The sequence below is a fragment of the Macrosteles quadrilineatus genome, unplaced genomic scaffold, assembly GCF_028750875.1.
Source record: "Macrosteles quadrilineatus isolate MER2022 unplaced genomic scaffold, UCM_ALF_1.0 Scaffold_2__2_contigs__length_208266976, whole genome shotgun sequence".
NCBI lineage: Eukaryota > Metazoa > Arthropoda > Insecta > Hemiptera > Cicadellidae > Macrosteles > Macrosteles quadrilineatus.
Genome location: NW_026542595.1, coordinates 70,641,715 through 70,713,803, shown reverse-complemented (window position 1 = coordinate 70,713,803; position 72,089 = coordinate 70,641,715). Strand labels below are relative to the sequence as shown.

The 72,089-nt window shown below is 34.6% G+C and overlaps 3 protein-coding genes and 1 long non-coding RNA gene across 6 annotated transcripts; 3 read left to right on the top strand and 1 right to left on the bottom strand.

The window, feature by feature from the left end:
- Positions 1 to 13,428: 13,428 nt before the first annotated feature.
- LOC128985488 (uncharacterized) lies at positions 13,429 to 21,986 on the top strand. The gene is made up of 5 exons (XM_054405019.1): positions 13,429 to 13,536; positions 15,420 to 15,590; positions 18,695 to 19,202; positions 19,376 to 19,546; positions 21,694 to 21,986. The coding sequence occupies exons 2-5, from the start codon at positions 15,574 to 15,576 to the stop codon at positions 21,733 to 21,735; spliced, it is 738 nt and encodes a 245-aa protein (XP_054260994.1). The 5' UTR covers positions 13,429 to 13,536; positions 15,420 to 15,573; the 3' UTR covers positions 21,736 to 21,986.
- A 2,395-nt stretch (positions 21,987 to 24,381) lies between these two features.
- On the top strand, positions 24,382 to 31,382 carry LOC128985487 (uncharacterized). Its single transcript, XM_054405018.1, has 3 exons — positions 24,382 to 26,626; positions 29,119 to 29,571; positions 30,604 to 31,382. The coding sequence occupies exons 2-3, from the start codon at positions 29,163 to 29,165 to the stop codon at positions 30,972 to 30,974; spliced, it is 780 nt and encodes a 259-aa protein (XP_054260993.1). The 5' UTR covers positions 24,382 to 26,626; positions 29,119 to 29,162; the 3' UTR covers positions 30,975 to 31,382.
- Positions 31,383 to 31,623: 241 nt separating this feature from the next.
- On the bottom strand, positions 31,624 to 52,064 carry LOC128985490 (putative nuclease HARBI1). Its single transcript, XM_054405020.1, has 3 exons — positions 51,689 to 52,064; positions 32,845 to 32,964; positions 31,624 to 32,551 (listed from the first exon to the last, which is right to left on the bottom strand). The coding sequence occupies exons 2-3, from the start codon at positions 32,955 to 32,957 to the stop codon at positions 32,335 to 32,337; spliced, it is 330 nt and encodes a 109-aa protein (XP_054260995.1). The 5' UTR covers positions 32,958 to 32,964; positions 51,689 to 52,064; the 3' UTR covers positions 31,624 to 32,334.
- Positions 52,065 to 60,044: 7,980 nt separating this feature from the next.
- LOC128986758 (uncharacterized) lies at positions 60,045 to 64,668 on the top strand. Of its 3 annotated transcripts, none has more exons than XR_008490153.1 (4): positions 60,045 to 60,241; positions 61,192 to 61,412; positions 63,035 to 63,173; positions 63,728 to 64,668. It is a non-coding gene; the product is annotated as an uncharacterized LOC128986758 (long non-coding RNA). The 3 variants fall into 3 exon arrangements; XR_008490154.1 differs by having other exon boundaries at positions 60,045 to 60,283; XR_008490152.1 differs by having other exon boundaries at positions 60,049 to 61,412.
- Positions 64,669 to 72,089: the final 7,421 nt, after the last annotated feature.

Here is a 72,089-nt window from a genome sequence, read left to right as displayed (position 1 = left end):
AATAAAAAAAAATATGGTCTTTATGGAATGTAGATGCAATTCTAAAACGTATTTAGGCCTACTCTTAGCAATTTTGCTTTAAACTTATCGCTTTAATCACGACTGGCCCGCCCATTTCAGCTACAGATCTATAAACCATACCAAAAAACTGTGCTGAAAGTGTGCTCACAGGAATCATTAATAAAAAAAAGTGTGCCGCCCCCGTTACTATACAAACAACCCCTAAATGGTAAGGGTAATAAAATGACCCAGCCCGCCCATTTCAGCTACAGATCTATAAACCATACCAAAAAACTGTGCTGAAAGTGTGCTCACAGGAATCATTAATAAAAAAAAGTGTGCCGCCCCCGTTACTATACAAACAACCCCTAAATGGTAAGGGTAATAAAATGACCCAGCCCGCCCATTTCAGCTACAGATCAATAAACCATACCAAAAAACTGTGCTAAAAGTGTGCTCACAGGAATCATTAATAAAAAAAGTGTGCCGCCCCCGTTACTATACTAATAACCCCTAAATGGTAAGGGTATAGTAAAATGACCCAGCCCGCCCATTTCAGCTACAGATCTATAAACCATGCCAAAAAACTGTGCTAAAAGTGTGCTCACAGGAATCATTAATAAAAAAAAGTGTGCCGCCCCCGTTACTATACAAATAACCCCTAAATGGTAAGGGTATAATAAAATGACCCAGCCCGCCCATTTCAGCTATAGATCTGTAAACCATACCAAAAAACTGTGCTGAAAGTGTGCTCACAGGAATCAAATAAAAAAAAGTGTGTCGCCCCCGTTACTATACAAACAAACCCTAACTTGTAAGGGTAAGAATAGAATGACCCAGCCCGCCCATTTCAGCTACAGATCTATAAACCATGCCAAAAAACTGTGCTAAAAGTGTGCTCATGGGAATCATTAATAAAAAAAGCGTGCCGCCCCGTTAGTAAAAAAATAGCCCCTAATTGGCAAGAGTAATAAAATGAAGAATCCTGTCTACACCATCGTGAGATTTTTGTAGGCCTACTTCCTTCTTTGAACTACTTTTATCTTACTCTGTGTATGCATTATTTGTTGATTAACGCCAATTTAATTGATTTAGCACACCCTAATTTTGCAAAGGAATTGTAAGCCAATAACTTAGATGATTATTATAGAAAAGAATAAAAGGTCTCAATAAAAAACTTAAGTCCCATGAATAAAGGGAATATATTTATTCGTATAGTTGCTGCAAATAACCAAGTTATTATAACAAACATAATCTTAAACATGGATACAATACTTCCCTTAGAAGGGTTAAAGCTTAGCATTTAATAATTTTGTCAATGGCTAAAACCACAGCATTCAGTTTCGGTAAATGTATCCAGGCTAGCGATAAGAATAAGAATAAGAATCTTTATTACCCTTTAAACATTGTACAGTGCAATAGGGTTCGTCATTTGCTACATAATATTAAAATGTAATTAAATATTTCACATGAAATAGTAACAAAAATAATTTTATAAAATAAGTTAAGACAAGCTGGCCTGGTTATAATCTAAAATCTAGTCTAATGGCAGGAACATGGTGAAACATAGGGCAAAAAATATGAGCAAAATACAAGTCAAAATAGAACGAGTACATAAACAATACTAACATGGCAAGATGATAAAAATAGATTTTGAAACAAATTAACAAAGGATAGTAATTTAGGGTACATAATAATTTTTTTACGACAAGAAACTGGTAACCTACAACATGGAATAAACAATTATAGGAGTATAAGTATGAAATAAATATTTTTTAAATTTATCAAGATTACTAGAGTATGCTACAGTAAAATATAAGCTTGCTAGTTTTAGAAGAATTCTTCGTAAAGTAAAGATAACAATTAATCTGTTCAAATTTATGGTGGAATGTGCCTGGCCGCCTGGCTTTGTATATAAAAAAAAATTTCCCAAGTGTATGCATGTTGGTTTATGTTTTGAACAGAACTAGTGTACTTTTCTATGCTAGAGGTATTTCGTTTGATGGGAAATAAAAAGTACTAAGTTAAAACGAGTGTCTAAGGTTCTTTTTCGAGTGCAAAAAATATAGTTTTCCTTTTGAAATGTATAGTTACCGGTAGTGGTAATCAATTAAAGTGGTATCCTTCTTGAACTTTAAACAGAATAACATTTGTTTACAATATTTTATGGTAGAGGCTATCGCACATGAGTCGTGACCGCTACCACGCATAATAGCAATAACAGTTTATAAAAATAGAATAAAGATTTGAAAATAATTACAGACAAAATTTGATGTTAATAACTTGTTTCCTAGAAAAAAAACCATTATTCTTGATATAGTTTTAACAAAATACATCCTATCCTCTCAGTAAATAGTTTCCTACTAGATTCCCTGTGTATTATTTTATCAACATTTTACATTATTGTCATTGAATACAACTTACTCATGGGTTTAAATTTGGTCCAAAATTAGTCTTGGTTGTGGGATTATGTTATAAAAACTTTTACCTTAGATTGTGTACAACAAAATATGTACAATTACTTCTGTTTTTTCAGAACGTGTGATGACTTTATCTCTAAGGTCATCGTACAACTCCCAAATATTGTCATTTCTTAATGCTAATGATGTGTAGTGTCCCACGTGATTGTCGTTTGCAGGAGGTATGAACACGACGACTCCTCTAAGTGTGAATGTTCTATCAGAGTACCGTATTTCTTTTGGGATGTCATCCAGGGAGCATTTCACGTTTGTTAACACCCCTACATCCATTCCACCGTTGTTAAACCTCTCTTCATCGCTTAAGACCTCAATTATTAAGTGGGGCCCAGACTGAACCTCTCGGGTCCGAATACCCGAACATAGCGCACCCTGAAATTAATCAGAAATAATGTATATTATCCAAAATGGTAGTAAAAGAATTTAATCACAAAGGTATAATTGTATGCATTAATGTTTCATGAAAGTATGCGGGCAGCTGGTTTTCGGAGGTATAAACACCTGTTGCTTGGTCCCCAAATAATGATGACACCTTGCATGGCTAGCAAAACTTAACTTTCAGCCACCAATTAACGTATGTAAACAGCTAAAAACATCACAGTGTGGTGCAATAGTATATTTCATTACTAGGACCGAAAGTGGCATTTTCCGGCGCGCGCTCAAGTTTTTTCGCCTTGCACGTGAAATTGGGGTTCCCTGTGTGAGGCGAAGCCGAACACATGGAACCCCAATTTCACGTGCAAGGCGAAGCCGAGTACGTGAGAGCTATTTTCACGTACGAGGCGAAGCCGAGGACGGTAATAATGGAGCAAGTGCCGGATAATAACTTTCGGTACGAGTTATGAGAGATACTTTTCATCACGACGCAAAAATACACAAACACAGAATATCAGACCTCAGTAATATAAAAACAATTTTATTTCTCAATTAATTTGATTGGACATCAAAATAAAATCTTCTAAAAAGAAACCTACGTATATTTCTTGATAAATTTTGTTTAGACATCAAAATAAAATAATAAAACAACTTTTAAAATACATACAGCTGATTCGAATTATTAAATTAAACCGTAACAAAACACTAGCGCGCGTAGTGAATAAATGGAGAACTAATTGAGAGTGAGGGAAAATCAGCTGATCGATTTTCCCTCGCCCTAAATTAGAGCTTGGGAAACGACTTCTTTCATTGATGACAGCTGTTATCAAAAATATCTACTTTCGTTAAGGAGTGATGAAAATGATATTTTCCTACCGGTTAATGTTTCTAATTCATGTTTTTATACCTATTACAGGCCTTAAGACAAATTTTTGTAGTAATTCGAAATTGTAACTACCATAATTTATTTAAAACACATATTTGTGGACTTACTTGCTTGGTCATGTCCTCGTCAACAACAAAACATTCAGGAGGAATATTGGTTGTGTCTGGAATTATTTGTGAGCAATAAGTTTCTGTGCTTGGGTCACTGGCAATCAATGCTTCTTGCAATCCCAGCAGGTTGTTCGTTGGTGATATTCTTGCAGAAATTACTACCACATTGTTGACTCTTATTCTTCCAGGGCAATATGGTGATGAACAATTGTATGTTTCTCTTAAGGAAGGATATACATTCATTCTACGCAAAAGAGCAGATGAGTCCATTTCACAGTTCAGTTTCATCACTGCCCCTTTCAGGATGGTTGGTGGAATTGTGTCCAGAAGAATTTCAGCTCTCATTCTGTAAGCCCCTCGAGTAACGCCTGATTTGGCAATGTTCTTCGCAACTAGTAAAATGGATTTCCCCCCATCCATACTATCTATTCTTTCTCTGTAAAGAGGGCTATCACAATATGCTGTTGCAAATGTTTGACATGGCGCATCAAAACTACATGTATTAGACAGTAAAATAGGATTTTCTCCAATTTTAATGATCTTCGTCGTGTCCATTTTTTAAGATTCCAAGTTTGATGTTCTTGTTTGTATCCTGTAGCATAGGAAAGTCAGGGTTTGGTCTCCAGTAAAATGCAGTCTTTTTCTTAGAAGGTAATGATAAGCCTTTCCAACCCTCAACAATTGTTTTGCTAGTGGTCTTGTTACAGTCAACGGTGACATCTGGTCTGTCAACTATTCCAGTCTTAGTAATGATGGTAGGAATCACTTTGTCATTATGACTCAAAGAGCACTGAATGCATATCTTGGATTGGCCATAGCCTTCATCATTATTGTCAGTAGGGAATGAACAGCCTTCCAGAGCGTGAACTGATTTCCCACACTTCTTACACTTGTGTGCTCCACCCGGAAGATCATTGTTGCTACAAGCAGGGCAGGGTGGTGGATGTGTTTTATCATAAAAATTACTTGCGGTTCTAACATTTGTAGACGATGTCCGAGCATGTTTGACAGAATAATTATTCTTAAGTCTATTGTCTGAGATGTTTTGAATCAAACCATTCTCTCGGTTTGTGCCTTGTGTCATAATTGGAATGGTACCAGCCAATTTAATAGCACCGTCACACAAAGATAAATATCCAGAGACAAAATCATCCACCCTCATATTTTTTGACAAAAGGTTGTTCTTCAGGTGGCTAAACTCGCACTCAACATATGCACCAACTGGTCTGGCAAAGGGAGTTTTCATTTTTTCTGCTAAAGCAGCACTCCAAAGTGGAAATGTGTAGCAAAGCCGTTTTATTTTCTTCATCATATCGGGGGAATACATAAGATTATCACGGTCCCCGTCATCTTTATTACTTTCAACAACTTCTTGCAATATCTCTTCTGTCCAATCTTTCATAGTTATAGATACTTCATTGGCGTCATTTGTAGCTTCATGGCAATCATTTTCGGTCTCCTTTCCATCGCTGTCATTACCAGGTTCACCATCACAATCGGACGCATAGTGTTCATCCGGTTCAATCGTAATACCACTGATTAAGGAAAGCAACATTTTTTTTTATATTTCGCATATAGTTGGCTCACCATTTTCCGAGAAATGTCCCTCTGTTTCACTACTAGATACGACGAAAATTGCTTTCAAAATCTCACGGGCCTGTTCAAGCGTCACTGCCTTGGCAATCAAAACTATTGCTCTTATATAAAACTCTTTGGGTCGTCTTGGCATCTTTGCAATTTCAGGCCACTTTCTGATCATGTTTGTGAAGTGGGCAATATCAAGCCTTATCAAACATTTTGGTTTAAGGCAATCATTACCTTGCAGAAACAACAAACAATGGCTAAGGTATGAAGCTGTTGTCGGCTCTCCTGCAAACGCCTTACACGCAGCTGATATTAAAGCCGCCGAATCGTCAGTGACAACTTCAGATGGGACTGTAGCTCCTCCTCGAATCCATTCCATCAACCAATATGTAAGTGCATTGACGTTGTGCCTTTCTGAAAGCATCTGAATCACAGGTATCAACCCCTCTCCTGGACCAGTTATGCGGACGACCCCTATATAAAGAAAAATATGTCCACTTGTGGAGTTCCCTGGACGTGAAAGTTTTCTCACTAGCTTTCCACTTGCATCAATTATGAGCCTGGAATATTCATTAGCACAGTACATATTGTACAGCTTCAACTGGTCAGGAGTACACATATGTACAAAAAAAGGGTCCAGTCCAATTTCTTGTATTGCTAAAAGATGCGAATGGGTTGTACTATACTTCATCAGTTGAATTGCAGCTACCGGATCGTTGTCAACTCTTTTGGATTTTTGTGTCTGTGACCTTATCTGCCTTACTACTTCATTAGAAGGTAAATGGGATGGATATGGATCGTGCAAATCCATTATTGAGCTTGCCATCAACTTCCTCACTCTAGTAGCTTTTAAATTCTTGTCTATCATCTCGGTACCAAGTTCGCGGCGTTTTTCTCCGGAATAAGGTCTACGTCTTATCGGTTCTGCTTTTGCATGATCATCCCTATCTCCCCAAATCTCCAGCTTTAACTGCAATCCGTTCAGCACAGGATCTTTGGAGGGTTTGTTGAGGCAGGATATCAGGAGCTCATTTCCACATCTACATCTGCCTCTTATGGCTAACCAATACTTAGCATGTTCACTAGTACTTATGTAGTTACCTTTGTAACTCCAAGAACAAGGCCATTTGGTTGTCTCCCACACTATACTATTGATTACATCAGTCCATATTCCTGGTTTTAGCATTATATACTCTCGCTCATTCGTTGTTCTTCGTGGTTCACACGTTGTTTTTCTTCGGTACATAATTTCTTCTGGCTCTATAATTTTCCACTTTTCTTTGTCGATGAAGATTGTATAGTCTTTCTTACGGTCGTTTGGTTTGTTATTGTTAGAAAGTGTAAAGAGCTCTACGTTAGATCCATCATCATCGTCGAAGTCACCACTACTAACTTCTTCATCTTCATCTCTGTCTGCTTCAACTTGTAATTGTATCTCTTTTAAGAGTCCCAAATCGGACTTTATACCCCATTTGTTACATGCCACAAACGTATACATAGCTTTAGGAGACTTGCGTAGTCCATATTTCTCTACTAAAATCCTCCATATTTCATCACTTGGAGTTCTTATTTTTCCGTCTTTCAAAATACTCTCCCTGTTGTTCAAAATAATACGTTTGATTTCATCGGGATCATCTACAGGGTTCGTACCTCTTGGAACAAATCTCTATAAAAGAAATAAAAATAAATATTACTCATGCACACTATATGTATACAGGTACATTAGACATTTACCAAAAAAGTCTATTACATTAAGGGCTTGTAAACAATGAAGCATCAACGCTGCTAGTGGCTGGGATAGCTGGTATATTTTGTTTTAGCGAATTTCCCATATAGGGAATAAGCTATTACCGTAGGTCTCATGGTAAGACCTAGACCCGGGACCGATTTACTTTTTCGTTTTGAGGTTTCCAGAGGCCAAAAACACCATCCGTTCAAATTCATATATATATATATATATATAAATATATATATATGTGTGTGTGTGTGTGTGTGTGTCCGTTAGCGCGATAACTCGAGCAAAATTGATCCGATTTTGATGGGGGGGTTTTATGGGGTAAAAATGGGTTTTTCTCATTTTTGTCCCTAAAAACTTTAAATTTCTAAATTTCTCTCTAGACCATTTTGAAGAGCTTAAAAAAACAAATAATTTAGTATATTGAAGTTTTTTTGAATGTTCATTGACTACGGAGAAAATTAAAAAAATTGTAAATTTAAAATTCCCATGTTATTCTTATGGAGAATAAATAAACTGTTCTAGTTTGCTTGTTTATGGATATATTTTAATCAAATTTGGCAATTTGGCTTATTTCATACTAAGCTATCAATATTTCAATTGAAAAAACACACCTCAGCATCTTCCCCGTAGCAGCAAACCTAACTACTCACTAAAATTAATGTTATTTAAATAGGAAATAAATCTGAAAATGTATAGGGAATATTTTAGTAGAAATCAAGCCGGGTAAATGGAAATTCGCTTAGTATGCAGGTTTGCTGCGACGGGGGTATTTGAAATATTGACATTTTAAATCAAATAAATGTAATATTTCATCAAGAAAGCCTGATAAAAAAACTGATTGCGGTATTGAGTTCAGCATAAAAAAGTTATTCAAAATGATGGGTCACAACACCACCTTCATATTTCAAATTATTTATCTCATTTCAAAATGGTGGATCCAAGATGGTGGCCGAAAAAAATACATCTGCCATAACCAAGTGAAAATATGTTGAGTATGACTGTTGGTATACAGGGTTAGTCTCTACTGACCGTGTTAACATCGCTAAGTATGTTCTACACTCTAAAAGGAACAAAAAAGTTCCTATAAACCCATGTCCGATTTTTAACCGTTTGGCTGTAATAGGGGATTTTGTGTTTTTCTTATTTTATTATTATTAAAACCTTAACCAATTACTTTAGAGAATTAGTTAAAAATCGTTGGAAAGAATATTAAATTAGCTATAAATCAAAGATTTCATTTAACAATCATATCATTACATAGTCCACGTTATATCCAAAATAAAGTAAAAATTGTATTAAATTAATTAATTACGATAATTTTCATGAGCCCACTTTGTTACATAAACCTGCATCTATGCAATGTTGAAATGCATAAAAAACTTGGCCATTTAATAATCTGTCAAATGATATGCTATTCAATACTATTATGGATATAAACTAGTAAGAAATTACTAATAAACTACAATAAAACACGGTTTACAGATTTTGTTTTGACACAGTTTTTACTGTTAATAATAATTACTGTATTCATCATGATGTTGGCATACTCTTGATTGGTAAAAAGCTCCATAGTTTAATAAATTTTGAAAAACTCTTAATTGACTTGGAAATACAAAGTTAAAACAGCAAATTACATTGTACAAATTTCATCAGATTGTTCAACAAAACACAACATGGAGTATACAGTAATTAATTATTACTAGGAGTACGCTCCGAAGTCGCGTATGAGAATGAACGAAGACAATTTTGTGTACATATAATCTGTCTTTGGCCCCTCACCCTGCCCCTGCGGCGCGGCGCGCCGCAAGTTTGTGCGGTGGCAGTGGCCAGACTATGATTTTTTTGTACTACGGGCGTAATGCTCTTTTATTGTTGAAATAATTCTAATGCCGCATATATCTATCCAAAAATCAAATATAAATAGCATATAAGCTCTACTTTTGTCTATCATAAATTATAACGTCAGTGGTGTTTGTTCTGTTTTTGACTGGGGATGTTAATCTAAACCTTGGACCTGTTAATTCAAAAGGTAATAATTTTTATAGCCCCAAAACAAAAAGTAACTGGGGTCAGTTTGACACTAAAAATTGTCCAACCTAGGGCCCGTGCCCCTGGGCATTTGCCCCCTTAGCCCCTCACGGTGGTCCTGTAATCATGTGACAGAGAGGTGGCTGTGGACAGAGTGATTAAAAATCATGGGCTGAGTATCACTTCTATAAATTAATAATGAATTATGAACATATTTTTTTAACCTAACGTATTCTATGATGCACAACTAAATTGTGTGTGATACATGGCCAAATAAGTTGAATGTATTGCAATATATTACTGTACAGTACCAAAAACATTAATTGCTCTACTCTGCTTAGTAACGGAGTTGTTACTAAGCTACAACTACTTAGCTAGCGAACTATGAAGGGTTCTTGAGGTTTTGTATTACAAATTACAACAAAACTTTCAGACAATAACACATACGGATCCGTCCAGACCACGCCATGTTATCATCCGAACCGCTAAATGAACCTCAGATTCGTAATTTTAACCTTCTTTTTACAGCCACTTAGGATTCTCACCGACAAAAACCAATTGCATTTTTGGATTCAGCGTGATAGAAACTGTAATTAAACATCTAAAAAGTACATCATATCCCAATGATGGACATACTAAATAATTGCCGTGAAGTATTTTTTTCGGTTAAATACCATACTTAACATTACATATAGGTATTTATCCGATTTACTTAATTTTTTTATTAAAAAATATTCTTTATTTTTCCCCGATGTAGCCTAAACATAAAACTGATTAATGGTCAAACTAATACATGGTTTGTTCGGTTTTTGTTTATATTTCATAAATTAAACTACTGTCTAGGACTATAATTTACCAAAGGAAACAACAAATAGGCCTAGGCCACCTAATAACAAAACGACTAAGGATTAAAAAATAAAATGCTTTGTTAATGTTTTTGTTATTTTTTTATTTATATCATATAGTATCTTAAGAATAACTCAAATTTGATACGATAGTTAAGTTATTTTTGAACCGATTTAACTTATAGTTATGTTAGGTACCTTTTTATAAACTCATGAAAAAGATCAAAGTTAACTTTCCGTAGCCAATGTCTTTTTAAATTTACAGTATCTCTTAAACAAATCATACACAAAAGATTGATGTTGTTTTTTAGAAACGAAACCTTTGTTATTAGGCCTATTAATAAACTAAATAGTAAGCTACACATTGTAAGGAGTAAAGATTATGTAGGCATAAATTGTTCAATATTGAAAGAGACCTAGGCCTACATGATAAATGGATTAAGGTAAGTTGTATCACCTAGAAATGAACTGATTACGATATTTTATAGCCTAAACTTATAAGCTATATCAAACAAATATTTCATCTTATAACATATCGTAAGCTAGGTTCCCTGCGAAACTGCCCCCCTGAAAATGGGTAACTTAACCTAGTAGGCCTACTAAGGACACAGGTCTAGTAGCTAGAAGAAAGTTATACATTACCTTTTTAGGTCTAGGTAGGCTTATTAAGGCCTATTTGCTTGATTGCATTTAAACTAAAATGTCTCCTTAAAAATATCAAATTTAGGCTAATACCTATTTAAATTCAATTAGTTAAAAGAGAACTTAGGTTTCCTGCAACAAGGAGAGTAAAAAAGTGTTTTTGTTGTAAAATGTTAGTAGTTTAGTAAGAAATGAATGTATTTTCAGATATTCAACCATATGCAAAGCACTTTGATCAAAATATGCTCAAAAACAAGCAAACTATCGGTACAACAGTTGAATTAATGAATTATTCTCCATAAGAATGGATAGCTATTTAAAATTTACAATTGTTTGGAATTTCCTCCATACAGTTACTATTAGATGCATGATAACGCTTCATTATACTAAATTATTTTTTTTTTAAGCTCTACAAAATGGTTTGGAAAGAAATTGTAAAATTTTGTGGTAGGTCAAAAATGAGAAAACCTTATTTTTACCTCATAAAACCCCCATAAACCCTTGTTCCTATAGTTAGATCATGCTGGTTTGTGAAAATAAATGTAGGCCTAGCCTAGGTTTACACGTTTATACCAAATTTCATCAAAATTGGATCTTTTATGCTTGTTATTGCTCACCGGTAGGGCCTATAGGTTAGACGTAAGTTATTAAAATTCATCGAACCGAATCATAATTCATATAGCCTATTATTAATTTGATAAAATATCGCAGGTTTTAGCGGAACTCCACCCATGCCTAAGCCTACTAACTTAAATGAGAAATTCTGAGGTTAACTGACTTTTAGAACACTCGTTACATAAGTTTAAACTATTTATAGATTCAGATGAGCTACGAATGCTTTAAACCTAACTTAGGCCTGCATGTAGTAGGCTTTTTATAGAAACTTGACTGCGCAGACAGATAAGTTAGGTCTACCTAACTTAACTCACCATTGGCCTACTTAACCTGGAGTTTCCTAAGTTGAGTTAGGCACAGAAACGGATTGCAAAACACAGACTCCTCGTGGCTGCACTTTACATCCTACACTAATTCGAATGAAAAATATTGATAGGCCTAAGATATAAATTATTCGATTACATCGATTACTGTATTTCATTCGGTTAACGTAGTTAACTCTTACCAAACTTGATATATCGAATGGAATAATCGATAACTTATATCGATCGATATATGCATACAATGAGTGTAGGACGTAAACGAAAGTGCAGCCCTCCTCATGTCTTAGGTAGGCATCTTACAGTCATTTAAGTTAATGTTAAAGTTAACTGTTTTCCTAGAAGCGCGTCGGAAGACGTTGTTAAATCGCCTTTCCGCACTCCGTGCCTAGGAAAACCCGGCTTAAGGCCACAGATAGGCTAACTTATCCAAGTTAAAGGTTAGAATAAATTTATCTATTAACTTAGGCCTACCCTAGATCCTTTCTTTAACTTAAATTAATGGCCAAGGTAAATTAATTGACTGTAGAAAAGGCCAAGGTAGGCTAGGCCTATTACCTTTGATTGCAGGCTACCCTACTTCATAGGGAACACTCTGTCAGTTACACTTGATAGCCTAGTGTAACCAAGTTAAGTTAAATAGGCCTAGCTTATAACTTACCGAATAACGTTAAGTTATAGGCCTAATATTAAATTCAAAATAACACTTGAAATATCATAACTTATCTCAATAATGACGATTAATTTTTGAAACACTTAACCAGACACAGTAATTTAAGTTCCTTCATTGCTTAGTCTCTAATGAGTAATGGTCTCTAACCAATGGCCATGGCTCCCTCAGTTCCTAACCTAGATCTAGTGTTTGCCATTGACAACAGTCACAAAGATAGGTATAAAGTGAATTAACTCACACCCTAACTACGAGGAGTAATATTTGCGGTTTATTCATTAAAATGATTGTATCAAAATGTTAACTCTTTTATTTTACAGCCAACATTAACAACAAATACACCCGACAGAAAGCACTAACAAACAACCGACGATAAGAAAAAAGGAAACTATGTAAATGTAACTTAGCCTATATGTTTGAAAAAAATTACTCTTAAAAAAATCTGATTGGCATAGGCAGAGTGTGCTATAACAATAATATTGAAAATTAATAATATAAAAAGCTCAAGACAATGTTAAAACCACTTATTTTTAGAAACCCATCATGCCACCCAAGTGATAAAGTTCACACATTATTATTATTTTAATTAACAAGCATTCTAAGGACTGTGGTCTTACTTAATTCAAGCCTAGGCCTAATGTACTAATACTAAACATTTGTCAATGACTAAACTAACAACCATAAAAACATAAGTTCAAACATGTGACTACCTAAACATTTTTATCGATTATAATACATTTCGGTGGATATTTTTATATCCCATATTTATTTCCTCCGATAAAATTTTTTTTGAATAATTATAATTTAAAGATTTGTTATGCATAAAACCATTGACTAATATAATATACCTACAGATGTTAAAACTGTTTACTCCATGGATGAAAGAAATAATAGATTTCACTTCGGTCTCTAGAATTCACAACAAAATTGTAGCTCGTAAAATGTAAACAAAAAAAAGAAGAAGAAGGTAGCTCCTAATGTTATTCTTATGGGGGAAAATTAAAGCGAGCGTTTCAGGGCAGGAATTGGACTAGCCTACTGCGCATGCGCAAACCGTAAAATTGAGCTGATCTCAAATGAACGACTCTCACACAATTGAAGCAAAAGAGTTGTTTACTGTTGTTCTGTCATCGACATCTGTTCATCTGTTTGACCCAGCGATTGAAGAACTGTCTAGGCTGTGTGGTAAAAGGCACTTACAAAATAAGTTACCAAGCGGTGTAACTTTCATATTAGAAACCCTTGGGTGAGTTGTATAAAGGCCTAATCTTTAGGTTAAAGGTTGACACATTTAAACCTATAGCCTGTAAACCATTAACTGTTTGGAAAAAAGTCTATGCCGTAGACTAAATATGGTCCTTAAGCCAATTAAATGTGTAGGCTAACTAACTAACATTAAAATAACTTAAGGCCTTGGCTAGGCTTTGCATTACCCTGGCGTAGGGCAAGGCTAGGTTCCGCTATCGATAGATAGGCCTACACTATAGTACCCTACTAGGTTACTATAATATATTGGGTCTCTCATTCTTTGGCAGTTTCCTGTTAAAGGGAACATTCATTATTATCGATGATTACTTTTCAATATAAGCTTATCAATATTTTTGTTTTAACTTACTTCACAATCCGTAGCTTATTCCTTCTGTTATCTTCAAACGCATTTAAATTATCTAGGTACTAATTAAGAAGTAGGCCGGACCTTGTTTAGGTTAACATTTATTGCCTATTTTATTGGATTATAAAATCAAACTAAGCTAAACTAGAAACTATAACATAACTAACCAAACTTGCTGTATAGGCTATGTTACCGTTTCAAAATTCCATTTAATAACAGAAAAGGCATGGGGAATGGCTGTTCAACGGACAGAAAAATAAAATTTCGATATTCGAAATTAAATTATATATAATAATGAATGTTCCCTTTAACAGGAAAGTAGGCTACCCATTCTTTACATTATACCTAGCCTTTATAAAGGCTACTCATACACACATATAGGCTCTAACTTAATAACTTAGAATGCTGTAACCTTTTGAAAGAGGCATTTCCTCGTGCTGTTGTAATAGTCAGATTATTAAAACATCGTTTGTTTAATTTAAATGGCGGTTTGAAATTATTTAGAGTAACATGGCCATGAGAAACATGCTATTTGAAACTCCAACGACAGAAAAATAAACGTTAAGTTTAAAAACTATTAAATTGTAGGCTAGTTATTTGTAGCGCCCAAAACCTGTTGTGCCGTTACCTACTTTTAGGAATAAACAATCTGCCCTCTACCACAGAAAACGTACTACTATAACCCAGAATGCCAACCGCATGGTAAAAAGCATTAAGTGTTTAGAGAGATCTTTGCCAGTCAATCGTAGGCAGCGCCACCAGCGTTGCTATGCTGAGTGCATGGCAACGCTGGTGGCGCTGCCTACGATTGACAGGCAAAGCTCTCTCAAAACACTTAATGCTTTTTACCATGCGGTTGGAATTCTGGGTTATAGTAGTATGTTTTCTGTGCCTCTACTTAGTGATGTAAAAATCACTATAGGCCTACAGGTTGTTATGGTCTTTATTATTATAAAGATCAAAATAACTAGGCCTACAATTTTTTCTTTAGTTGGGGTAATTTTGATGTAACAATACATTCACAGTCTTCATTTTATGCTAGAATGTTCTACTATAAACAATGTAGGCTATTAAGAACTGCAGTAAAGTCCTTTAGAGAACCTGCAATATCAGTACCTTCAATATATATTGGGTGAAATATCAGTTTGTTATACAAATCGTACTTTATATTATTCCCTGCGATATAAATTCCGATTTTTGTTTTGAGTATTAAAGGTATCGTGATATAAATATTTAAAGCCATAGAGTCTTTTCAAATAGACTTTCACACTGTGCTGTGGTAGTTAAACAAGGTTAGTTCAGTTTGGTTTAGTTTATGTTAATAAAAACCAGGTAACACCTAAATAAATACAAATTGTTCCAATAGCATCATCATTGGGTTGGGTTAGTGTTTTCTATCAAAACTTATTGTCAAAAGCGCCAAATTATACCTAGTCGTGTCTTTTCATGAGTAACTTAGCTTATAGAAAAAAGCTAAAAATTTTGTTAATGATACCTTGTTTGTTTATAAACAATAGGCCTACCACTTTCAAAAGAACCTGCACAGAACCATGGCTGTCTCGCGCACGTAGAGGTGAAGGGTGATGGTGGGGAAGGGCCTGGAGCAGTGGTGGGGATAAGTCGTTGGGGCGAGGTGTCTTTCCCCCCACTCTGACTCTCCTGCTGTCCTGCATGCACGACTCAAACAGGTGCGTGGTTTTTTTCTATGTGGTAGGCCTATAAGCTAACATAACCTAAACGCCGCAATGGTCTGTAAAAGATTGGCGGGTGGTCCTCTTTTTAAAAAGACCCATAGCCTAACAGATTAATAAGCAGGCCTATTTCTTAATCAATTTATTTTATATAAATTTGAAGCTATTGTCAGTAGGCCTATTAATTTATAGAAATTGAAAATTTGATAGGATAGAATAATACAATAAAGTTTCTCTGCAGAACTTTACCCCATAACATTGCTGTTGCAGTGCAATGTAATTTTCAGAATCAGTCTTCTTCACTTTGTATTTAGGCTAAGTAAAATTGATTTTCCTTGCTGCATATTAGGGAACATTATTACCATGTTTAATAGCCATGATAAGGTACAGTAGACTCCCTCTTATTCGGACACCTTTTAACCTGACATCGGTTAAACCAGACAACACTCGGTGGAAATTACATCTCTTTAACCGGGCAATTTTTATCAGCACATCGGTTTAACCGGACTAGGTCGGCAGGAAGTGGGAGGTAAGCGTTACTGAAACGACTGTTCTTGTGTTAAGGATATGAGAACAGTGATTACTAGTCTAAATAAAATGCTCTACTACATTTTAGTCAAATACTGTATATACAGTATGCATTTAAACGGTCAGTTTTTATGAGTTTGTGGGACATCAGTTTAAGGTTGTGCTTGGGCTTTTACAATTTTTGTTTTGATACTGAAATTAAGTCAGATATTACTTTAAGTGTAATAATAAACGGCAAAAAAATTAAAAAAAAATTTTTTTGACCAGTTTTTAGTGGTTTTTAGATGTTAAAAATAGCGAACTTCGGACCGGAATTACTGGATCATTGTTTCGTATTTTGTAAATATGTTAAATGTTTCTTACGCTGTTAGATATGCTTAAAGTCATGAGCATAATACAAATTTCATATTGTAAAAAAAAATATATTTTGGTTTTGAAAAACATTTTTTATCTGAGCTCTGTTTGCTTTAGGAAAAATATAAACACGTCAATCTCTTTTAAACAACTTCTATAAAATGTTCCCAAAAAATCTTTTTTTTATTATTAACGGTTTTTCTTAAATTGTGGTACATGTGAATCGAGTTAACCCCTGTATTTTTGGGATACTAACCCGCTACGCAGTCCGCGCTCGGAATTCCCCCACTACCACCACCATACACCTGCAGTGCAGATGTTGCTTTTTGTTTTCGCGCGCTTTTCCATCATCTCAGTGACGAGTGACTGTCACACACACGTGGCACGTGCGGTACACACCATAATCTTTTTTCACAGTGTGTTTAGTTCTATAGCTCTGTAACACTGTGTAAGTTATTTTACTTAGGACAGCTCGTTTTTTATCCGTATACCCAGAATAATGCCTAGAAAGCCGAGGCCACATAAACGAAACAAACGCTCAATAGGTGCAAGGAGATATTTAGCTAATATTAGAAATTCCATGCCTACTGCAACCTCCGTAGCAGAGACAGAAGCCACAACTACGATCCAAGAAGACACCAATGATGACATTTTTGACAGATTGCTCCTTGAGACCAGGTATGATCCAATTTCATATAATTAATGTCTATTTAATTTATAATTATAAATATTTGCCTTCGTATAGTAGGGAATTATACAGTTTTTTATTCGCACTCATGGCAAATACGTTTACTCACTAATTGATTGAAAAAAATGAAATGAAATGAAAAGTGCTTTTATTTACAAATAAATATACAACAATAACTTTTACGCCACACTACATTATTTTGACGAACTTCCCACGCAAGGATTTAGTCCAGAAAACAGCTGTTTGCCACCAGCTTATTCAAATGGGGTTTCATTGCGTAATACTGTGCTGCAATGAGTTTTGCCGGACACCAATCAGCTGATTATACTATAGTTAGGTGACAATGAATGGTTATAAACAAAAACATAACCTCTCTTAGAGGTTATGACTAGTGATTTTTAGTCCTTTAGTTGGTGAAAATATATTAGAATTTGTACAGATTTATTAGTATGGCGTAAACTATCGTACGTAACTCGTCCAAAATGTGTGTACCGGACTCGTATGGTAATCCCGTACTCGACTTCGTCTCGCACGGGAACGACCACACTCGTCCGGTAAACACTTATTTTCAGGACTAGTAACGTAATATACTATTACGCCACACAACATTATTTACGCCACACTACAATATTTTGAAGAACTTCCCACGCAAGGATTTAGTCCAGAAAACAGCTGTTTCCCGCCAGCTTATTCAAATGGGGTTTCATTGCGTAATACTGTTCTGCAATGAGTTTTACTGGACACCAATCAGCTGATTACACTGCATTTGCGTGGCAATGATTGGTTATAAACAAAAACATAACCTCTCTTAGGTTATGACTCGTGATGTTTAGTCCTTTAGTTGGTGGAAATATATAAGGATTTGTACGAATTAAGTAGTATGGCGTAAACTATCGTACGTAACTCGTCCAAAATGTGTGTACCGGACTCGTATGGTTATCCCGTACTCGACTTCGTCTCGCACGGGAACGACCACACTCGTCCGGCAAACACTTATTTTCAGGACTAGTAACGTAATATACTATTTAGCACTAAATACAACAATGGACAAAAAGCTCGCCTGTTGCGGCTGGCGTACCTGGTTAGCACTTGTACAACAATTGACTAACGTTACCACTAATTGATTGCTTATTCACTAGCCTTCGCTGTCGAAAAACTGGGGGTGAATCCAGAATATTTTTTTCTAGGAAATATTATTTTTACTAAATATCATGACACTTATAATTATTACTGTGGTGCTACACAACAACTTTTATTCTCTTATGTTTCGTTGAAATGTGTAATTGGCATAGAATATTCGTACCTATAAAATTGGTGTATAAAATTAATTATTCTATACTGTATATTAACTAATTATAACATATATTTCAATTAGGCTATTACAATATGAAAAATAAATTAAATATAATAAAAAGCGTAAAAGTGTCAGAATAATAATAGGGGATATGAAAAAAGAGGCTATAGCAGTAGCTTTGTATTAGTGTTTTTGAACACCGATTATAAACTAGTAATTGAATTTATTGTTCTATAGGACTGAAGATAATCAACCAATTTTGAATTACAATGAAGATATCTTAGAACATGATTTTGAATCAGACCCGGAACCAGACTGCAGCAAAGATGATCCGCCAAGTCTACTACAACCCCTCATTGTGGAGCCTTATTCGTCGGAAGAATTGAAAAAACTAAGGGAAAATGTAATGAGCGGTAGGAGAATGGTTGATGTTGGCCACATTTTCCGGCAACTACAAGTTATCGCTTCCCACCCTATGAAATGTACAATGGGGAAGTATGAACTGAAAAAGGAAATTAGAAGTGGATTGTTCTGCACCTGGAGTTTTTACTGTGACAACTGTGAAAAGACCTATGTAGTTACCTCATTGCCTGTTGATGAAAAACATAACGACAATGATGCTTTGGTATGGGGAGCAATGTCTATTGGAATCGGCTTCGCTCAATTAGAGGAACTTTTCAGCCTTTTGGACGTTCCTGTAATGTCACAGGAAAAATATATACACCACGAAAAAAAGGTTGGAGATGTAAGTATACTAGCTATAAATTTGTACTAAACTCATATTACAGATAGCCTAAAGCAATTATCATTTGCCGGAATCTAAACATTATTTCGTCATACTGCAGCAAAACTCTATATAGTACTAAGTATCTTTTGAGTATGTTATGAGTTCATCTATAAGGGAATGTATTATTGCAGGCGTGGGAGACTATTCTGGTTCACAAAATGCAACGCAATGCTGAGGAAGAAAAAAAGATCGCACTGGAAAAGGGTAATATATTTCAAGGCAAGCCGTATATCACAGTGATTGGAGATGGAGGATGGGCAAAACGATCCTATGGCCATGGAATGAGCTCTAAAAGTGGAGTGGTAAGCTAAAATTTAACTCTGTAATTTAACTTTCCATTTAAGTTTGATACCGTGTTGTTTACTTTTATATTCTATCCCCCTATACATAGTATATGGAGAAAGTATTGTTTTCCTAAACATTTTCGAGTTTTGGGTTTGAGTGTATATGTCCATTTTGAGTAATTTTTGGGGGATTTGTTTTTCATTTTTGTCATTTTTCCTACAGTTACCTAACAATGTACATGTTCTCTCACTGATTTGTGAAAGCAAAGTGGCCAATTCGCTCATCAGGGAGACAATGTTAACATTGTCTCACTCCAGATTTGCAACTTGAAGGCACGAAATAGTGAGCGCGTAACATGCAGACAAGGTCGTATGCGCGCGAAATACGTTGGCAGCACTGGCTGTAAATCAGCTGGTCAGTTGTTGTACGTATTTGTCACAACCCTTCCGGTCACGGCAGAAGCCACCATTTCATTGATTTGCCATTTGTTTACATTGAAGGTGGTTTTGCTGTCGCAATATAAGTAATTCTTTGGTTAACAATTCTTTAAGGCTGTTTGTGTTCATGTTTAAGGAGATTATTTTTTGTTTTATAATGTTGTTTCTGATTTATTAATGCTACTTTCACATTACATGTCATATTAAAAGATCACTTCTGTGTAAAAATATGTTACGTTTCTTTACCAATTTATTCTTATGAAATTAGAAATTATCCAAATTTAATTTAAACTTTATTAATCCATAAACAAGTAAACTAGAATTTTTAATTTAACCGGTCCTAGTACGGGTATGGAGAGCAGCGTCATCGTTGAAGGTTTCAAGAGAAGTGAAGAGGACTACGGTCTCATATACAAGTACTACATTGGAGACGGTGATTCTAGCGTTTTTGCTCGAATTCAAGAAGGATGCCAATACGGAAGATTTGTGCAAAAAATTGAATGCGCGAATCATGTCACACGAGCTTTGAGTGACAATTTGCACAAGGTAGCCGAAAATACGCAGTACCCTCTACAATCTCGGCAACTTCTAAGCAAGCCGGCTCCAAACGAATCCATTACAAGACTTGAGCGGATTGTAAAAGGGGTCAGGACCGCAATAAAAACATGCGGATCCAGTACAAGTACGACAAATGTGCCAAAACTTAGACAGGCCATCACAAACTCACTGGACCATGTGTTTGGAAACCATGAACGATGTGAAGAATTTTGCGTAAGAAAGGAATCAGGGGAAGAAAATGTAATAATGCAACTAGATCATGATTTTCTAAACAAATTAAGGACCGTCATTGGTAATGTTGCGAGCAAATGTCAAAGTCTTGTTTTCAATGAAACCACCAATCTTGCCGAGCGGTATATGGGGTATGTTGCAAAGTTTACTGGGGGCAAAAGACTGAATCTAACCACAGGTGGTTCCTACCAGCGGAGATGTATGGGTGCAGCCTTGGCACACTCTTCAGGGCCGAGCTGGCACCTTAGTCCCTGGAGGAAGTTTTCATCTAGAAGTCCAGGATCTTACTTCAAGAGGAAAATACTGATGAGAGAAAAGAGAAACTACCGGAGACGCTTGTACCTGGAAAAAAAACCACCTAAACGAAAACGCCGTCAAGGTATGTTGATAAAAAGCACAAAGTTATTTTCTTATAAGGTACTGATATCATTGTTTGTACATGATAAAGTCTTTAGGTGTGATTATACACACACACTTACGGTATATTTGTAAAGTTAAACTATATCAGCAATCTGACACATACTTTCTCCCATTGCCTTGCTAAAACCCCTTATGATGGGAAAGCGGTGGGAGAATTTATGGTATATTTTTGGTTAAAATCACAAAAGCTGCAACAAATATAGAACTCTAATTTTCACAGCAATTGGGGTAGTACTATTATAGCTAGGACTGTAACTACGAAAAAATACTAAACATGAATAAAAATCACTTAAACTTCTAATCAAACATACGATTTTATTTTTATTTTATGATTTTTAATGGGGAAAGCCCACAAGTTACAATAAAGATTGACCCGTAATTTTTGCAGTAGTGTGGTTTTTTCTAGTAGGACGAAATAAAAGTGAATTTAAAATTGTTCCCTGATATTTTAAACAATGTTTGTCAGAAGAAACTTTAGTTGTTCTCCTTCTGACATAATATTGCGGTTGTTGCTTCAGGTGGTGGTGAGTATGACAGCGAGTATGGACCTTTGGCTGTAAACCCCGACATCGAGGAGTCTGAGATGGTCTCAAAATGCTCAACCTTCCTTGACGAACTTCGGAAAGACGTTCATTCTGGAAATAATAATATTGAGCGCTCCACCATAGGCCAACACACAAATCCGCTTTGGAGAGAGAAGAGGATAAACCGGCTCACAGCTTCCCGGTTTGGATCTGTGGCAAAAAGGAAACCCCATACAGATTGCCACAACATGGTTAAATCGATCCTCATACAAAGACAACTAAACACTGACGCTGTCGCATACGGTATGAATACATTAATTCCGTAGCATCTCCTGTATAACTAATAAATAACAATTACAAAACAATGTTCAACAAATAACCAACATTACACCATTCCACTTCCATTGCAAATCCATTCCATTGTCCATTCTCTACTTTTACACAAACAGAAATATTATTTTACAAATAATCACATATTCCATATTTAAATTTAAAGATAACAACCAATTTATAATTTTTATAAATTCACGCAATACTATAGAACTTTGAGCTTTTAGTCGGGTAAATATAGGATATGACCTTAAAAAAATTGCAAGAAAACGTTTTATGGTTTTATTTTGTAGAGTTGGGTTTGCAGAATGACATACTAAAAGTTGCCAAAAATCGGTGCACGAGAAAACCACTAAAATCACAATTTAAAATGGCGGCTTTTTTCAACATTGGACAAATTAAAAAACATATTTCACATGTATTTGTTATGCACATTTTTCAAGATATTGACTTGGGACCACCACCTGTATTTATTGAGTGGTTAGTACTTCATTTTGATAGGGAACATGTTTTTGGCCGCCATCTTGGATCCGCCATATTGGACATAGATAATTTTTTTCAATGTAATGATAGTGTTGTTACACATCATTACCAACTACATTTTTACACTGATTTCAATGCTGAAGTCCGTTTTTAAATATCTTTATTCATTTAGAAGATATATACAAAAGAAAACTCTGCACCATACATTTCTTATGGACGTTTCGTAGTTTGATATTTTTTTTTAAATAATTTTTCTTATATCTCCAGTTCTTATTAACGCTTGTAGTTCGTTCTAGGCTTAAAATATTCAGTAATGTAAGGGCTTTCATTTGAGCTCTTGATCATTAAAATCAGACGAGTTAAAGACCTGCTACGAACCTCAGAACAATATTAAATTTAACTTTTTAGAAATATATTTTTATTAAAAGATTTATAACTCGGGTTGTTAATACGTCACTGAGTTTTTTCTGGTCTCAAATTACTCAGTAAATGTTTGGCTTTAATGTTATTGATCATTAAACAAAATCTGACAATTTTAAAATGAACCATGGACCATAATTTAACATTAGAATGTATTTATATTGAAATTTGTCTTTAGTTAAAGACGTATATTCCTAATTCTAAATAACTCCCAAAACTCTTTATAGTCTTAAATAATTCGCCAAAATATTGACTTTTATTTTAGCTATGGATTACTTTCCAGGAGTTATTAGGGTTTGGGATATATGTCCTTAACTAAAGACAAATTTCAAAATAAATACATTTTAATGTTAAATTATGGTCCATGGCTCATTTTAAAATTGTCAGATTTTGTTTAGTGATTAATAAAATCAAAGCTAAACATTCACTGAGTAATTTGAGACAAGAAAGAACTTGGTGACGTATTAACAACCCGAGTTATAAATATTTTAATAAAAATATATTTCTAAAAAGTTAAATTTAATATTGTTCTGAGGTTCGTAGCAGGTCTTTAACTCATCTGATTTTAATGATCAAGAGCTCAAATGAAAGCCCTTACATTACTGAATATTTTAAGCCTAGAACGAACTACAAGCGTTAATAAGAACTGGGGATATAAGAAAAATAATTTTAAAAAAAATATCAAACTACGAAACGTCCATAAGAAATGTATGGTGCAGAGTTTTCTTTTGTATATATCTTCTAAATGAATAAAGATATTTAAAAACGGATTTCGGCATTGAAATCAGTGTAAAAATTTAGTTGGTAATGATGTGTCACAACACTATCATTACATTGAAAAAAAAATATCTATGTCCAATATGGCGGATCCAAGATGGCGGCCAAAAACATGTTCCCTATCAAAATGAAGTACTAACCACTCAATAAATACAGGTGGTGGTCCCAAGTCAATATCTCGAAAAATGTGCATAGCAAATGCATGTGAAATATGTTTTTTTAATTTGTCCAATGTTGAAAAAAGCCGCCATTTTAAATTGTGATTTTAGTGGTTTTCTCGTGCACCGATTTTTGGCAACTTTTAGTATGTCATTCTGCAAACCCAACTCTACAAAATAAAACCATAAAACGTTTTCTTGCAATTTTTTTAACGGTCCCTATGTAAGTTTGTTTAGTTTGCCTGGACTATTTAACGAGTTTTCAAAAACTAAGTAAGTTTATTTGTATATACATAGACATACCATAAGACGACAAAGAAATAAATTATGGCATGATATTAAAATTGTATGTCAGTACGTTATATGCCAAGTATATTCAATCACTGATACATACTAATATTACTCATATTAATGATAAAAACCAAAAAAGTTGTATAATGTTGACGATGACCGATAATGCTACTAGTCAAATCCCTAAGATTTACCCATTGTTACAGGCCGAGACAATGAAGAGCGAGTTGTTCAAATGTACGAAGAAAGAACTGGACTAAAGGTCGACCGGTGTGGCCTATTCATAGATGAAACTTACCCATTTTTAGGGGCTAGCCCAGATGGATTAGTGGAAAGCGAAGGCCTGATAGAAGTCAAATGTCTATATTCAATTAAGGACACTTCTATCGAAGACCACTTGAAAAGTAACAAAACCACATGTATTGAACTTGTCAGCGGAAAGCTTCGACTAAAAAAAGTCACGACTACTATTTTCAAATTCAAGGTCAGTTGAACATTGCCAAAAGAAAGTGGTGTGACTTCGTAGTTTTCACCAGAAAAGGAGAGTTGTTTGTTGAGAGGATTGTTATTGATGAGGAATTCTGGGCAAAAGTACTACCTAAATTAGTACAGTTCTACCAGGAATGCATTTTGCCGGAAATCATCGACAGTCGCCTAGTTAGAAATTTGAGGATAAGGAATCCCCCCTCCATCATTGAGGCCCAGCAACGATTGAAAAACCGACCTAAAAGAGGGAAAAAAGTTCAGGGTTGCCACCAGCCATGAAAACCTTGAAAAGCGTGAATTATGCGTGAATTTAGGTGACCATGAAAAAGTGCGTGAATTATGCGTGAATTTCGTCATTGGACCATGAATTCTCAAAATCATTATTAACAATTCAGCCAAAACCCCTAAATGTGCTGAATCAAATACTCCGTATTAAAACCATTCTCGAAATGAACACCGAGATAAAACGTCAAAGTGGGAGTGTCGAGATAAAAAGTTTTGTTGCCATGGCACGAACAGAAACGATTGCGTAGTTTATTCAAGGTCAAATCCGATCGCAACCGACGTCAGCCGAGTAGTCTAGAGATGGGAATTATCGTTGTTGTCCGGCAACGGTTATAACGATAACGCAGCTGCCCAATAACGTATTGCGGCAACCTGTTATTTCAATAACGATTGCCAGCTCGTTGCCGCTATAAACCGTTGTCCGCCGGTCGGTGTTGCTGTTGCGGCGTTCAGTTATCATTGTCGGTTGATCAGTTCAGTTTTCAGTTGTAATCGGGACTCGGGAGTCGGGCGTTGCCGCGTTGTCCAGACAGGATGCGTTATTCTAGTTCGTTTCAGAAGTTATCGTTGCTCTGGTCTGGTAGCGTTGCGGCAACGGCACTAATGGCAATGCATGTTTTCGTTTTCGTTGTCGCGCGGCTTTCCTGCAACATTGTGTAGATAGATACGTTATTATAATAACAGGGAGTTCTCTGCAACGTGTTGCCGCGATAACGTTGCCGTGGCCGCAACACTGTTATTCATCCTGTTATTCCTGTTATGTTATAACGCCCATCTCTACCACCGAGTTATTGTCTGTGCGAGTACCGATCTACCGATAAAATCGATGCTTTCGGAGCTAAAACATCGATCACATCGATGTTTGTTCCGAGTTTCTCGTCTGTTGTCTGTTCTCTGCACTGTAACAGCCAATTAACCTAAAACCAATACAATTCAGTTACGGAAAACATCAATATTTCATATTTCATTACTTTTGTTGGCCTAAAAGACCGATGTAACAAACCAAATCATCGGTTCGGTAATCTACCATCGATGTAAACAAATAACTTCGAACATCGATAGAAAAGACATCGATGTTTCGAAAACATCGACAATCGGAATTGATGCTCGCTCTCATTCTCTACTCTCTACTCTAGTGTCTAGTCTAGTGTTCGTGTGGAAGGAAATACAGAGTAACCATAACCTAAAAGTTTTAAACTGATCTGAAACAGGGCGGGTTTCTGAGTCAGGGATTTATAAGTCCAGAACTAGGCTAGTCATGGATTAAAATTAGTCATGTACTAAAAATTCACTTTCTGAGTCAAGGATTAAGGACACACGGACTAATTTAACGCGGGTACTTAGTTTAGTCGGAGATTAAAAGAGCTCATGATTTTCAAGGGAAATGTGGGGTTATTTGTGCCGCCGTGCTGGCAACACTGTCAGTTTGACGTGCGTGCACTCTGCTCTGAAGAAGTGAAGAAGTAAACAAACAACGATCTCGATCTCAGTCAAACCTTGGTTTTAAAGCTTATTTCTGTTTTTATTCATTTATCATTGTAATATATTCTATTATTGTTATAAACTAGTTGTATCATAAAATTTTAAAGGCGTTTTAAAGGTGGGATTGGTGTTTCATCCCATTTCTTTTAAATAAGTTACCTACATAACAGTTCTTGGGCATCTGCTCAGCTTCCAGCTTTGTTTTTTGGACTGTGGTAAGACCTTGCTTAAACAAGTTATGAACACAAGTTATCTAGTTAGAGGATAATTAATATTAAGTTAGATGTTATCCTGATATGCTCAATGATATACTTGTCATTTCAAATAGTTAAAACATTGGGCAACACCCTATACTAACCTAGGCCTAGAGCCAAGGCATACTCCAGGCTACATTGGGCAACACCCTATACTGACCTAGGCCTAGAGCCAAGGCATACTCCAGGCTACATTAGGTCAAGGACATTCATTGTGGGTTTTGGGTACAGCTAAGTTGAGCAATGGTGTACTAATACAGCATCTAGAATAGTTTGGGCTGCACTTCACTTTGCGTCCTAGGCTGCACTTTACTTGACGTCCTACACTCATTCGATTGGTTTTTTCGATTCGATATTTTCATTCGATTCTTTCATTCGATATATCGTTTGGTTAGTTAGGTTAGGTTAACCTTACCTAACTAACCAAACGATATATCGAACGAATGAAGCAATCGATTAATCGATATATCGATCGATATTTTCATTCGAATGAGTGTAGGACGTCAAGTAAAGTGCAGCCGCGTCCTATACTCATTCAAATGAAAATATCGATTATTCGATTGTTTCATTCGATAAGATCGTTTGGTTAGTTAGGTTAACCTTACCTAACTAACCAAACGATATAACTTATCAAATAGGCCTAATCGATATATCGATCGATATTTTCATTCGGATGAGTGTAGGATGTAAAGCAAGTGCAGCCATAGTTTGAATAACTTAGGCTTTTTGCAATAATGTTCAGGTAAACTCAACAGGGAGTAAACTTATAATTTACCGGTAGTAACTTACTGGCTACCCTAGCCTATTTAAAAAAATTAGGATAACCTAAACCGAAACTAACTAACCAAACGATATATAAAATTAAATAGGCCTAACCGAAACATCAAATAACTTAATCGATTGTTTAATTCGGTTGTTCAACCGAACCTGTTGTTGTTGTTGCACAACCTATCCGTAATCTGGGCACGTTGTCTATAGTAAGCCTCGTCGACAAAAAAGTCATTTTTGAGAAGTTATGAAAGTTTTATAGTATTGGTGTCTAGGAACAGTTTAAAAATGTCTTAGGCTTACTTAAGTTATAAACTTAGGACGTTTTAGGTGAGCTGGGAAAAGTAAATATTTACCCCATGGGTAACTTTAGCCTACAATTGCGAAGACTTCTCGTGGAAACCTAAAACAATTGTAGTTTTTAATCCAACTTAAAGTTACCGGTACCTCAGAAATTTTATAAAAAATAGTCTAGGCTATTTTAGTTTGTGGCCTCAATAAGATTTAAGCCTTAAGAAGTACTACGGTATGTAAGTTAATAACTTAAGCCAAGTTAAGAAACAACCTTTGATTTGGATAAATAATCATTTTAATGGAATCTTAAGTTTAAATATTTGGCTTTCTCCCTCAAAAGATAACTCGATTGATGAAATATAACTGGCTAGTAAACTTACTACTTAAAATTTGTGCCTGAGTAGCATAAAAGTCTAGGGCTTATGAAGCTGTCTTAACGTTACAAAATGCTTAAAGTATAGCCTGTAGGCCTATAGTGGACCATGAGACGAGACCTTACCGTCAGATCGCCACCGCCCACCACCGTGCCGTGCAGAACGCATCATACCGTGCATAGCCGAACTGTTCATGGGAAATTGTTAGCTCTATCACTGTAACTGTCAAAACGTGTCGTTTGTAGGCTAAATTTAAATTAATTTAACTATCATAACCTAACCAAACCAACCAAACTTGCTGACAATGAAAAAAATCGAGTCAAAAAGTTAATGCCTGCGGTGGGTTTTGAACCGGCTACCTCCAAATTATTAACCCGGTGCGCTATCCACTACACCACCGAGACTTACGGCTGTTCTACGTATCGTTGTGGTAATGGTGTTCGCTCGAGCAGTGGTGGTGGGCGGTGGCGGTCTGTCGGCAAGGGTTAATAGGCTACAAATTTCATGCTACCAGATTGTATAAACATTAGGCCTAAAATATTGTTTTTTTATTGGATGATGTTTTAAAGTTAAATCATCATTTGGCTTTAGGTTATATTGACTTTTAAGGAGGGAGGGCTACAATATCTTTCAGTTTTCATTGTCTCAACAAGACTGAGGTTTTTTCCTTCGTAGGGGGGCCAATTTTATAAGAATGGTCAGTTTTATAAAAGTGTTTGTATTCATCTATCAAGCTATTTAGCATAATACTTGGGTTGTAAAGGAAATGGCCACCTTTTTGTTTGGGCCAAAAAATAGTAGACATTCTGTGATGTACCGCCAAACGTTTTCCTGTAGAATTTATGTTAACAAACATGTTTAAGATGCATGTCTTAACTGCATTTATAAGAAAGTGTATATCAACAAAGTTTCTAAATTTGTTTTAAAACTACAATATGATGTTAGTCGCATGTTTTAACTGCATGTCTTAACCGCATGTTTTAACTGCATGTTGTAACTGCATGTTTTGTTTTGTAGGTATTTTATCCGTTGTTTTATAAATAGTTAAGCTAAATTGCATCATGGCCTCATCAGATGAGACTAAAAAAATTTCAAGAAACAGAGGGCCAAAATTTTCATGTCAGGAATTAAATATCCTGACCAGACTGATTAATGAAAATCCTGTCATAGAAAAAAAACAGCATGACAAAAACAATGAGTACTTAAAAAAGTGTTCCTGGATTAAAATCCATGAAAAATTCAACATGGAATTTGAGACCACCTCAAGAACACTGGAACAGCTCAAGAATGCCTGGAAGAGAATGAAGGGTGCACGAAAAAGAGAGTTGGCAGTTGAAAGGCGGCAAAAGTTTGCTACAGGAGGTGGACCCCCCCCTCCCAGTGTCCCCGAGGATGACACAAAGAAGATACTGGATGGCATTCTCTCAAACCAAACCCCCCTGTCTCGCATCCCTGATGATGATGACATAGGTGAACGTTACTTTTAATAATATTCCATTGATTAACCAACCACCACACAACAAAACACACAAAATTTGAATCCAAAAGGAATTTTATTCATAACTACGTGGCGTTCCTAGAGGCATCAACAAAATTGAGCGGAGTCATCAAGGGTTCATATTATATATTGTTTTTTGTCATACTGCAGTAAAATCAGTCGTTTTGAATGCATGAGTTGTGGGTCTAAAGTAGTATCTTTACTCTCTAGGGCGTAAAAATCGTTTTTAGCCTCTATGGAGTAAAAATCAGTTGTCAACTCAGTTGTAAATTTTGATTGTAAACGATTGCATGTATCGAAAAAAATGTATCGATTCGTGCTTCGTAATCATTTTAACCTACACAGTCTACAGTCTCTTCCAATAGCATTTTAGGATTGCAGATACCTCAATTTAATCGTCATAAACAGTTCCCACACCCCGGACAGCTCGCCTTGACTTCTTCCTTCACCACTTCCAACAAATAACAAACCTAAAAATGATTTACACTTACATAACACTCACCCTTCAATCTTGAAGTTACTCTCCACTTTCATAAGGGAGGTTTGAGTCTCTAAAGTCGACACGGTTGTACATGCAGTAATTAGATAAAACCACTGTACCGGTACTTTGGCATTTAATATAATTTTTTTTATTGTTACTTTTTACTATTTAAAGGGTTATTTGTATAAAAAAACAATATATACAAAATATTATGATTCACATATTTTATTTTATTTTTTTTATTTTAGGGTACTGTATAGCAAACTAGAAAAAAAAATTAAAGTTTGAAAAAGACCAACACAATTTTTTCTCTAATTTTGAATATAACATTGTAAGTTCACAATAAAATGAAGAAATGGGATGTTAACAGATTATTGGGATTTTTGTTTTAATAATTTGTTATCATGTTATGTAATGTAGTGTGGTATTATGCCAGCCATCAAAGGTTTTTTTCTTTGCTTCTATTGTATTGAACCATTACATCCTTTCTAATCCATGTTATTCCTTCTTTATTTTCCTTTAGATTCCCTGGAAAATTGTCACTATTCATTAGAAGAGGAAACCCTCAGTGCCCATTTGGACTCACCCCTCCAACAAACAACCCCTCCTCCATCTACTTCTTGGAATACTTTCCCTGCTGAAATTTCTTCCGAAACTCCAAGTTTAGCACCACCAAACCCCTCGTATTCACCAAAAAGTGGTGTTAAAAAAAATAAAACCCCAAAAAAAATTTCTACCTTTGCCAAACAATTTCATGACCGGAAAATGGCCTATCTGAAAGAAGAACACGATCTTAAGATGCAGGTATTGCATGAAGAGCTCTTGTACTGGCAGGAAATGAGAGAGAAAAACCAACAACAAGTTGTTCTCTACCAGGGAGATGTAGAACTCTAGAAATTGATGTGTGCTACCCCTGCTACCTTGTTTCTTTTGCTTGTGATATTTATATCTTTTTCAATTTATTCTTTTTGTTTTGTCTCAAGTACCAATTTGAACAGTAGTTAAAAATTATTATGCATGAAATAGTTTCTGTATGCATGTAAATAACAAATGTAAGAGCATGTAAATAGTTGTATGGTAAACCTAAGGTTGGAGGATCGACCTGAAGCATGTCTCGGGTGTTACTAGTGTTATTATTATTTTGTGTTGTCTGCTTCTTTGTGTGTTTTTGTTGTATTTGTTAAAATCTTAAACAATATAGGTACAATCTTTGAACCACATAAACAGGTTTTTGTAAAAAAAAAAAACAAAAAAAAACTGTATTTAATTAAAAGTGTCTGTCAGCAATTTTTCTTTTTTACTTAGTCAATTATAATAAATTGTAATATAATAAATTTATATATCAACACAGTTATAAAGTGTTCTTTAAAATTAATTTGGTTATAAGTAAGTTTTCCTGTGTTTGAAATAACAAGTAACTATTGACATATCTATTTAATAAAATGATTTGCCATTCTTTGCCTCTAACACTTTGTAATCTTTCCACAATATTCCTTCTAGTCTAGAACTATTCTATGTTAAATAACAGAACGATATACAATTACATAAGGTATTTTATTGAAACAAAACTAACAGACAGGTAACAAAATTTAAAAGGCTACAAATAAAGGACTTACAATGAAATGTGGGCTTACAATAAAGTAGAAGATTAGTTTGAAATTTATGCCTAATAGGTTCAAATTTACAATAGTCTAATTTAAATGGGCTCTATCTCAGCGTAGGGGGGAGGATTTAATAATGTGCAAATCATTTAATTGTTTAACTTACAACATTCCAACTATGAAAATCAAATTTTGAGGTTCGCCAAAAGGTAAGTTCAAATGTGCACTAAATTTGTTAAGTTAGTAATGAATAATAACTGAGTTCAAACATAAGTTTATACATGAAAAAAAGGCTATGGAATGGATATTATTCATGATTAATTGAGCATAGATTAATGGAATTGTATAAATAAGTTAAATTAAAGCAAGGCTAGCCCTATCATTATCTGGATCTGGATGACTTTCTGATGAGTGATTTAAGATAAGGAAATTATAAAGTGGTGTATAAACAAAATTAACATATTTTAAGAAACTTAATACTAAATGATGAATGTATGAAATGAAATATTACAACTTTTATGAGAAAAATGTCTCTGGATGAGGTATGCACAAGAAACAACCCTAAACTATGTACAAATCTATTTACAAACTATTTACAACTCTATTTATAACATAGAATGGTTTTCGACTCTTTGTCTCCTGCCTCGCACACTTTACGAGAAATGTCGCTGGATGAGATCTGCACGAGAAGCAACCCCATCTTCTCTGGCAGCTACTTCCCCTTCCTCACCACCTGCCTCTTCTGCAATCTCATTGTCGACTTGCCACTGCTCTTTCTTAATTCCAAAGTTGTGGAGCACTGCACAGGCTACAATGATGGTGCAGCAGCGCTGTGGTGAAAACCTCAAAGTGTTTTCTGTGTGGATACACCTGCCAACACATTAATTCAAATCAGTTGCTTTGTCCATAATAGAGTGTAGTAGGTATAAAGCCAAAGGCAGTAGCCTAATATAATCCTAACATTTTGTCCAACAATTTAGATAACATTATTTAATATTTTTATACTGTATTGGTTATTTTATTGGTAGGCTATTAAAACTAAGAGATACGTAACAAATAGCATGTACATGGATATTTTGATGGGTCAAAGGTTTGAATGGCACTGCAGCATTGTGCATGCTATTATGAAATCATAGTCATAATTTATAGCAACAGTCCATTACCTAAATCGGTTTTTCCAGACTCCAAAAGTCCTCTCCACAATGCTTCTGCTACTTTTGATGGACCTTTGGTATCGCACTTGAGCTGGTGTAACAGGGTTTGCCAAAGGAGTCATCAGAAATCTGTGAAAAGTCAATGAAGTTTAAATAACATAAACATTTTATTTAAATAGATTCCAAATATAAAGTATTGGTTCAATTTTAATCATTTTTTTTATCAAGAAAAAACAACTCTTGTCAAATAAGATTAAGCTAGGTACTGTATGTGTGATTCAAGAAAAATTCATAGGCAATTATTATATTTTCTTGGTAGTGTTTGAAGAGAATCTATTTTTAAAATGTTTTCTCATAGATTTTGATGACATCGAGTAGGTAATGGTAAGTTACAGCACATTAATGAGAAACATATTTGTACAGGTGGATAGTTGATGATCTTCTCATTATTTTGTCCATATAATAAACCTGAAATGGTGAAGGGACCCATGGTTTTCTTTTTAGTTATCATATATGTATTCCAATCCAGAACAAGCAGAAATGCAGGCAAGCTGACAAGAAATTAATTTTAACATCAGCAAAATGCTCCATTAGAGTTACCTACATTGTCTGCCAATAAGATAACATGATGTAGTGCTCTTGTAATGAGTTGCATGGTTGGTCCACACCTTGACAGTTGAAGACTAAATAATAAAAAAATCTGCCCCACAAATGGCAATACATTTTCAAAATATAATGAATAAAGTGAGATAGGATTTAATTTATGAAGGAAATAAATAGTTATGAAATAAATTAGGCTATACATAAAAAAAAACAATATTTATATATAGCTACAAAAATATTACCAATCGGGCCTATCTAAAATAATTCAAGATAATTGTTTACTTTAGGGGCTTCTAACGAATTTTGAAAAAAAATGTTTTTTTCTCATTATTTGGCCTATTTTGAACACTTTTTACATTTGGCATTTTTGGGGCAAACGCCTATTCCACCCTGAAAATCGCGTTTGAAAATTGCAAAAAGTGCTAAAAATTTGTGTAGTTTTTTTTTCTCTTAACTTAATGTGTTTTTACTATTACTAAGGACCTACAGAACTAAATATAATCCAACCTAACCTAACCCAACCCTACCTAACCAATGCTTAGGTTAGCAATATGCCGAAAATAGCGGATTATTAGTTAAACCAAGGTTAGATTACGTTAGGTTAGTTAAGGTTAGGTAAGGTATGGCTAGTTATTAAGTTATTATTTAAATCAATTAGCCTAAAATCACCTGAATATTTTAAATCTAACTTAACCTAACCTAACTTAACCTTATGTAAACTAACCTAACCATATTTTAACTAACCTAACCTAACTTGACCTAACCTAACCTAACTTAACCTAACCCAATCCTACCTAACCTAACCCAACCCTACCTAACCAATGCTTAGGTTAGCAATATGCCGAAAATAGCGGATTTTTAGTTAAACCAAGGTTAGGTTAGGTTAGTTTAAATATACATCTGCTTATTACTACAATAATAAAAACACATTTAAAAGAAAGGCAAGGGGGGGGGAAACCTGATTTTCTAAGTATAAATGGCAATTGCTGAAAAATTTACGCGATTTTCAGGGTGAAATAGGCGTTTGCCCCAAAAGTGTCAAATGTAAAAAGTGTTCAAAATAGGCCAAATAATGAGAAAAAACATTTTTTTTTTCAAAATTCGTTAGAAGGGGAATGTTGCTGGAAGTCAACAGTCCCGGAAGATCAAATAATTTATACCTGTGCCGCTAGGTCAAAAACTACAATGTTTGCAGTGTCTGTAGATCAAAAGTCCCAGTAAGTCAAATAATACAGTCCGAGCTAAAAACGTGGTCTATGTTAAAGCAATTGACTTATTGGGAATTTGACCTAATGCAACAGCAGTTTTAATATAACGAAATACGGTAAAATACAAGTTCAGTTTCGCTGAGTCAACAGTGCCGGAAGATCAAAAGCAATAAAAGTGAACGTCGATTCAGTGTAAAGTAGACCTCCTGCAACGCTTACTACACCAACAAAACTCGCTTTTAGTTACTTCGTGTTTTGTCATAATTAGAATAGAGCTAAAATTGTCATATTTGGTACATAGCTTATCTGTTAATGCTTCTTGCCAACTGTTTGGTCAACACTGTAAATGGGTATAGCCTTTCGTCAAAATTTGTGACATAAAATACCCGCAAGGACGATCTGAAAATTTCTGGTTATTATATACGTTTGTAAAAGGAGATCCATTTAATTGTAGAACTATTTTATGAGTTATAATGTAGTCTACATATAAACTGTGTAAATGTATTACGCTTTCGAAGGGTTGAAACCTGTCCAAACAATCATATATATTATTAAAACGTAAATGGGGGTTTTACACGATTCTGAATCAACCAGACGATGGATTTTCATTAGTTTTGTGTTGAAAGAAAGACAATTTTGAGAACTAGGGAATTTCAAAGCTATAATTTAAAATTAGTGTCCCAGTTTTTTTATAAATTAAGTTTTAGTTTTTAACAAGTCTAGCAGCCGATGCTAACCTTCTCCAATAAGTCAATGCTTCTAGCTAGCTTTTAGTACAATATAATTTGCAGCTGTAACATTCAGCATTTGTGACACAAATTCAGTATTTGGAAGAAAATTCAAATACATACTTATGGTTGTCTTATTTATACTATGTGTAATGCTGACCATTGATACATTTAATTCTTCGGTACGAGGATGGCAGATTAATTAAATATGCATAGTAAAATACAGTAGTAGGATGTTCAAATTATTTTTTAAAGTATTCTTTGTAATCATCGATTTGTTTTAATCCAATATAATTTGTTTTAACTAACAGCTGGTTGAATGTGCTATGTATACTTATAAAAGGCAAAGCCCTCACTGACACACTCACTCTCACTCACTCATCATCACTAATTCTCCCACTTCCCATTTACCTAGGAGGCTGAAATTCGATACACCGATTCTTTGGGCATTAAATAGGAAAACTGAGTAATTTTTATTATGATAGGGCATTCGAGCTTCGCCCCAGTGGCTCTGGAGTTTCCCATGTTAACCTTATGATTTTTCATATTTAAAAGGAATTAATGAATCTTAACAGCTGTGTCAATTAAACAATTTATGACAACAGCTAATTTGAAACCAAAAGCTGAGTGAGCGTTTCGAACGAACTTAAACCTGGAGGCGAGTTAACCCCAAGGCAAGTGAGCTCAGCGAACGAGCTCCAACCTAAAGGTGAGTGAGCGTAGCGAACGAAATTCAGCCAGGACGTGATTGAGCCATGCGAACGAGCTCATCTTGAAAATTAATTAGTTAAACGGGGCAAAGCCAGCGGGTACAGCTAGTTATTCTATAGAATTATTAGGTTTTTAGCGAATTTCACATATAGGGAATAAGCTATTACCGTAGTACTCATGGCAACACCTGGACCCGGGACCGATGTAATTTTTCGTTTTGAGTCCCTAGAGGCCAAAAACACCATACGTTCAAATTCATATATATGTAAGTGTATAAGACATTTTGGGGACTTGACTTTTTCGGGTCTCAAGAATTTATACGAATATACACTATTGCAATATTTTGAGGACTTGAATTTCTGGGCACTTGACTTTTTCGGGACTCAAGAATTTAGTACTTTTCGAGGACCTGTGCAAATTATTCCATTCCAAATGCAGCGCGTTATCGATCTTCACCCTTGTGTGGGCCTCCCATTCACTGACGGAATGTCTCGTGGCGTATGACGACCGGATATAAATAGTCACTTTACACTCACTTATCTCGTTATTTTTTCAGCATATTCGTTGACCCGTCTGCAGGTCTTATGTTGACGGGCTGTCAGAGCGTCTGTTGCAATAACTGGAATTCCTTATGTATGTTTGCTGCTGATTACGGTGAAGTATTGTGAGAAATTCCACCTAATCTTTAAAGTTACCCATTAAATTCATAGAAATAATAATATTTAACTGTTTGACGAGTACCCCTATTGTATTCAAAGTACTAAACGGCCCAACCCAATCAGAGCATATTTTAAGGGATTTCCACTGGGCGACAGTGGCGCCGGACTTTACCGGGGGTCTGGGGGGAATACCCCTATCAAAAAGGGAGGCCCGAGGGTTCCCCCTGGAATTTTTGCAGAAATTAAAGTGAAAATCAAACATTTCTACGTATATTATAATGAATTTTTTATTATATTCGCTTGCAAATAGTCAATTTAATCTCACTTAATTAAGTATTATAGAACGTTGTAACAGGCCAAGGCTCACTTCACAACCTATTGGGCCAAAATCATAGCTCATTACCCTACTCTTAAAGATTTACATAATGTTACTTTTTAAATTCCGATAAATTTAAAATGTGGATCATTTTAAAAAATATGACGGCACCACCCATAGTCACTGGGCGACAAAATCTCAGAACTGGGTGACACTTGTGTCGCCCAGTTAACATGCTATTTTATGCCCTGAACCCAATATTTAATACAAGCCAAAGGTGTCTTATAGATTCCGAGTAAATTATTATAAACTATCAAATGGAGCATGTAAAGTGCATTATAAATAATCAACAAACCCTAACATAATTGACTATTGATTCAGTTACTGATTCGGGAATTACAATTGCTGATGATAACTGAATGCTCTGACCTGCTGTGTTCTTCTTTACTTCTTTACCTATAAAACACATGGGATACAGCCTTTCTTCACTGATCACGTAATGCGTGATTTTCTATAAAGTCTTGGAAAAATAAAAGGAAAAATAGATAGAATACAGGTGTACTGTATGTGGTTTACACACAAATATTCATCAAACTGTGTGATAGTTTGTTATAGCAATGAACAATTTGAGAGTATCGTATTGTTTAAGTCGATGGAAAATCTCTGTTGATCCTGTTTTACAAGCAAACCAAAAAGATACAGTAGTCACCACTCTATACGACATATTCTAACCAGAAAATTGTAATCGTATGATTCTATAAGCATTGGTAGGATTGCAAAGTACTACACAAACATTATTACAAGGGTAATAACAGTCACAATTTCCGCTGACTTTAAAAGAGTCAACTAAACTATTATACTAATGGACACACAACTAAATGGAACAACTAATGGAAATTCTCACGATGTACATTCGTTCGATATAAGCATTGAGTATACACGTCAGTACATACGTGTATACCCAATGATATAAGCAACGGTTCTTGCAATTTATTGCTTATTGTTTTTTAGAGTTGTTTTCGGACTTACTCTGTTTTCGGACTTACTCACACTCGTATAAGGTTTTCCACGTTTGTCATTGATAATGTAGCCATGTTGCTTTGAAATGGCGACCATACAAATGTATGCATTTTAAGCCAAGTATGAATGGAGATGAGTGTGGGATGAGTGGAGCGATCTTGTTGTCCTGTTTGTGACTAAGGCCGACATAATCCTTAGACACAGCTGTTAATTAATAGTGCATACAGCCAATTAATAGCAGCAGAGGTCAAGTTTGGTATCAAATTAAAGGTTTTATTCATAAAAATACATTGCCGCAAACCCAAACTCAAACGAAGATGATGATAATAACGTTAATGATGTCGCTAAAACGTATCGTTTGAAATTTAACAGCTGAAAATAGATAAATATTTGTATGTAAAAAATACAAAATGGTGGATATCTATGGTTAACGAAACGATTTCGGAAAAAATGTTATCCTTGATTTTCTGTTTATTTTGACCCAAGGAATTACTAGGTAAAGTATCTCCCCGCTTATTTTTAACACCCTGTTTATGATGTATTCTTATAAGTGAAAAATGTAAGCTGGTAATACAGAAAGATGTTTTATAAATGATATGAATGTACTGGTGATCTGTATATTCATCCTTTTCTTGTTCTCAAAACTGTAAATTAAAAGTCCACTCAGCAGTCGCATCGTACGATGTAGTTCTTTCCATGCGTTGCGAAATGCTAAATTTGCCGTCCTCTTCAACCCAAGTTATCTATTGAACCACTGATTGTAAAAAATTCAAAAAAAAATATATTTTACGCATCACACTTTTGGCTACAACTTTGCCACAGACGAAACCTCTCTAACCCAAAAACAAAAAAAAATCTCGCATGCTAACTTTTTCATGTTAGAAATCACGATTTAAAACTATTTCACCATACATATCAATTTTTATTAATTAGATTGGGGTAAATAGTTTAAAGTTCCAACAAAATAGTCATCGAGTAGGACTAACCAAGAAGCTCTGTGCCAATTTTCAAAATTTTAGCACAACTTTAAGTACACCAAAACACGAAATTATTGAAGTCATGCGTCGAGAGGACTATCGTTGTTTTTAACAGATTATACTTTTGACCTTCCGGCACTGTTGACTCAGCGAAACTGAACTTATATTTTATCTTATTTCGTTACATTAAAACTGCTGTTGCATTAGGTCAAATTCCCAATAAGTCAATTCCTTTAACATAGACCACGTTTTTAGCTCGGACTGTACTATTTGACTTACTGGGATTTTTGATCTACAGACACTGCAAACATTGTAGTTTTTGACCTAGCGGCACAGGTATAAATTATTTGACCTTCCGGGACTGTTGACTTTCTGCAACGCGTCCGTTAGAAGCCCCCAAAGTAAACAAATACCATACAACCTTTAAGCGGTGGTCTAGGGACGCGTTGCAGAAAGTCAACAGTCCCGGAAGGTCAAATAATTTAAACCTGTGCCGCTAGGTCAAAAACTACAATGTTTGCAGTGTCTGTAGATCAAAAATCCCAGAAAGTCAAATAGTACAGTCCGGGCTAAAAGTTTAGTCTATTTTAAAGCAATTGACTTATTGGGAATTTGACTTAATGCAACAGCAGTTTTAATATAACGAAATAAGATAAAATATAAGTTCAGTTTCGCTGAGTCAACAGTGCCGGAAGGTCAAAAGTATAATCTGTTAAAAACAACGATAGTCCTCTCGACGCATGTCTTCAATAATTTCGTGTTTTGGTGTTCTTAAAGTTGTGCTAAAATTTTGAAATTTGGCACAGAGCTTCTTGGTTAGTCCTACTCGATGACTATTTTGTTGGAACTTTAAACTATTTACCGATCTAATTAATAAAAAATGATTTGTATGGTGAAATAGTTTTAAATCGTGATTTCTAACATGAAAAAGTTAGCATGCGAGATTTTTTTTTGTTTTTGGGTTAGAGAGGTTTTGTCTGTGGCAAAGTTGTAGCCAAAAGTGTAATGCGTAAAATATATTTTTTTGAATTTTTTACAATCAGTGGTTCAGTAGATAACTTGGGTTGAAGAGGACGGCAAATGTAGCATTTCGCAACGCATGGAAAGAACTACATCGTACGATGCGACTGCTGAGTGGACTTTTAATTTATCTAATTTAATTTATCTAAGGACAAGAAAAAGGTGAATATACAGATCACCAGTACATTCATATTATTTATAAAACATCTTTCTTTATTACCAGCTAACATTTTTCACTTATAAGAATACATCATAAACAGGGTGTTAAAATAAGCGGGGAGATACTTTACCTAGTAATTCCTTGGGTCAAAATAAACAGAAAATCAAGGATAACATTTTTTCCAAAATAATTTCGTTAACCAGATATCCGCCATTTTGTATTTTTTACATACAAATATTTATCTTTGCACTTTTCCAACCGATGTTTATCAAACTTGGTATGTATGTTAAGGTAGGAGAGACCCATGTTATAAACAAAGATTCATCTCGATTCACCCTAAAATTTCAAAATTTAACACTTAACTACAATATAATATACTCTACTACACCACAATATTTACGTATCACCATAAATCTTTAACAAAATAAAACGTTAACATTTTTAAAAACCAAAGTAAATCAATATAATATTTCTTTTTTGAAAAATATATTTAAAAAACAGGCGATGGTAAAATAACGACAGGCGAGTTTCGATCTGGGTGTTTCAGGTTTGAATCTAGGAGGATTTAACATTAATTAACATTAATGTTTAATCCTCCTAGGTTTGAACTGATTGAGAGGAATACATGAAACCGAAGGGGGGAGGTAGCAACAAGTGCACTAGTATTTACTAGTGTCCAATTACAATTTGATGGATTTAACCAAAACCTTTTCTATTTCACTTATTTTCAGCTGTTAAATTTCAAACGATACGTTTTAGCGACATCATTAACGTTATTATCATCATCCTCGTTTGAGTTTGGGTTTGCAGCAATGTATTTTTATGAATAAAACCTTTAATTTGATACCAAACTTGACCTCTGCTGCTATTAATTGACTGTATGCACTATTAATTAACAGCTGTGTCTAAGGATTATGTCGGCCTTAAACAGGACAACAAGATCGCTCCACTCATCCCACACTCATCTCCATTCATACTTGGCTTAAAATGCATACATTTTGTATGGTCGCCATTTCAAAGCAACATGGCTACATTATCAGTGACAAACGTGGAAAACCTTATACGAGTGTGAGTAAGTCCGAAAACAACTCTAAAAAACAATAAGCAATAAATTGCAAGAACCGTTGCTTATATCATTGGGTATACACGTATGTACTGACGTGTATACTCAATGCTTATATCGAACGAATGTACATCGTGAGAATTTCCATTAGTTGTTCCATTTAGTTGTGTGTCCATTAGTATAATAGTTTAGTTGACTCTTTTAAAGTCAGCGGAAATTGTGACTGTTATTACCCTTGAAATAATGTTTGTGTAGTACTTTGCAATCCTACCAATGCTTATAGAATCATACGATTACAATATTCTGGCTAGAATATGTCGCATAGAGTGGTGACTACTGTATCTTTTTGGTTTGCTTGTAAAACAGGATCAACAGAGATTTTCCATCGACTTAAACAATACGATAGGTACTCTCAAACTGTTCATTGCTATAACAAACTATCACACAGTTTGATGAATATTTGTGTGTAAACCACATACAGTACACCTGTAGTCTATCTATTTTTCCTTTTATTTTCCAAGACTTTATAGAAAATCACGCATTACGTGATCAGTGAAGAAAGGTGTCAACCTTGTTTTATAGGTAAAGAAGAACACTGCTTCATGTCAGAGCATTCAGTTATCTTTCAGTTATCATTCAGTTTACCAAATATTTGGTGAGAATTGTAAATGCTAGTCGACCTGTACCTACCCTTCTAGACCTGTACGTAAAAAGAAATGTACTGTACACTGTTTAAGCTCGTCAATTGTACTCTGGATGAATGGGCAAGAGATAAGAGGGGCCCAATCAGCTGTTTGATAACGGTATTCGTGCGGTTTACTATTTGAGTTTCCTCGTTCATAATTCTACTATAGGCTTTATTTCTGCATAATACAACCGACTTGCTTGCCCGTAAAATATTTGGGATTGAAACTGTTTAATAGTAATAGTATTCATTAACGTATTATTATTAAATTTCTTGTTGTCCTATTATTCAACAGCGACTCGAAAACCCTTGTTTCTCTGTAGTACAGCAATATTGTTACGCACAAGTATTAAGATTGTTTAATACTGACATTGCATTATTATATTTTAATTTGAGCCTAATTACGACGGTCTACGTACACGTTATTAGTGATATAGTAACATTGTTTATTATCATATTGTTGTATTACACGAAAGACATTAATTTACGACGATCCTTCGGCTTACATATTATTGGATCATTTGTTTACGTATCACGATTGTAAACGTTGATTGTTGGGGTATAATTTTAGCGATTTAAATATTATACAGAGCACCTACGGTTAGGAACAAACTCCTACAACAGTTTTATTGTTATTTAACATACTAATCAACAATAACGTTTGCCGCCAATTGTATTAAATCTAATATGGGTCCTTGGAACCTATTTTTGTTAGTTTGGATGTACTATCTCTTCCCGATGGTGTAAGTGCTGACTGAGCCAGAAGACAGGCAAAAAACAGCCTTGCAAGAACAACGACTCATCCGTGCCTACCACGACCACTCCCGCCGTTATCACCGTGACACTGGCGTACTACACCCAAGGCAATAGTTTTAGCATAGATTTATCATTAACTTTAGATACTGCAAGTAGAGATTTCATTTAAGAGAAACAGATAAAGCATTGACTTTGGATACTACAAGTAGTCATCCCATTTATGAGAAACAATTATACAATTGACTTAGTGGACTTGTAGGAGACATCTCAATTACGTGAACTATATTTAGCATTGACTTTGCAAAAGTATTGGATTACAGTACTATGATAGCTCCGCTCAAAATTGCAAGCAGACAACTGCATTGTACACCTAGTACATATTAGTACACGCAAAATAATGCAAGGGACCTTGAAAGAAATATTGGCAATGAATTTTTCATAATGGCAGAAAATAATTACAGTACAAAGCACTGTGGTGCATAATCAACACAGTAAATCAATGAAAAAAGAAAAAAGTTCAAAATCTACACATTTCTTTCTACATCTATTATTTCTTACTTTACAAAATCACCGAAACCACGCTCTCCTCGTGTAAGTATAGATATATTGTGGGAACTACATCTGCCCTAGGTTGAATTAGCATAATAGCGCAAGTTTAAATGAGAACAATTGTATGACTAAAACTAGTAAAAATAATTGATTTGGTAACTGATGACGTTGTTTAGACCTATCAGGAAACTACACTCCTTTACCACGTAAATATCTAACATAGTTTGTACCTCTGTGATTTCGTCTAATCATATTCAGTGATTCATTATTTACATAGTTTGACTTTTTCGTAGGCCTGGTTGTAATATAGCTTATGTCTGGTTTTTCATAGGTGTTGTCGTTGGTTATACAGTAGTACTTGCACATATTCGCGCCTTTTTTAATCCCGCGCTTTTATCGAGTGCGTTGACATTGACTAGTTATTCCAACTATTGTCATCAGTTTCTTGTTCTGTAACACACATTCTAATCCTGATGTATCCCTCACTACATTTCCGCCTTGAACTGCATTATTTGACGAGCGTCTGGTTTAAATACATTAATCGATTTACAAGCTACATTATGAAATATTCATAATGTACCTTGCAAATCGATTAATAGATAGTCTACTAACTAATTTACTCCCTACAAATAATTAGGTAATACATTATTTAATACAGTGATATCAATGACAAATGTATATGATACTTTTACTAATACAATATTCTTAAATTTATTACACCTATTTGCAAATGTTTCAGCTACCTTGTCCACAGTAACATTTACATTCGTGTAGTTCTTGACAGAAGACTTTAATACAAAACTAGATGTATGTCTCTTGGACTTGACATAATTTCAAAAAGAAGTGATATTGTATACAACTCACAACAAAAATCAAATAGTTAGTATACGCTGTCCTAATTGTTATTTTTACTTCCGATTTTATAGTTGTAAACAAGGCAATAATGGTGGTTGGAAAACTTAAGTTTTTCGCATACTTGTCTTAATTTACAGATTCGGTTGCATCCTTTGTTAACCAAAAAGGATATTTACATTTATTGACAAAATAAAACTTAGACTGATCGATGATTATAAATTCGATGACAACTGCATTTGCATCACCATACTTATGCAAATAGGTCCAAAATAAATCTCTCATAGACAATATAACTTATAAAGACCGGCCTCTGCAGTAATATGGTTTACCGTACTTATTAATTGCGTACTTATTAATTTACCTTACTTATTAAAAAATAGCAAAGTGCCGATAATTACCAATTTGTGGGTAAACCAAAGTAATCCAACCTAGCTTACTCTAACCTAACCTAACCTAACCCATGCTTAGATCAGCAAAGTGCCGAAAATTACCGATTTTGGGTAAACCCAGCTTAGGTTAGGGCTGAGGAGCTCAGCTAAAGGTTATTTTAGGGAGTCCTTGGAGGCTAGTGGCCATTTTGGATAATTTCAAACAGCTGCTGAAGAGCGATTTATCGTCCAAAAATATTTTTTCAAACACCAAAGTGATTATAATTTAACATCGAGTATAGTGTGAGATTAGAAATGTTCTTTGTAGTTTTTTATTGTTCTCCAGTGGAGTCAATGAAAGCTAACAGCCATCTTGGATTTGTCCCCCATAAGAGCGATGTTAATTACGTTAATTTCAGACAGCAGCTGGAGATTTATTTACAGTCCAAAAGTATTTTTTCAAACATCAGAGTGATTGTAATTTAAATATCTAGTATATTGTTAAATTATAAATTGTCTTTGTAGTTCTTACATTGTTTTATGAGTTACAACGTCTAGGCTCCAAGGACTCTTTTACACTCTTTTATTGACACTTACCAGTCAAATGTGGCGATATTAATGATTTATAACGCTTTTAACGATTTTCAAACGTGTTTTTCGTGGTGAAATATGTGTTTGCTGAAAAAGTGCAAGAGGAAAAGAAGTTTGAAATGACTCGAATAATAAAAAATAGGCTTCCATTAAAAGAAAAAAAGATTTTTCAAGCGCTTATAATCGCCGATTTCTAAAGCTTTTCTCGATTTCCAAACGTGATTTTCAGGGTGAAATAGTCGTTTCCCCCTAAAGTGCCAAAGGAAAATAGCATAATTTTGGTAGATAAGGTAAAAAATGCGATAAAACATAAGTAGTGCAAGTTCAGTATTGCCTCCTGGATTTCACCAATCACGTATTCAGACCCTAATTCCAAAATTTAGTTAACCTTGCGCTGAATTTTGAGATAAATATTGCAAACCCACAACGGACCTTTCCAGTTCTTGCTTATCTTTACCGCATATCTCTCTTATCTCCAAGACTACAGACTGCGCAATGAAGGAGGGTCTCGTGCCTATGCCTAATCTGACGAAGAATGAGCAAGAGCAATCGTACATTTGTTTTTTTAATTGTGGTGTAAAACTTTTTAATTTATGTTTAGATGTTATTTAATTTCTTGTTATGTGAGTTTGAATTTAGTACGGTAGCCATTTCAGATGAAAGTATTAAAGTAATTTGAGATGTTAAGATTATGAAGAAATGTCATTTCTTTAACAGAAATACTAAGATAGGCCTAACTTCTCAAAATGACTTCTAAATTGTTATTTATTTTGCTAATGCAAACAAGCATCTGTTTAGTAAATATAATTAAATTATTTCGTTTATTACGATTGTGTTAGTGTATATTACTATCGATATATCGAACTATTGACAAGAATGCCACATTTAGCTACCCCATTCAGTTTTTCATATTTAAAAATCATATCTTACAAACAGAACTTTCCAAATTAAACATCAAAATTATTTAACTGACCTTTACCCTATAGAATCAGGAATCCCCAAAGGAAGCGTACTTGAACCATACTTGTATATTCCCTTTACATCGGACCTACCAGAAATTGTAAATACTATCGTTGCCACATTTGCGGATGATATGACCATTTTATCTGTCCACGACAAACCGGTTCAAACTACAGCAAATTTACAGTTAAACTTGGATGAAATTTCACATTGGTTTAAAACATGGAGGTTCAAAATTAGTGAAAATAAATCAGAAAACATTACTTTTACCCTAAATCTGGCTACATGTCCTCCAGTATCCATGAACAATATTTACCACCCTAAAGTAACAGAAATAAAATACTTGGGCATGCACTTAGATGCAAAGCTTAATTGGAAGGCACATATCTGGACTAAAAGACAATATCTAAATTTTAAAATAACTAAGCTTAATTGTCTTCTTGGATCTAAATCAAAACTTAGTACACAAAATAATGTTACTTTGCAGAAAAGTTATAAAACCAATTTGGACTTATGGGATCCAACTTTGGGGATCATCAAGTACATCAAACATTGACATTTTTCAACGATACCAATCAAAATTGCTACGTAAAATTGTCAACGCACCTTGGTTTGTTACTAACAGAACACTTCATAATAATCTTAGAATTTGAAAAGTCAAAGAAGAAATTACAAAATCTAGTGAAAAAAGATAATCAAATTGGAAAATCATTCAAAATCGTCTTATACAAAACAACTTTTGCAAAACTTATGACAGCTAGCCTGACCATACTACTGGAACGAATTACACGCGGTTGGTACCAAATGAAAGATATTTTCCTGTAGATGTGATGAATCCCTTTATAAATTAAAATAGGCTCAAAAATAAACACAAGAAACGAATTTAAAATTTTAAAAATAACTTGGGCCGTATGGGTTGCCATGTAGGTAACGAAATAACAACTAAATGTAAACAGAAAATAAAACCAAATAGAAGAAATTCCATTTACATGTCTTATTTATAGCATAGGGTAAATATAGATAAGTTGGAAAAATACATACTTTTGGTCAAGTTTCCGACCACAAGGCGAGCTCTCATCTTGCACTAAATTTATTGGACAATCACAACACCATTTACGACATTTAAACCTCCCATTCAGATTCGGCTGTGTTATCAAAATTATCTTTGTCAGCTAGTGTTGAGAGTGGTAAATCACTATACTTTTAACGTTGTATTATTGTTAATGTATTTGCTTATTTTTCTACTTTTGAAACAGACTGTAAATTAAATAAAGTTGAAACCCGATTAAGCTACAACCCATTTAATAGTATATTTCGTACCTAGGGCCAAAAATAAGGTTTTGCCGGCTCGAGATAGTTCGACTTCGTCTCGATCGAGAGCTGCAAAACCATTTCGGTCCGTGGTACGAACGCTATTTTGCACCACACTATACCCTATTGCCACTATTCACCTCTATAATAATGCACACTGATGGTTAGCACAACTACAACTTTAAGGTTATGTGAAGAAATAATTTGAGGCATCAGCAAAAATAAAAATAAATTGTTGCTAGGCAACGGTGACAATAAAATAATTCTATGGATACTGATTGTGTATTTAATATGCATTCATGTTTTAAGTAAGTAAGCGGGCAGCTAATTTTGCGGCCCTAGGGACCAGCGACCACAGAATTAAAATTAAAATTTTAATTCTGTGGTCGCTGCTAGGGACCTGCTCGGTCCCCGAATAACGATGACAGCTAAAAACCTAATAATTCTATAGAATAACAAGCTGTACCCGCTGGCTTTGCCCCGTTTAACTAATTAATTTTCAAGATTAGCTCGTTTGCATGGCTCAATCAAGTCCTGGTTGAAGTTCGTTCGCTACGCTCTCTCACCTTTAGGTTGGAGCTCGTTCGCTGAGCTCACTTGCCTTGGGGTTAACTCGCCTCCAGGTTGAAGTTCGTTCGAAACGCTCACTCAGCTTTTGGTTGCAAATTAGCTGTTGTCATAAATTGTTAAATTGACACAGCTGTTATGATTCATTAATTCCTTTTAAATATGAAAAATCATAAGGTTAAGATGGGAAACTCCAGAGCCACTGGGGCGGAGCCCGAATGCCCGATCATAATAAAAACTACTTAGTTTTCCTATTTAATGCCCAAAGAATCGGTGTATCGAATTTCAGCCTCCTAGGTAAATGGGAAGTGGGAGAATTAGTGATGATGCGTGAGTGAGAGTGAGTGTGTCAGTGAGGGCTTTGCCTTTTATAAGTATACATAGCACATTCAACCAGCTGTTAGTTAAAACAAATTATATTGGACTAAAACAAATCGATGATTACAAAGAATACTTTAAAAAATAATTTGAACATCCTACTACTGTATTTTACTATGCACATTTAATTAAACTGCCATCCTCGTACCGAAGAATTAAATTAAATGTATCAATGGTCAGCATTACACATACATAGTATAAATAAGTCAACCATAAGTATGTATTTGAATTATCTTCCAAATGCTGAATTTGTGTCACAAATACTGAATGTTACAGCTGTTATGTTAAGCAAATTATAATGTACTAAAGGCTAGCTAGAAGCATTGACTTATTGGAGAAGGTTAGCATCGGCTGCTAGACTTTTTAAAAACTAAAACTTAATTTATAAAAAACTGGGACATTAATTTTAAATTATGGCTTTGAAATTATCTAGTTCTCAAAATGGTCTTTCTTTCAACACAAAACTAATGAAAATCCATCGACTGGTTGATTCAGAATCGTGAAAAAACCCCATTTACGTTATAATAATATATATGATAGTTTGGACAGGTTTCAACCCTTCCGTGGCGTAATACATTACACAGTTTATATGTAGACTACATTATAACTCATAAAATAGTTCTACAATTAAATGGATCTCCTTTTACAAACGTATATAATAACCAGAAATGTTCAGATCGTCCTTGCGTGTATTTTATGCCACAAATTTTGACGAAAGGCTTTTCATTACATAAACTATACCTATTTACAGTGTTGACCAAACAGTTGGCAAGAAGCATTAATAAATAAGCTATGTACCAAATATGATAATTTTAGCTCTATTCTAATTATGACAAAACACGAAGTAACTAAAAGCGAGTTTTGTTGGTGTAGTAAGCGTTGCAGGAGGTCTACTTTACACTGAATCGACGTTCACTTTTATTGCTTTTGATCTTCCGACACTTTTGACTCAGCGAAACTGAACTTGTATTTTACCGTATTTCGTTATATTAATCCTGCTGTTGCATTAGGTCAAATTCCCAATAAGTCAATTGCTTTAACATAGACTAAACTTTTAGCCCGGACTGTACTATTTGACTTTCTGGGATTTTTGATCTACAGACACTGCAAACATTGTAGTTTTTGACCTAGCGGCACAGGTATAAATTATTTGATCTTCCGGGACTGTTGACTTTCAGCAACATTCCCTGGTCTAGTAGCCTATAAGTTAGCTTTTTATTTTATTTATTTGCCAACGGATTTAGGCTACACCAATTTTACAGTTTGATTGAGTTGTAAATTGCTCATTACGACTAGATGGCCTAATAACTTCAGATGCTAATAACTTTACTACTAGTAGCCTAGCCAATATTAAATAAGGTTGACTAACTTGCATAAACCTTGTCTCGACTGAGTTTATATATCAGGGTTTCAATTTTCAATACTTATAAGTTAAAGGTATTTGTATTGGTTATATGTATTTAAAAAATTGGTGTAGCCTAAATCCGTTGGCAAATAAATAAAATAAAAAGCTAACTTATAGGCTACTAGACCACCGCTTAAAGGTTGTATTGTAAATGCCTCAGTTGAATTCTCCTATTCAGAAATAAATTAAGTTTATTGTTAAGACAAGTAATAATAATGTACCGACTTTAATTAGGATAAATCCTAAAAGTTAAGAAGCATTCCAAACCATATCTTACCTGTTACATTCGTACCCGCTATCTCCTATCAGCACACCGTTGAACTCGTTATGCTCGAAACGGGCGTATAGGGATGAGTTTTTGAACACTCGGGAATCGTGCGTGCTTCCTTTCCACCTGGCGACGATGTTGGTAAACTCTTGTTTAGCGCCTACCGCCGCAAAAACATTTATTGAAAAATAGCCTTTGCGGTTTCGGTACTCCTCCTTGTCGTCAGTTGATGGACACACAATGGGAATATGTGTGCCATCAATAGCACTGAGGATGCCAGGGAAACGACCTAATCTATAAAAGGCGTCCTTTGTCTGTTGGGCATATTCGTTCTTCGGAAATATGATGTATTCTTTCCTCAGTGTACGGCATATTGCCAATGCCACTTTATGCACATAGCGGCATGCCGATGATTCTGAAATATTAATTAAATCGCCGGCTTCCCGCAAAAGTGTCCCACTTGCAAAAAAGCGCAACGCTACCAACACTTTCTTCCACAAAGGTAACCTAGTTCCCCTTGTGGAAGTGCCTTCCAAACTAGGCCTTATCAGTTCAATCAGTTCTCTCACAGAGTTTTTTGAAAATCTATATCTATCCTTAAACTCATCTTCACTTAGGTCAACAAAAGGATTGTTTCCCCGCTCACGACGAATTCGCGGCCCACGAAAACGGTACAAATCATTATAATCAATATAATCCATAGTCACCTTCAACTTTAACACAAAAAAATGGCTTAGGTTAAAAGTGGACGACTAAAATTAATCCTACCCATATGCAGGATTAAAATCTAGCATGTTTTAGTCCGTGGACTAAAGCATAATTTCTTTAGTTCAGAATTAAAAACTAGTTCTTGACTAAGATTAGTCGCTGACTTATAAGTACTCGAATCAGAAAGATATTTTTCTTAGTCCAGTACTAAAATGAGCTTTAGTCTAAGACTAGCGCTAATACCTGACTCAGAAACCCGCCCTTAGAAACGAGTCAAACGTTTGAAGTTTGAAGTAGTGGTGGACACTGGACAGTAAGATCACTTGTTGCACTCGTGATTCAGTTTTGTGCTTCTTATAATTGATTACCCAACACTCAGTGGAACAAGTGTTCAGATTAAATATTTTTTATTACTGATATATTATACTTCCGATACTTTACAACGTTAAAATAAGAAGTACCTTGCCTTGCCATAAAGGTCAAAATGGCTTGCGCCGGCTGGAACTTAATCGTCTTCTGTGTTTGTTTTGGTCAAATATGTCGTCATTTCAAACTACTGTCAGTGTTGAGTAAATGTGTTACAACGTGAGATTAAGTTTATTTATTTAGGCCTAAGTTGCAAGAAGTCAATGTTGTGCTGAAAAATGGTGATTTCGTTCTGAGGAAGGTAAATGTAAATGTTTTGTTGAAGCATATAACTAGGTGTTTTCAGTCAATACGAATCTAACTAAGTTTTTAATGAGATGTAAATTTAATTAAATAATTGTTTTAACTGTGATTTAAACCTGTGTAGGCAAATAATAATATATAAACTGATCCAATCTGAAGAAACATCCTCCTAACTAAGTTTATTTTAACCTTTTCTGTAATGTAATTAATTTTTTTTTTATTACTTAATGTAAGTTAGCCTATGTCTAAACTTACATACATTCCATTACTTTTGTTTCGTTCTTAGCATTAACTAAATATTTATTTACATAATCTTACCTTTTTAGAGTGTTTTTATCAGTCAGTCGGTAACCTTTAATCTTCTCAATAAATAGAAGTTGGTTCAGGCCTAACTTAGCCAAGATTCAGTTTTGGATTACAATGTAGTCTAGCCTACTGTGTTACAGTATAAAGTAATAAATTGCATGTGCGTTTTAGTAGGCCTAGATATGGCCCATTCATTACCAAGTTAACCGTTTCTTGATCATGTTCTTAACATTTGTTTTTATAGTAGCCTATTATCTTAATTTGATGTTTAGACAGTAAAGTTCTAGGCCATTGCTGGATTAACTAAGTTAAACCTTTTATGTTTGGATGCAATGTTTTTTAGGTTAGGCCAAACCTAACTACCAATCCGACTAATTTTTTAATTTACTATTTCGTCTAACGTTTGAATTTATCATTAGGCCTATGATGTTGTTAAATCAGATGTTTCAATTTTTTTTTAATAATTACATCTTATTATCACACACAAGATTTTTATTAATCCTTTTTCATCTGTGATTTTACTTTTTTAGACTGGATAAATTATATTAAATTCTTATTTTTAACTCTAAAATAAACGCATTAAATGTGTTTTATTTGATAGTAGCACACAAAACTATAAATTGTCGATAAATTAATGTACAATTCTGAACTAGGCAACACTCTTTTATGGTGAAATTGTGCGAGCATATACCCCATGAATTTTTCAAAACTACCAATGAAAACCTTGAATTATGCATGAATTTTTTTATCTCACTTTGGTGGCAACCCTGAAGTTGTTCAAGACACAGACCTTGAGATTGGGAGACCGAAACGTTTGAAACTCCTTGGTTCACTATAGCTAAATAAATAAAGAAATTGTACAGTTATAGACAAATCAAAGCATTCACAGTTTATGTTTTCTCACTTATTTACAGTACCTTTATTATATTTAAATGTTACTTATTTTTGTGTGTGTGTGTGTGTTTCAATCAAGCCCCAAATAGAGTACAGTACGTATTACAATGAAAATTAAATTTGTAATAATCCTTATGTGCTATTTTACTTCTATTTTGACTTTATTTTTATTTTCGTAGTTGCAAAAGGATCTTACAGTTTAATGTAGTATGGCAAAATAATTTTGAAGGTGCCTCCTAATGAGGCATGTGGTTGGTTTTTATATACAGTACACTTACACCAAATTATAAGATCGTACATAAAAATATTTTGACTATAAATATAATGTTAAATTAGCCTACATTACACAAAATACATCATACTGATATTCTAACAGGTTTTAAAAATCAGTGTGAATGTAAGACACATTATATTGTGCATATATTCTTATGTTAATACTAAGGTTGTAATTTGAATTATTATTTTATGTTACAATTAATTAAGTTGAAGATGAATCACAGACTTCCCCCAGCCCATGACCTGAGCCCGGGATACCAGCGACTAGCGTTAGTAAGGCGACACAAGAAGACAAGACATCTCAGAATTCAGATAAGGAGATAACGCAAACAACAGCAGCAGCTATCTGCGCGTTAGGTTTTTGTATTCATTAGTTATATACATCGATGGTTCGGCGACCGGCGTGGTGGGGAGGGGTTGTTGAGGGGAACAGACGGCGGAGGGGGAGAGTTGAGCGCTGCCAGTACTAGTGCTGCGATCTAGGCGGAATAGTTTGGCATAAATCGACCTAGCACAACGTTAACCAGAAAATCCATTATCCGCACTGACCTCGGTCCCGAGAGTCTGGATAAGAGGGAGTCCATTGTACTGTATATTTTACTATGTTATAGTTACACGAATAAAAAAATAACAGCCAAAACTTCATGCATTAACCCCATAGTACCACATACAATATATTTACTGGTGTGAACTACGCTGTAGGCTTCACATTGAATGTGTTGCCCAAGTTTATTAAATTAAACCTAAAACACAGTTTTTTTGTTACAGAGTCATTGATTGAGGTGCTGGTGAACTGATTGAAGACTTAAACATGTTTTGTTATTAGTGTGAGGTGTAATAGTACCGTACGGACTTTTGTGATAAATTACCACTGTTTATGATTTACTTTATATGTTTTTAAAATAAATGTTCTACATAAACTATTAAAATTGAATGATCATTTAATGCCACTATTTCCAGCTGTAATAATTTTTTTATAATTCTTTTATTTTTTACTTTGTTTCTAAACATAAGTTCTGATTTAAGGGCAGCGCAACACTACGTCACAGTGGTGGATAGTTGTACTAAAATCTTACAAACAGCCAGCTTGTTTATTTACCTAAAACGTATGGGGATGGTGATGGCAATGAATTTATCAATGAAATCCATCCACTAGTGTGACGTCATGAATCCTGCAGCATGGCCTTTATGCACTTTAAAAATATAAAATAGTAAACACAGCAGCTTTTTATATACCACTAGCTGGCCCGACAGACGTCGTCCTGTCCTATTGTGGTTTTATGTCACATGCTCGTTCATTTTCAAGATGAGCTCGTTCGCATGGCTCAATCACGTCCTGGTTGAAGTTCGTTCGCTACGCTCACTCACCTTTAGGTTGGAGCTCGTTCGCTGCGCTCACTTGCCTTCAGGTTAGCTCGTTCGCTACGCTAACTCGCCTCCAGGTTGAAGTTCGTTCGCTACGCTCACTCACCTTTTGGTTGCAAATTAGCTGTTCTCATAAATTAAAAGAAAATATAGTGCTGCATCCTGTTGGTAAACCTATTAAATTTTTAATGCTATTGAACATCACAGAATCAAATTGTTTAGCTGCACCAGCTGTTAAGACTCTTTAATTCCATTTAAATATGAGTACTCATAAGGGTAATATGGGAAACTCTAGAGCCACTGGGGCGGAGCCCTATTGACGGATCTGCACCAAACTTCACACAAACCATCCTTGAATAATGCTTAATAATGCCTAAAAGTTTCATTACAATCTGTCGAGCGGTTTCGGAGTCCATAAAGGACAAACATACAAATATACAAACATACATTGGATTTTATATATATAGATTGTTATTATTTATTGGTGTTTTTGTATTGCAATCGTTAAGTTGCATGCGTCGTTGCAGATGCATTGGTCTGTTTAAATGTATAAAGGAACTAAAATAAAATCTGAAAATTCCAGACTAACATAAAGATTATTCAAACAAAGGAGGTTGAAATGTAAAAGTATGTAAAAAATTCCTAAAACTCTTATTTTAAATTTGGTAAGTTTAATTTGATACCAAATATCAAGTGTTGACCTTATTTCCTATATTTTCTCTGGATGGTATTTCAATTTATTTTATAATTGCAATGATTCTGCTCCTCAAATTCCAGGGCATGGACTGCAATCAATATCTGCCAACATCAAATTCGAGAAAATCTAAAAATTTGTTAACTCACTTGTATATACCGTATAACATTTAAATACAACATGAAAAATAATAGGATTTCCTGGAATTTTCCAAAATGTTTGAGATCATTCTCAACATCCCAGGCAATTTCCTTGAATATACTCAGATCACTCAACAAAAATATTCTAAGAAAATTTGTATATAGCCTAGAAATCTGGAGAACATTCTCAGAATATTCTGGAAAAGTAATCTGGAATATTAATGGTATATTCTGAACATATTAAGTTTAAATTATTAATTTTGCCAAGTACAACAAAATAACTTGAAAAATACAAAAAACTATGATTTTAGGGTAAAAAATGGGAAAACTCAATTTTTAGTCCATTCCCATAGTCAGTATTAAAGTACCGAATATGCACTTAAAATGGACGATAGGGATGCAACGGATGATGGGGTGACAGAGATGACTGACTCAAGTCGTCAATCAATCGTCATTCTTCGCGGAGGTAGCTAACAGCAGAACGAGCAGAACCACTAGCAGAACTGAAACTGAACTGAACTAGTAAGTTATGACTCATGAGTCGACTCGTTGAAGACCAAATACAACTGAGTTGGTTCTTTCTGGCGCATGCGCAGTAGGCTAGTCCAATTCCTGCCCTGAAACGCTCGCAAATTAAAATGGTTTTTTTTTAGGATTTTATAATTATTACTGAACAAATAATCTCCAATAACGAACTTAACCGAGATAATATGATAAAGAACCTTTGTACAAAACATCAACTTTATATACGAAGTTATATTCGAGTTATTGGAGATTGATGAGATGCATTTTACACCAGTATGAGAATTCACTTCGTTCATTCAATTAACAGTAAAATCTGTGCAAAAACAAAATCTGTAAACCGTGTTTTATTGTAGTTTATTAGTAATTTCTCACTGCTTTATATCAATAACAGTATTGAATAGCATATCATTTGACAGATTATTAAATGGCCAAGTTTTTTGTGAATTTCAACATTGCATAGATGCAGGTTTATGTATCAAAGTGGGCTCATGAAAATTATCGTAATTAATTAATTTAATGCAATTTTTACTTTATTTTGGATATAACGTGGACTATGTAAAGGTATAATTGTTAAATGAAACCTTTGATTCATAGCAATTTAATATTCTTTCCAATGATTTTAACTATAGCCTAACTCTCTAAAGTAATTGGTAAAATTTGTATTTCATAAATTGTGGAGCAAAGTCTAATAAAATCAGAAAAACACAAAATCCCCTATTACAGCCAAACGGTTGAAAACCGGACATGGGTTTATAGGACCTTTATTGTTCCTTTTAGTGAGTAGAACCTACTGGCGAAGTTAACACGCTAAGTAGAAACTCACCCTGTATACTTATCTTTATCTAGCACTATTTTGAGATTATGGTCTTAGTGTGTAAATGCACAATGTTAAAATGGGCTAAAAATAAAGTTATAAAAAGTTCTCATGACTTTAGAACGGATGAAGATTTTTAAAAACGGATTACAGCATCGTATTCAGCGTAAAAATCTAGTTTGGAACGATGGGTCACAACCGTACTTTTACATAAATACCCCCGCCGCAGCAAACCTGCCGACTAAGCGAATTTCCATTTGTCTGAATTGATTTTCAGTTAAATATATTTTAATAACAAACATTAGGTTTAACGAGTACCTAGGTTTGCTGCTACAAGGAAACTAATAAAGTGTGTTTTTGAGTAAAATATTGATAGCTTAGTACAAAATAAATAAATTTGCCAAGTTTGATCAAAATATATCCATAAACAAGCAAACTACAACATTTGACAATATTCTCCATAAGAATAACATGGGAATTTTAAATTTACAATTTTTTTAATTTTCTCCGTTACTAATAATCAAAGAAAAATACTTTTATATACTAAATTATTTGTTTTTTTAAGCTCTTTAAAAAGGTCTAAAGAGAAATCGGGAAATTTTGTGTTTTGAGGGTCAAAAGTGAGAAAAACCAATTTTTACCCCATAAAACCCCCCGTAAAGCCCCGTTCCCATGGTCCGATCGTGCTGGTTCGCGAACTCATTCAAGTTTATCCCGCTTTACACCTTTAAACCAAATTTCATCAAAATCGGACAAAAATTACTCAAGTTATCGCGTTCACGGACGTATATATATATATATATATGTCTATATATATATAAATATATATATATATATATATATATTTATATATATAGCTATATATATATATATATATATATATATAAATTTGAACGAATGGTGTTTTTGGCCTCTGGGGACATCAAAATGAAAAAGTAAATCGGTCCCGGGTCTAGGTCTTACCGTGCCACCTACGGTAATAGCTACTTCCCTATAGGGAAATTCGCTAAAAAAAGACTTTGTATCCAATATAGCGTATCCAATATGGCGGACAAAAATGTATACCCAGGTACTCACTACTCTACAATGATCTGACATGATCCGGAGTTGATATCCTTAAGAAGTGTAGAAAAAAGTAGGGGTGGGGAACTCATTTAAAACTCACCCTGTATATCCATGGGGTTTAGGCAATGAATACTGTATTCATTGGTGTAGGTCGACCTTTATAATCCGGTATAATTGTTAAGGTTTGCCCATCCTTATTATTAACACTCCCTCAAAAACTGACAGTTCCATTAAGACATTTAAGGGTTTCAAAGTTCAAAAGAACTACCTTTTTTAGTTTAAGTTTTACAGCATAGCAGTTTTCAAAGATACTTTTAGAAGAGGTCCATAAAGTTGGCCCCCCAATTTAAGCACTCACGTCAAAATAAATGGCACCAATTGTTAGTGCTCCGTTACTGCCGAAATCCCCATCGTCAGTGCTCTTTTGGTCCAAGTGCTATTATTAAAAAATTGTCACCCCGACGCAGCAAACCTGCAGACTAAGCGAATATCCATAATGTAGCAGAGAAACATGTTAGAGAATAAATTCATCTCAATTCAACTTAAAATTTCAAAATGGTGGACATTTTAATTGTTTAAACTGAAATGACAAAAAAACGGCTGATTTTATGAAAAAATGTCAAGTAAAATCATAATATTTCAGCTATTTATTATTTGGTCTTTTTGAACTTGGTATAGTTTGATAGGGAATTAACAATGCTAAATTAAAGTGTTCCTGGAATTTGTTCATAAAATCATCAGTTTTTGACTAATTTAGGTTTAAGAAATTAAAATGGCCACCATTTTGAAATTTTTAGGTGAATGGAGATGAATCTTTTTTCATCAACATCGGTTGGAAAAGTCTAAAGATAAATATTTGTATATAAAAAATACAAAATGGCTGATATCTGGTTAACGAAGCGATTTTGGAAAAAATGTTATTCTTGATTTTCTGTTTATTTTGACACAAGAAATCCCTTGGTAAAATATGTCCCCACCTTTTTTGAACACCCTGTATACAGTGTGATCACCTCAAGGAGGCCACCATTGCAAGGAGGCCACCATTGCAAGGAGGCCACCATTGCAAGGAGGCCACCATTGGGATATCGGAAACGGTAATAATTAGAGAAAACTTTAAATGGGGACATTCCTTTATTTTTTGTGCCAGTTAAAAATATAATTTTATTTTTTCAAAATTGTGCCACTATTTTCCAAAATTGCAGCCAAATTAGAAATTTCTTATGGAACACCCTATATTTTATCATGTTTTCGGATAGAACATGCAATTTAAAAACATTTTTATTCTAGACATTTTCTCGATAAAACCACTCGTTTAGGAGTTACAGCCTATGGAAAAATGACTTCCGGTGTACATTTTACATAAAGTAGCTCAAACGAATAAGTTTAAAGCAAAATTGCTAAGAGTAGGCCTAAATACGTTTTAGAATTGCATCTACATTCCATAAAGACCATATTTTTTTATTATTTTTTATTATATTATTTTGTATACTATTTTAGTTTAACACAAACGAACCATATACACGATTTAATACTAATTCGTACCTTAGACATCTTGAAAATGTTTGAGGATGGAAATTGTTAGTGTGAAGACGAATACGATTTATCAGAAATTCTTGAAGGTCTTCTACCTCGCCACCCTAAAACTAATGGGAGCACAACCCCCAAGCTACGCTTGTACTGTCCGCGAAAGTAAATTTAAGTCCCTTGAGCCAGAGTGATACGCAGCTATGTTCGGAGGGTATTGCGCACTATTTGCAGGCGCTAAGCATCTGGGCGCCTCGCCTCGATGTCTGTATGTAAACAACTGTTGTAAACATAATTACTCATATCTTTGTTTTGGTAAGTGGATTATCATCACGTGGTCACGTCATTTGATTCATTGCAGTCTCGTGTGTTCGCGTAGTATTAGGCCACGGTCTTGAAAGCGCCAACCCAGTGTGTACCTAGTACCTGTACGCAAACGCGAGGTGGCGCCGCCGTTGCGGCATGACAGCTTTCATGTGACCGGCCCACGCACTCCTTTACACTTTGCAAATAAATGTAGATTATTCAAAATCAATAGAATATATAGATTATCACTGCAATCTTAATAAACCATAGATTATAATGGTGTAACCCATTATCTATTGAATTCTCTGAATAATTTTAAGTATAGGTGTACCATAATTGATTGTAAATTTTCTAAGATTACAAACAACATTATATACTTTAAAAAATCTAGCTTTAAAAAATTGGGAGTCCCATAATAAAGCTGTTAACTTTAATCATTAAATAGGTAAATAAAAACAGGCTAGAAACCAATCAATGTGTGTATGTAAGTTTATTAGTTTTTTTTAATAAGTAATTTTCACGATATCTAAATATATAAAAGGCAAAGCCCTCACTGACTGACTCACTCACTCACTCACTCACTCATCACTAATTCTCCCACTTCCCATTTACCTTGGAGGCTGAAATTCGGTACACCGATTCTTTGGGCATTAAATAGGAAAACTAAGTAGTTTTTATTCTGATCGGGGATTCGGGCTCTGCCCCAGTGGCTCTGGAGTTTCCCATGTTAACCTTATGATTTTTCATATTTAAAAGGAATTTCTTAATTCCGAATTCCGACGGACAATGAATAATGAATGATAAGCTGGCCATTTTGACTAAGCATTAAGTTATTATTAACCTAACTTTTATATTGTAAATATTTATCTTTTTTATTTCTTTCCTTGCTTACAGGAAAATTGGTGACTCGTGTGTTACAAACAATAGTTTTTAAGGGAAAAAATGTGAAATAATTTGTATAGGTAGGTTATGTAGGCTAATCAACATGATAACAGACACTTCAGGTAAGTCACCAACAAGAAGGTAAAGTAAGACACCAACAAGAACTTAAGATACAGCTTATTCGTAGGCTAATTCTGAATCATCAAGCAATAACTTATTGTAGCAAATGTTTGAATAGGCATATCCCTAGGCTATTAGGATTGTCTCTTATTCCCATTGACCCAGTGTCAACTTTAAGAATTTGTTTATGTAAAAATATTCGGCTGCGCTTTAGTTTATGTCCTTTATTCATTCAAATGAAAGATAATACATTAGTTAGACTATTTAATATTTTGAATATTTCATTCCGTTAGTTAGGTTAGGTTTCACCCTAACATTACCCAAAATTGATATAGGCCTAAGTTTATCGAATGAAATAATCAATATGACTGGGACGGGTGGCGTCGTCCTGTAATCCCTGCTACTAGGAGGTCACGAATTGTGGATATTTATAGGCATGCACTGTGGATGCGATACTCCCTGGTGTGGATTAACGTCCGCTTGAGTGAGTACTACGACTATCCGCAGTACTATCCAGATAATTAGACCAATTCGTATATAGACCAAGGCAATAATGTTGTTCGGATTCCACTATAAACTGTAGGTCCCTTAGTTGCCATTAGCTGTATGGGCTATTAATTAACAGCTGTGTCTAAGGAATGTCGGCCTTAGTCACTAACAAGACTACAAGATCGCGCCACTCATCCTGATCCTACACTCATTTCCATTCATACTTGGCTTAAAATACCTACTTTGTAGGCTATGGTCGCCAAGTAATAAGAAAGAAAGTATTAAAGAAATATATTCATTGGAATGAGTGTATGACGTAAACTTAAGTGCTGTAAAATATTCTAGAGCTGTTTGTATTTGGTGTAAGACTAGACTTGGATTATATCATTCATTGCTGATGACATCAATGTTAATTTTATAGATGATCCTCGAGCAAAGGCTGTAATTTGACCTGAACCCAAATTGGTCTCTATTTTAAATATTGTCTTGAACCAATAAGTTAAGAGGACTAACCTTTCTGGAAGAGATTGCCATCGACATCACAGCAGATGAGAGAGAAAGAGAGACCAGAGTTGTGGACCCTGGAGGCAATTACCATACTGCCGTGATAATGTTCCTTGGTCTAACCATAACTTAAGTGAGGTGAGTCAACATTCTTTCCCCTTTGTGATAGATTCTAGGCTTATGTTTGTTAACTAAGTTATTCAAAGTTCAAATCGGTACTTTGGTAAGTGTTATCCGGAGGCTACAGATAGGCTATACAGCGCTTTGTGGCGGTTATGTTAGGTTGGATTATCATAAATGGAAAGAACATTTTTATGTCCTAGGCCTACTGTCCGTATTTGGGTGGGTTCCATATTATCGACAACCATAGACACTGATCCAAACTGAATCATTTGCATTTTGTGTTGAACAGAGTTTGAACAACTAATTATTTATATGTTTTATGGTAACTGTAGGGAAAATATAATGTGTAACACAAGTGCAAACTGCCATTGCTGCACTCGACAAACTTTCCACACTCGCCTACGGCTCGTGCGTAAACATTTCTCTCATGTGTAGCAAAGTGCCACTTCGCCCACTAGTTACCTACACAAATAAACTATTATTAATAGTTTTTGGTGGAACATAAGGATAATTAATCTTTATGCAAATTTATAGTTTTTTTATAAACATTCAAAACTAGGCCCCTACTTAAAATGCATTTGCATTACATCTCGAAACATGTTGTTTGGAAATGTCTTAATTAGGCTAGAGCTTGCATTTTTGCAAATTGGGAAATAACAAAGAATTAATGTTGAACACGTTCGCTACCGAGCGACGCTCATATGCGTCGGTCGGTTCACTCCTACAGACCAAAAGGAATGATCATGACGTTGCTTACAGACCAAGTGATATAGGAATAACATTGCCAACAGACCAAAAGAGAAATATCGTTTAAATGGACTAATTGACTTCATATTGACCTTAAGTGAATTAGTAAGCAATAGGCTAAATATTGTTTTTATTTATCGTATTGAGCAAATTTTAAAACGCCGCATACATGCGTCGATCAGTCTATTTAATAAAATCCAGATAAAAAGATTCTACATTTTCGTTTCAATAGACCAGGCAACGCACGTTTAAGCGTCGTTGTAAATTTGGTTGTTTCAAGCTTTTACTCAAACAAATAAAGAAACTCCAAACACTCGCCAAAAGTGCAAAGGTTATAACGTTTACATCTGTTCTGAGATGTCGCGGAATGCACAATGTAAACAACAATGTTGCCAACTGTTGTGTGACGTAACCAATCGTCATATCCACAGACCAAGCGACGCACATTCGCGGCAGATATCCCTCTAGACTGATACGATAAAATCAGGGCTTTAAAATAGACCGTTGCTAAGAAATACGCTGATTAATAACATTGAACACCGACGCAAGTGTGTGTCGTTAGTCTATTTCAATATGATCAGCAACGCAAATATGCGTCGGTGGTCTATTGTGAGAAACGAGTCGACGCACAATTGCGTCGCTGGTCTATGCGAACGTAAATTTTATATAATTGTGGTAGCGAACGTGTTAAACCAATTTATTTTGTCTAAACCAAATTATTGTTACAAATTATAATATTTGTACTAACTTGACCCAGATTTGCTCAAACATTTTCCTATTAGCTGTACCTATTTGAATATCACAAATATAGAAAGGAGTGTACAGACTTGTATTATTTGTTGGACTCAAAGTATTTGTATAACACTATTTTTTGCAATATTTCTGTACAGAACTGAAGCCTACCAGTAAAATGGGGGCGTTGTAATTAATATCCTCCGACATTGGAGAATACAGGGGAGAGGTGTCAGAGGAAGAGAAGATGGAGGTTGGAGCGAAGTAAAGACTAAGATTGAAGAGAACTAACTAATGGTAAGTTTTGCCATTTACTTAAATTTAATTCTTATACTCGTAAATCCAGGGCCGTGTCCCCAAGCCTATGTCGCATAATCCTCCTGAATTACTAGTATTTAACCAACATTTTAACTGGAGATGTGCCCAAAAATTTGCTTTTGTTTTTTAGGAAATGTAGGCTATATTTTACGACTACCCGCTGGTAGTCGTAAATTTCGATCACGCAATCTTTGCAGATGTTTTCGGCTATCATGAGAAAACAAGACAAACTTGGATTATTGTACCCCCTAATTCTAACAGATTGTGGGAATATTTTCCAAGAGAAAAAGCATTCTTTTGAGGCCCCAAGTGAGTCCCCTTCCCAGGCCGAAGCCCTTGGCAATCGCAGTGTCCACCGTTAGGGGAATACGGCCCTGATTTGGAGGCCTATGTTGGTGTGGGGCCTGGTGCAAACCCCCCCCCCCTCAGTACGCCACTGATTACATTAAATAATGATAGAAGTATGCATAAAAAGATTCTTGTTCTGTTCAGAATACTGTTTTTAATATTAATTTTTGTTCTGTTATATCCAGGCCTGATGACAGGGTGGATGGCGATGGAGGCATGGAGGTTGGGGGAGAGGAGGCTGAAGAAGTGGAGACAAATCAGTTTAGATCCATTATGTTGATTAGTTTAACATTTATTTTGAACATCAGTATTTAAATTTTTTTCTCATTTAGATTATTAAATTAAGATAATTTTATTGTTTTTATGAAGATGTTTTCTTACATTTTTAATATTTGTTTGTACTTCTGCCTGGTAAAAAAATACTGTTTTCCTACAGTTACCTAACAATGTACATGTTCTCTCACTGATTTGAGAAAGCAAAGTTTGGCCAATTCGCTCATCAGTGAGACAATGTTAACATTGTCTCACTCTAATTACTTTGTCTCACTCCAGATTTGCAACGTGAAGGCACAAAATAGTGAGCGCGTAACATGCAGACAAGGTCGTATGTGCGCGAAATACGTTGGCAGCACTGGCTGTAAATCAGCTGGTCAGCTGTTTTACTGTTGTATCATTAAATGTCATAAGTTCACTTCTGTGTAAAAATATGTTACGTTTCTTTACCAATTTATTTGTTTTATGGTAACTGTAGGAAAAATATAATGTGCAGCTCGAGTGCAAAGTGCAATTGCCTCACTCGAGAAAACATTCCTCACTCGCCTACGGCTCGTGAGTAAGTATTTCTCTCGAGTGAGTCAATTTATCACTTTGCTCACTAGTTGCACAAATAACTATTATTATCTTTGTTAAAATGATTACTTTCACTAACTGACCTTGTCTTGGGTAAAAAGAGATATCTTGATATTTAACTAGCAGGGTGCCTGTTCTATGGGCGGGGATTGTATAAGTCAGTAGAAACCTTCTTATATTTCGATACTTGGTAAATTAATCATTTCCAACTTTATATAGTATAGATCGCTATTCCTGTATTGATGTACTGAAATGAATAAAATTATATGAAATGAAATGTTGTTTTTTTTATATATTTTGATGACACACTATTAAAAAGGCATAGCAATATTCTAAAGTTTATAACAGCTTATGTTTGTGTTTTTATTAATGATTTATTGTGACTTTTGAGTGATTGAAGGATTTGTGATTTGGTTTTAAGGAGATTGATGTACCTAATTTTGTATCTATACTTATTAAATAGGTACGCAAGCAGGTTTATGTGACAATTACTTCTCCGAAATTACTGAACCGATTGACATGTTTTTGGTGTCATTGGAAAGAGCATAACGTGAAGTTGTGCAAGAAACTTTCTTTTTAGGGAAATAATTAGAGAGTGAGGACCTGTGGCCCTTTAAAGTTTCGTATTTCTCCATAAGATTAACATGGGAAACAAATATTGTTATGAAACTCCAGCTGTTGTCAGAAATTTAAAGTGAGAAGAAGAACATATGTTAATTGTAAAATTGTGACAGAGAGGTTATGCAGAAAATCAGGTAGTTAATGGTTATTTGGTGCTATTAAAATAAAGACTGAAATTTGTAAACGTACTGGCGACAATGGGTGATACCACGCAAACTACATTATCATTGACAAAGACCAACATGGACAACCTATTGTGGCTATAAGTGGGAAACATTTCTACAACACACTAAAAGCCTATGGTGGAAGGAAAAAACATAGGTGTGCTATTCCCGTCATATTCTGACGTCACTTGGATTGCAAACAAAAGATCACCTGATTGTAACTGTCAAATAAGTATGTAATTGTTTTGATTTGATTGTTAATGTTTTTTTATAAAAACATACATTATAAAAACAATAACAACCAAATCAAAACAAATACATATACTAATTTGACAGTTATAATCAGGTGATCTTTTGTTTGCAATCCAAGTGACATCAGAATATGACGGGAATAGCACACCTAGGTTTTTTTCCTTCCACCATGCTAAAACCAGATCAGCTTTTGAAACATGATAAAATATTTACAAGAAATGTTGATTATGTTGAACTGGTAAGTTACATTGTGAGTATTATCATTAGTTACGTAATCTTTGAGTTGACTCTTTTAGACTCATCGGAATTTAATTATATTTGTTCTTAAACAAGTTATTTGTTTTTAAATAACTCCTTTATGTACTTCTTTGCGATTGCTCGATTTCAAGCAACATATACCTAGTTCAATTTATGGGTGAACTTTTTTTTATAAGAACCGGGTTTCGTTATTCATGTAACTTTTGGAACACTTTTTATTATAGTATCCATAATAGGAGTAAAAAAATTAAACATAACTAGAAAACACCAGGTAGGATTCGAATCAGCTGCTTGATATTGACATTTTGTGGACATTGTGTGACTATTTTTATATATATTTCAATCTACTGATGAGGGAATTAAATTAACAACAATTTATTTAGTATAAAAAGTATAGTTGACTTCCAATTGAAAGGTTTATTATAATAAAATAACTGGATTTGTAATAAAACAACTATTATTATAATAAAAAGCTAGTGACATCATTTTTTATGTTTATGAACCATACCGTTTCTGTTCTAATATCGGTGATAACAGTTACAGTAATTCCTTTTACCTACGACCTTTTTTAAAATAGCCGTTTCAGTTAAGTCCTTTAATAAGTCAACAGCTGATCTTGTGTCTTTGTTTTTGTGTCAAATACTGCGTCCATAAAGATTACAAACAAATTTTTAGAGCCAGTGGGGGGGATTCCTTAGAGAGTTTTTTTAACGCCATATAGTTGTTAGCACTCACCGATATATGGTCTTTATCACTATGCAAAATTTGAAAATGATTACTTCAGCCGTCTAGGAGGAGATTGCATAATATGAAATGCATAAGAGTCGACGCATAAGAGCTTCGCTCAATGAGTTATAAGATTTTTGATTTTTTTTAACATAGGGTAGGTAAGGTGTTTATATATTTCCAGCACAAAGAACCATTTTGAACAATATTTTTGAAGATTTTCAGTGTTTGTTCTTGTGTCTGATTAACATGGATATGGATGTCACTGAAATAGCCACCCTGGAAAATACATCACACAAACTGACCTTGTGAAAATAGGGTCAGGAAAGAAAAAAACCTGTCATTGTTAGTGTCAGCCCGGTTTTCTGGCTAGTCAAACTAGCCTATAACTGAATAAGTTACACACACTTACCATGGTTGGAATTTGCAGGCAACCTTGTGTTTGCATTGAACAGTGTGACAGAACAAAAACCAATAATTTTGTGGTAATGCAAACATCTATACAGTAATGAGAATTGAATTGAGAATCAAAGATTCATAATTATAATTAATAATTCAGTAATAGAGTAAACAAACAAACAATAAATGTTCATAAATAAAATTAGAGTTTTGTCTGTAAATTGCTCAGAATTATATATTAAAACCTTTTTATTAGCTCGCTTTCTTGTCTGGTACAAATTTTGCAATCAATTTTATACTAAGTTCCCAATGAGCTATAGAGACTTGAAACTTGAAACATAGCTCACAAATGGATGACAATGCAATATTATTTAATTTTCATATTTCCCTTGTGCTACGCCCCATGGGCATGGGCTTGTTTTTATTAGCTCGGTAGTCGCTTTCCTACAAATTTTGATATTATTTTAAACAAAGTTCCCGATGAGCTAGAGACTTTAAATTTGAAAAATAGCTCCCCAAATGGATGACAATGCAATATTATATCATTTAATTTCACATTTCCCTTGGGCTACGCCCCATGGCCTTCCAAATTTTCCATGTTTACATTTTGAAAGAATGTAAATATATCAATTAATTTAAGTCATCTGTATTTTTTTTTTTAAATACTAAATAATATAATTCACAATTTTGATATGGAAAAATAATAAAACATTTGCTATTTAAATTAATAAATAACTGGTACTCCAGCCCCATCTTCAAACTCTCTAAGGGTCCTCCACTTCTTCCTTGTCCTCCTTAGACACATGCTGCTGGCCCTTAACGTCGCACAAAAAGGTTTCTTCCATTTTTCTGTTAGGCGTTCTGCCATTGCTCTGAGCAAGGTCGAAACTCTTTGCCCAGCATTACGTCCACAGACGTGACTAGTGGGGTAGAAGATGCATTTCTGGTTTCTGTTATTGTTAAATATTATTTGCTCTTCTCTCTTTCTGCATTCTCCAACACTTTTTTGTATGGGAGGTTCAAGTACGATGGAGCATCAGTGTCAACGACACATACATCGAATAATGCTTCCGTCTGAACCTCCCATACACCCCTACAAGCCAAGTCTGCTTTTAGTACTGCAGTATCAAATGACCCTTGCTCAGAGATCATTGGTTCTCGAACACAGTTTCCCCATGCTAGCTCCATCAAGCTTCCAAGGGTATCCCTTACCTCATTATGTCTTCTTATTATCAAACCACCTGTACAACATTTAAGGGGATGTTCCATATTGAAGTTTTTGCCACAGCCATCATATGAAGAGTGGAGGTGTATAGGAGTTTTCCCATATATCTTAATGCAAGAGCATCTCTGAACTCCAGTGGAGAAAGATCTAAGTTAAGTTTTTTCAGAGGAATGCATGACAGCCATCCACTGTGTTTCGCTTTAGTATTTGCTCCTCGCAAGATAATTTTTTGTTGTTTTAGAGGAAAATTTTGAATAGTCGATTTCAAAATGTTTTCTTCTCCTAATCTTCTCTCCTCTTTCAAGTCCTTTTTTGTGATAATCAAATGTTCTTCATGTTCTTGCATTCTTATTTTCCTCTTAGTTTTTAGGGAGTCTATGATGAATTTACAACATCTCTTTGAAGCTCGGAACAATGCTTTTCCCTGAGCGGTAGGATCCACTAAACCAATTCCTCCATTTTTTACTTGCAAATGTAATATTTTTTGTTCATCTTGGTTTAGGTGAGAGCCAAATAAAGCAGGAAATAGGTTTTGTTCTATTGAGTTTTTTACTGGATGAAAATTAATGTCTTCACTTTCAACAACTCTTTGAAAAAAAATCCATTTAGCTTGTATTGATTTTGTGGCAACAGTGTGTTCAGATTGTGGGTATTTTTCAGCTACATTCACCAGACTTACCAAATGACTATTCCACTTTTCTACCCTCTTTTAGCGAATTTCCCTATAGGGAAGTAGCTATTACCGTAGGTCTCATGGTAAGACTTAGGCCCGGGACCGATTTACTTTTTCATTTTGATGTCCCCAGAGGACAAAAACACCATTCGTTCAAATTTTTATATATGTATATATATATATATATATATATATACATATATATATAGATTTATATATATATGTGTCTGTGAACACGATAACTTGAGTAATTTTTATCCGATTTTGATGAAATTTGGTTTGAAGGTGTAAGGCGGGATAAACTTGAATGAGTTCGCGATCCAGCATGATCGGACCATGGGAACAGGGTTTTATAGGGGGTTTTATGGGGTAAAAATTGGTTTTTCTCACTTTTGACCCTCAAAACACAAAATTTCCCAATTTTTCTCTAAACCTTCTTAAAGAGCTTAAAAAAACAAACAATTCAGTATATCAAAGTGTTTTTGTACAGTTATTAGTTACGGAGAAAACTAAAAAAATTTTAAATTTAAAATTTCCATGTTATTCTTAGGGAGAATATTGTAAAATGTTGTAGTTTGCTTGTTTATGGATATCTTTTGATCAAACTTGGCAAATATATTCATTTTCTACTAAGCAATAATTATTTTACTTAAAACACACACTTTCTTAGTTTCCTTGTAGCAGCAAACCTAGATACTCGTTAAACCTAATGTTATTTAAATAGATGGATTGAAAATTAATTCAGCCAAATGGAAATTCGCTTAGACGGCAGGTTTGCTGCGGCGGGGGTATTTAATAAAGACATCTTTTTCAGTTTTGTCACATCCAATAAATCCTCCTAAAATAACTACTCCCAGTAACAACCTCTCATCCTGATATGTTGGATAGGTCTAATGTTGATGGTTCAGATCCAACAATCAAAAAGGTTTTGTGAGCTTGTGGGTAGTAACCTAGGAGGATTAAACATTAAATGTTTAATCCTCCTAGGTAGTAACCATATTTAGGCCCCATTTCTTGTAATTTCTCTCACCATTTCATCACATTATAAAGTTTTTCTTGACATGATGAGTCATCCGCATGCCATACTTGGTTTGTATCTGTGATGTTTTTTAATTCATTAATTAACGGCAAAGTGGCTAATCCATATAATATCATGGATAATGGGTAATGGGATAATGGAAACTTTTGAGATTTTACCTATTAAATAGGCCTACCACTATCATCGCTTATTTACCTATGATAAAGGTTGTTGACAAGCTAATGGGAGAAAGTATGTGTCAAATTGCTGATACCGTTTATTTTGCATTTATGAGAACAGCTCATTTGAACTAAGCAGCAAAAAAAACTGTGATAGTAATGAGAAATGTCAAAGTAGGATTGTGTTATCTTTGCGTTTCTAATTTCATGAATAATTTGTGATATTTTGTGGATTTTTATAATTTTTTTTCTCTATTGTTTAGGTGAAGTGGTAGAACATAATGGCTATGTTTATGTAAACTGTAAATTTAAAGAAGCAAATTTTATCAAACTCTGTCCTCCCCATTGCATACGCAAAGCTTGAGTATAACTCTTGATTATAGTCTATACTCCTTTTATCTATGGTATAACTACAATAAGCATTTTATACTTATATGCCAACCCCATAAGAAGGACGGGTACTCTGCTAGTAGATTGGTATATTTATAGTTAGTAGGTAGGCCATACATTCAATCTAATACATAATTATATGAAAAGAAACTCAAATAAACCTTAGATTTCCCATCACATGCCTCTGTCTTAATCTGATATAGATGCTTAATAGATTTAACATCCAAACACATTAAAAACTAGAAAATAAATTATAAATATGTGGAGAGTATAAATACTTAAGATTTAAAACGAAAAACGTTGGGTGCATGCAATTGATAATAATACATTAGTTCAATATGTGGAGGTAATTGAAAATTTGTGTATTTTTACATTTCATACATTAAAGAAGCCGAAACAAATCAAACAAGTCTTATCTCAATTGCTGTCTATCTCTCCAGCAGTATACACAATGCCCGAGCGGAAATGCCGGAAATGCCATTGATATCATAAAGGCTCCTCCAACGATGTGAGCCTCCCAACGGCTACAGTTGCGGTCAACCTAGTACTGTACTTTTATGATTCAAATTGTCTAGGTATAGGCATAGACAAAAGAAATACCAATATGTACAAAACAAGGTGTCTTTAACATTTAAAACATAGAAAGCCGGTATGTATTAAGCAAAAGTTGTATTTTTGTTTCAGCTTTAACAGTAAAAACAGTAAAAAAGTTCCCTGTTTTCTGGTATTCAAACCACTAAAACAAACAACAGAATATCTAAGCCTCAATAGTGTAGCATATGGTTGGAAAGCTTATAAAATGGCGCAGTTTTTAACATATTCGGACACTTTCTTGTATACAGGGTGTGAACAAATACAATAGACCAATGTTTTTTAAATTTTTTTCAAACATCTTAATTTTTATCTTTGAATCTATTTACAATGGAGTTTTTACAACTGATACTCCGTCATTTTATATTATTCTTATTCAAAATTTAATGTAGAACACGAAAATGACATTGTCTACTCAAATCCATTTACAGGTAATTGAGAAATAGCTGTATTAAGCTTGAAAACATAGTTATTTTTGAAAAACATAAAATAATTCTTTGGGAAGCTAATTTTTGGACTTGGAACCTTTTATATGCATCATTACACTGCATTTACTTAGTACTTACGCCAAAAAAATTTTGTAACACTGATGACCAGCCACCCTGTATATAAGGATATGTGCATGATTTAGAAAGTCATTAAGCTAAAACTGCAATATATTGCAGACTTTTCAGAGAGGTTACTTCGATGTATTCATTTACTAACGAAAAGGGTTATGCATGTTTACTAGCGCTACTCAGCAACAAAAACCATTTAATTTATCTCTAAAATATATTCTTAAGGTGCACTGAGCAGCAGCCTAAAAATTCGATGTAACTTACCCATATGATATAGTTACAAAATGCTCATACTCGCATTGTGACATTTATAATTCGGCTTATAATTCTCCAACAGAAAATTCATCTGCAGAAGAATTTTATTGTTTACCGTTTCTAATAACATCCAAACACAGAAACCTTGCCTAAAATGGTACCTGTCTTGAAAAATTATTTTCAGTGGCCTATATTACGGACCGTGGCCCACTGGGTTGGTAACATTATTGAAAATAACACGTCGATTTTGGCTGTAAAATAGCCCATTGAGTAAATACTATTCAAGCAGCTACTGTCATGACAGAAAGGTCATATTCCTTTTAAACTAGATCACACCATCCTTTATAAGATACGTTGATTAACAATGCATGTAAACGTAAATATTTACGT

Coding starts and splice junctions, on each gene's coding strand:
- LOC128985487 (XM_054405018.1), top strand. CDS start 29,163: ATGGCCTCATCAGATGAGACTAAAAAAATTTCAAGAAACAGAGGGCCA. Junction 29,572..30,603: donor CCCTGATGATGATGACATAG/GTGAACGTTACT, acceptor ATTTTCCTTTAG/ATTCCCTGGAAAATTGTCAC.
- LOC128985490 (XM_054405020.1), bottom strand. CDS start 32,957: ATGACTCCTTTGGCAAACCCTGTTACACCAGCTCAAGTGCGATACCAA. Junction 32,552..32,844: donor GTCTGGAAAAACCGATTTAG/GTAATGGACTGT, acceptor ATGTGTTGGCAG/GTGTATCCACACAGAAAACA.
- LOC128985488 (XM_054405019.1), top strand. Junction 19,203..19,375: donor ACGAAAAAAAGGTTGGAGAT/GTAAGTATACTA, acceptor GTATTATTGCAG/GCGTGGGAGACTATTCTGGT. Junction 19,547..21,693: donor TGAGCTCTAAAAGTGGAGTG/GTAAGCTAAAAT, acceptor TTGTTGCTTCAG/GTGGTGGTGAGTATGACAGC.